The 60948-nt window shown below is 33.4% G+C and overlaps 1 protein-coding gene and 1 pseudogene across 1 annotated transcript; both read left to right on the top strand.

Moving 5' to 3' along the window:
* The first annotated feature begins 32637 nt into the window (after positions 1–32637).
* On the top strand, positions 32638–33287 carry LOC120211191. Its single transcript, XM_039209793.1, has 2 exons — positions 32638–32735; positions 32884–33287. The coding sequence occupies exons 1-2, from the start codon at positions 32692–32694 to the stop codon at positions 33170–33172; spliced, it is 333 nt and encodes a 110-aa protein (XP_039065724.1). The 5' UTR covers positions 32638–32691; the 3' UTR covers positions 33173–33287.
* A 6777-nt stretch (positions 33288–40064) lies between these two features.
* On the top strand, positions 40065–41182 carry LOC120211193 (annotated as a pseudogene).
* Positions 41183–60948: the final 19766 nt, after the last annotated feature.

The raw sequence follows: 60948 nt of genomic DNA on the forward strand, positions 1-60948 counted from the left end.
AACAAATATTTCGGTGGTTTTAATTTATTCATGAATTGCAACAATATCCACTTATTTTAAGTCGTTAGAAAAATGGGCCGCTTCAACAGTCGATGTTAATTGATCATCTAGACTTCAAAGTATTATGTTCCTTTAGAATTCAAGTATTTTGGTCATTTGAACATTGAAGGTATTTTACTTATTCGTAGCTTGAGGACATTTCAGAAATTCTGATCAATCCAAACATATGTACCTTTTTTTTGGTAATTTGGTCAGATATATATGTTCAGCGCTATTTTTCGCTTTTAGGGGGTAATGTAACATCCCGAAAGCCGGGTCAGTGACTAAAATGTAAATTTTGGGAAATTTAGTGCTCAATTTTGAAATAAGTTAAAAGTTTTGGGATTTAAGTAAAGAATTTTGATGATGGATTAAATAGCATAGATGGATAATTAAAGGGGCAATTTAGTCTTTTCAGCTTAAAGAATATTTTGTATTTTCTTAAATACAAGTGATACACGTGGGTTTTGGGAGAGTTCTGGAAGCCTTCTTCTTACTCTCTCTTCTTCTTCTCGTAGCTCCAACTTAAAGGTAATTTGATTTTAACTGTAATTTCTGGAATTTATAAGTTGGTTTTGAATCTTTGGGTATTAATAAGCTTAAGGAAAGCTTATATAGGATTTAAACAATAAGATAAAGGAATTATGAAGGAATTTACAATATGTTTTAAGATGGAATTTTGATAGGGTAGGGTTGTTGAAGTTTTATGGATGAATTGACTTGTCATCAATCTAATTAAGAAGTATGAGGTGTTAGAATTGGAATTAGAACACATTGAAAATTTGGTATGATTTTTGAATCTCGTATGGAATATAGGATTTTGAGGTTTAAGATGAAATAAATGAATATAGATTGGTTTAAGTATGTGTACTAGAGTTAAGAATGAAAAGGAGATGATATATGAAGTGTTTGAGAGGAAATGAAGTAATTTTCGGGTTGAAAATATGATTTCTGGGCAAGGGGAATCGGTACCCATTCAAGGGGAACCGATACCCCTTCAAACGAACAAGAATTTCCAGTATGTCATAGGGGAAACCGATACCCCCATGGGGGGAACCGATTCCCCCTAAAGGAAAATTGGGAATATGGATTAATAAGTTCATTTAAATTGATAGTATCCAATTACAAGGTGTAGGTATCTATTGATTGTCTCGAAATGTACATTTATGTAGATTCTAAGCATAAAGAAATTCCGGAACGTTTGGCAAGTAAGATCGATCAAGGAAAGATAAGAGATTTGAATTGGCTAGTGAGGCCAGGTGAGTGCATATTAGTTAGTTTATGGTGCTAAATGGAACAAGACTTGCGACAAGTCTATTTCCTATGTTAGAATGCATGAATAGATGATTATACGTATATGAATGACATGAATTGTATGTATGCATGAATATATGTGTTGACATGCTTTTGAATGTAATGTTATGAGAAGTATGTGCTATATAATGTATATATATATATATGTGAAACTGAACTATGTGACTGCATGAGAAAGATATGAGCCATATGATATGATATAGGTGAACATGAGAAAGCAAAGTATGAGATATAAACTATGTGATCATAGTAAAATATAATTATTATATGATAAGTGAAATAAGCTGGATAATATTGATCTATAGGATGAAGTGAGAATAGTACACTAATAGGGGATTGAACATAAATGATAAGATGAACGTATAAGATAAGCTAGATGGGAAAGATTCATAGGTTTAAATAAAACTATAACACATGGGTTGTATGATAGAAATTTATGAGGTTATATGAGAAGATTATAGGAGTTATATGAAATTGAATTAAGTAAACATATTAGATTATATATAGAGAAATAATAGAAGTGAGATATGTTTATAAGTCTGCCCTAGATGAATACGAAATATAAGAGTGCTATATGATTTATTAGGATAATCTTGAGGATATATATATATAGATAGATATGAAATGAAATGAAATGAGTTATATGAATACACAATTATGTGATGAAATGGTGAATTACCTGAACATGTTGAATATATATATATATATATATGTCTAAGAGAAGGCATAAGATTAAGATATAAGCAATGTGACTATAAGTATATGCGCTTTAAGTGATATGACTTATAAGTATTTCTATTATAATGTTACATGATATGTTATGTATGTTAAAGGAATTATGTGATGGTATAAGAATTGATAGGAATATATATGTGAAAACAAGTATATGTTACGAGACAAAAACTTATGATTATAAGCTATGTGATAAGTGATATGTGAAAGTGAATTACAGTTTATATGAATATTTGAAATGAAATAATGATAACGCCCGTGTTATGTGTCATGAGAGCTAGGGGTATAGTTGGCATGCCAAGAGTCGAGGGTCTACGCGGTTCTTAGGGACATATGTATTCTTTGGAACATGTGTGAAGTCTGGAAAGACACATACTTGATCCCTAGCATATGTATATGATTCTTAAAGAATTCTATGTGGTCCTTATGGACATTATTATATGGCACTACGGTGCAAGTCTACGCGGTTCTTAGGGACATATGTATATTCTTTGGAACATGTGTGAAGTCTGGAAAGACACATACTTGATCCCTTAAAGAATTCTATGTGGTCCTTATGGACATCATTATATGGCACTACGGTGCAATTCTACGGGGCACTTCGGTGCATTTATACGAGCTGTGGTGACAGCATAGTGCACAACCTCTATAGACTCACATATCGATAGTTCTCATATATGTACATGGGCTAATCCAGAGATATGAACAAATATAAGTTAGTGGTATGATAAATGCTATAGAAACGATATGATGTTGTGTGTATAGTGTTTGATTGAAAAAGTATGTGATTATATGATAACCTGTGAATGATGAATTATATGTGTATGTATGTATTTACTGCGATTAATCTGATATGATTTTATACGATATGAAAAATGCCTGGAATTGCTATAACATGATAGAACAGAACATGCATGTATCAATATATGTTTTAAAGTGCATTATAAGTGGTTATGCCTCACTAAGTCTTCGACTTAGCGTGTGATTGTTTCACACGTAGGTTTCGAGAAGAGTAAGGAGGGATGCGGAGCAAGACAGGTCAGTTTTCCCTACCAAAAGATCAGATCAGAAATATTTGACAAAGTATGTATTTGGTTATGTATAAAGTGTTGGCATGTAATAAGTCATTAAGTACGAGCACTCTGATAAAGTCTTTATTTTGATTTAATAAAGTTTTAAATTTCCCGGGATTTTTCTTAAGAGTCAAGGTTTGAAAAGTTAATGTGACACTTCGGACTCGTATCCGGGTCGGATACGGGTTGGGGGTGTTACAGGTAATCTTGGTCTTTTTGTAGTGCAAGGGAATTTTGTTCAAATTACAATTCAAGGGTATTTCGGTTATTTCCTTCCATCCAGTCTTTCCATTTATTCAATTTTTCTTAATAATTCAAACATGAATAGTACTTCCAATATTTTAGTCTTTAGATGCTTGCTGATAAATAAACAATTATAGGTCTTTTACCTTCTCAAATGCTAGGATCCAATTATCAATGACTATTCGAGCATATTGAGAATTTAACAGATGAAACAGTGATTTATCAAATTAAAATACAAATTCTCAAGGTCCTTTTGCTCTTAGGTTAGTCCGTGCCATTTTTACCTTATAGGGGTAATTTCATAATTTTATACTCAGGTAATTTGTTCTTCAGACTAATCTCAGTACTTGAAATTATTTCTTATCAGTCTTTTAATTCCTTTATATAATTCAATCGAGTCTTAACCAATTTATAACTTAAACCTTATTCGTTTCGAGTCCATCCTATAACCAAACATGCATAATTGACCAATCATATACATACATGCATTTATTCATTAACAACATATTCCATAAAACATGCAAAGAGGTAGTAAAGTATTACCTCGATTTTTGTGCTCCACCAATCGAACATTTAAACTCCATTTGATCACTCTCGAACTTGAATCTAATTTCCAATAATTTCTCGGATACATAGCATGTAACACCCCAACCCGTACCCGACCCGGATACTAATCCGAGGTCACATTGACTTTTCAAAACCTTTAGTTTTACAAAACAACTAAAACTCTAGTTTGTATTGAAAACAAAACTGAATAATTTACATTAATTACAATAATACAATTTTACAAAACCGATCAGAGCAAATCTTGTTCAAATCTTTATTTACATGCCAACTACTTCATTATAAGAAAATACATATAATTCAATATTCTTTTCTGATCTGATCTTCGGAAAGGAGAAGCTGACCTGTCTTAACCCTCTTTGCTCTCTAACCATCTCAGAACCTACGTGTGAAATATTCAAACGCTAACTCGATGACTTAGTGAGGCATATAACATATAATGGAAACTCTAAATACTTAACAATTCATACTATGATATCACACAAAACCATGGAATATTCATATAATCAAATGTATACATACCCATATCTTGTCATTATCATCATTAACCTCATTTCATATCATCATATCATACAAAATAATGTGTTATTTCATGTAGCAACTACATACCTACATATATCTCATAAATATAATCCTTCACCTTCTTATAATTATCAATATTATTATCCTTAATCCATCTTATCATCTAATCTTCTAGTTCACATTTATACACATCATATCCTACATTTTACACAGCAAAACACATAATATCACACAAGGCTTCTTATGTTATGTTTTTTAATTTCCCATGGTACAATTGTGAGAACAAAATATATGTGAGTACATTGAGGTTGTGCACATATGTTGTCACCATAACTCGTATAAAATCCCTCTAGGGGAACATAGAATTTGTTCCGAAGGACCACATATTTGTCCCAAAAAACCACATATTTATCCCGAAAGACCACATGGAACCCTCGACTCTTGGCATGCCAACTATACCCTTAGCTCTCATATCACATAACATGTGCATTATCATTTATTCTTATCATATATTCACATAGTTACACAAATCATCACATAACTTATATCATTTCACATGTAGTCACATGGGTCATATCTCAAAGCGTATATCACAAGGTTCATGTAACATTTTCATGTGTTCATTTAGATCATTGTCTTATAACACATATCACATAACTTCATGTCACTTAACATATAATGTTAGCAAGATGTATTAATACATACAAGTAATCACATAACTTATATTAGATAACTTATTCTTTATTCTCTTATGATCACCTTTCAACCCGTATAATTTAAGCAAGTACTCTTATACATATTTTAATATAATCCTTATATCAATACAATATAACTTATCTTACATATTTCCACAATCATCTATATCATATAAAGTTTATACTAGTTTCATATATTCACTTAGTTCAGCTTCACATATTTTGTTACCCAAACATGTATTCTCATTTGGTTTCCTATATAATTACCATACAACTAATATTACAGGTTAGTATAATTACTTATGCCAGTATTTCCTAGCTTATATCCAATTCTTATTTTATTATCATACATATCAATGCTACTTAACTTATCTTAGTCTTCATTTAATCACATAAGTCCATTATATCATTTCACATAAATCTAATTCATATAACTTATACCTTATTATCATATATTCACCTAAATCATTATCATACAATATAATATATATCATATAATTTCCTTAAACTTAGAATATTTCATAGGGTTCCTATTCACATATCACATATTCACATAATTACTTAAGTCAATAACAAATAGCTACATAATTTATATTACATGATTTACATATTGTTCTTCTATCTTCTCATAGACATATAGACACATAGATATTACATGATTTACCTAACTTATATTACATGTCCATAAAATCATTGATATTTATACCACATAGCTTATACCACTTCCTCTTGTTATTACTTAAGTCATTATTATTTACATAATTCATGATCACGTAACTTATATCATAGAGTCACATCATTATATAAATCATATCACATAGCAAAGAACATAATAATACATATTCGCATAATTTAGCTACCAACTATACTTATTTTCATACATTCATAAAAATCAATACATGGAAATAGACTCATCGCAAGTCTAATTTCCATATAATCGTATACTATAATCATATGTACTCACCTGAGCCTCACTAGTAAATACAAACACTTAGGACTTTTGCACATTCTTGTAGCTTCGAATCGTCTTGAACTTGTCTTCGATCGATATCTATACGAATATAAGACTTATATGAATATCAAAGTTCGAATTGCTTATAACCAATCAATATAACTTAAGCTAAAAGAACCACTCAATTTGACATTTAAAGCTTAATAGTATCGGTACTCATACTATAGTACCGATACTACCCTTTTATGCTATCGATACTCCCTAGGTACCGATACCATTTCAACATTCTGTAATTATAACTTGATAATGATATTGGTACTAGACACTTGGTATCGATACCCCTTAAACCAGTACCGATACCGCTCTTTAGGTATCAGTACTTCCTAAAGATCTCATTAGATTATATCATATGGTATCAATATTGTTCATTGAATATCGATACCCTAAGCTTAACTTATACTTCTTTAGCTTTGAAGTATCGGTACTGGATGAACAGTACCGATACCCCATGCCCATAACTTATATATTTTACCCGAAAATTTTCTAAAACTTACTTAACTTCCACTATACTAACTTCTTTCAATTCCTTAAACTCAAATATACTTATTCAAACCATCTTATATCACTTTAACACATCCAAACATTCAATATCTCATTAGAACACTTGGAACTAAAAATCTTACAAATTTATCTACATGTTTCAAAATCATTTCTAATACATTAAATCTCTTATTCCAACTCTTGACAAGTCAAATTCAACTTCAAAATCCATTTACTCTTTATTTTTCAACAATTCACTCAAAAACTTGTTTTACTTAATCTCTCATAACTTGTCAATCTTTTAGTTTCTAATTCTCTTTAAGCTTCCTTAAGCTTTGCTAATGCTCCAAGAACGAAAACTAACCTTAAAATGAAATAATTAATCCATAGAAAACATACTCACCTTATGCAAGAAGAACCCACGGTGGAGAGGAAGAAGAAATCTGAAGAAGGCTCTGGATAAGCTTTTCTCCCATTTCCCACGTGTTTATATCACTTAAAGAGGGAAGATAAAAATCTTTCCTTTGAAAAGACCATAATACCCTTTCCAATAATCCAACTTTGATATCAAGTCCTGAACAAAATTTCTAAAATAAATCCTTGAACTTTTCAAGTTATTCTAATTAAACCATAAAATTTTGAATTCTTATAATTTGGTCATTGGCCCTGTTTTGGGGATGTTACATAGCAAACGAATTTACTTCAGAAACTAAACTTAATCGAAAAACCCAATTGAATATGAAGATAAAGTACTGAAAAATGGCTTACCAAGTGTAAATTTAGCAAAACGAACTTCAGATTCAGACTCAGGACGTCGAAAAACATAAAATATGATTTTAAATTTTTTTAACTTTTCGGTCAAACTCAACGGTCAAAGTCAATGGGTTAATTCGATCGGGTCAAATAGACCCGGTTCAGACCGATTTTGTCGGTTCGGATCAGTCTAGACAGTTCTAAGAGAAACCAAAGCTAAGGGACACCCACACGCATACAGTGGCGTGTGGCGGAGAATACGGGCTCGGGGTGGTCGGCTGATTACTCCACAAGCAGCTAAACATCATTATCAAGTCATAATCAACTCAAATATCAGTCAAAATCCTTCGAAAATAAAAAAAGGACTGAAACGCTTACCCACGCCGTTGATCGGTGAAAACGATGACGATAGGCGACGAACTCAGTTTGGTTTTGGTCACACGGAGCTAAGGAACTCGATAGAAAGGACGGTGAGACAAGACGATCGTCGGATCGGTCTTTCACAATATTCCGAGGCGTGACCCAGGTTTCTCCAACGATTTTCCAACGGCTCCCCACGGCTAACGACAACTCCTCTCGATGAATTGAAAGAGGGGTTTTGCTCGGCCTGAGACGGCATCTTCACTGGAACGGGCAGTGACCTATTTAGAAAGTCGGTGGAGGGAGAATCGACGAATGAGAGCGCGGATGGTTTCTCCCTTTTTCTCCATGAACGACCATCGATCTAGGTACACCAGGGTCGGGGTTGGTTCATAGGATGCCATCGATTTTACTGATGATGTGGGTGGCCGCTACAGATGTCCGGAGAGTAGTGGTCGGCGGTGGGGGTTACTTTTGGGGAAAATGGGTTTGGGGTTGGCTTGCTCAAACGAGGGGTTTATTTTCCACTAACCAAAAAATAGTTTAATTTAGGGATAAGTCCCTGAAATTCCCACAAGTTTTAAAACTGAGCTATAATTTTTAAAAATTTACAATTTAGTCCTCAACTTTCTTTTAATTAAATTTTGGTGTGTTACAATAATATTTTATAGCCAGAGATCATTCTATGAATTCTAACAGTTGTGAGAGTAAACATTCTTTATAATTAAGGATTATTTGTGTATTTTATCCAAGAAAGGAAATGGGTTTCGTCTAAAATTTGATTTTATTTAATTTTGGGTGATGTTCACCTTAAGTATTTGTTCTTTGAGAGGGTCTGTCGACACTCGTTTTAGTCTGGAGACCCATTTTTATTTTATTTTAATATTATCATTATTATTTATTATTATTTTTTTTTGTTTGTAGGATACAAACCCGAAACTGGGCCCCAAATTACAACAAGCCCAACCGGGCCCAAAATTACAACCCAAGGTCCAACAACACAACCGAGCCCAGTTACAAAGAAGCAAGCCTAATAAGCCCAAGGGACTCAAGTCAAGACCCGAGCCCACAGTGGAAACCCGACCCAATTCAACTGACCCGAACCGGACCCGGTTGCAGCTACATCACCCACGTGAAGCACCAACTACTCCTGCCACTACCATACTGCAGCTACATCACCCACATGAAGCACCAGCTACTCCTGCCACCATCATGTGACCACTACAAAGCCAGGACCTCTGCTCCACGCAACAATCAAAATAAAATTTTGTTTTTTATTCTAACTTTGTAATGGATTATAAAGAAAGTAAAAAGCAGTAATAGGGAGGATAAGGGTCTTCAGTTTTAGGAACATGGGGCTCGATTTTTTCTGTAAAAAGGGGCAGAACCCAAAAGACCCAGTTGTAACATAAGGAATTCAGGGAAGGGGAGAATCTCAATTCAAACCAAGCAATGTAAAAACCCCTCCCCTTTTTGGTGTTTTAAAAAAATCACTACAACAAAAACAAACTTTTTCTTTATTTCTTTCATTCGTACCCATGCATATTTTAAATTCGAATCAAAACAAACTAAAGAGAAAAAAAGAGAGAGAATGGTTTCATATCTTTCGGCAGGCTACCTCGCTGACGCTTGGGGCTTTCGTTTGAAGATCAAACCGTTGAAAAGGAAGAGAAGACGATGTTGGATAACATATCCCAAAATCGGGGTGATCCAATGGCGGATGGCGACAGATCGGATAGAGGAAAGCCAAACAGTCTTTGGCTATTTCGCAACGTTTGGCGCATCCCCCGGTGAAACGGAGCCCAAATCCTAGACGAGAGGCCGAGACAGATCTCCGGGTAAAATTTGGTGGCCAACAACCACCGACGGCGGCCGACCGGTGGTAAGCTACCGACGGTGATCGGTTTTCTAGAGAAAACTCTAGAATTTTTTAAAAAAAAGAAATAAAAATTAATAAAAAAATGAAAGGTTGGTATTTATAGAAAACTTTAGGGGGAAATTACACTTTGGTCCCCCTAAGCTAGGCGTGATTTTGCAAAAATGGTCACCTGTGGGGACCGTTTTTATAATTTACCCGTTTTTATATTTTACCCATTTCTTATGTATGTTATATATTTTTGGTTTCATTTTTGTTTGGTCCTTGTACTTTTAGGCATGTTTTACATTTTAGGCATGTGTAGTGACTGTTTAATCTTTTAATACTTAGGGATTGATTTAGTGATTTTCACTTTTTTATTTCTTAGCTCTAACTTTTTGGTTTATTTTCTTACAAGTCCTTTTACTTTATGTGTGATTTTATATTTCGGTCACTAGTCCTCTATTTATTTTATTTCTTTGATTTTATGCTCTAATTTGCTTGTTTTAATTTAGTCACTTTGTTTTATTCGAAATTTGTCACTATTTTTATTATTATTTTCATTTTAGCCACTGTTTGGGTTTTGTTTATTATTTAATTATAATTTAGATACGATATCATCAATTTATGCATTTTAGTCACTGATGGTTTATGATTTGGATATTGTTTTTATTTTTATTTCATTTTAGTCCCTTTATGTTTATTATTTTATCTTTGTGATTATTTTAATTTGAGTGCCTTATTTTAAATATTTACATTTTGTCATGAATGATTAAAGTTTGCCCCCCTGATTCTTGTTGGTTGTATAGTTTAATCCCTAAAGTTAACTTTTTTATTATTTTGGTCCATCATTTACATATTCGTTAATTTCTTGCTAGTTGCAATATTTTCAAATATTATTTTACTCAAGAAATTTATAGAAGCGCGCCTTAACTGACAAGTAGTGTGTTTCCAAGAATTGTTTAAATAAAATAATACATTTTATATTCGAATGAAATTTTTTAATATAATTAATATATGTATTTGGGTAATATTATTTTGTATGGGGGAATCCATGGAAATGCCCCCTTAACTGACAAGGAAGGTATTTCGAGAACTGTTCGTGCAAAAACAAACAACCTTTATATTGTTTTTCTAAAAATAGATCATAATTTAAATGTTATTCAAATTTTCCAATATTAATATTTAGATGACATATAATCGCTTAGGTACCGATTTCGGGTGTTGTGGGGGTGCTAATCATTCCCCACACGTAATCGAATCCTGAACACTTTTAAAAAAAAATTCTGGTTAAACGCAGATCAATTTTTATCTTTTAAATTTTTTTTCTTAAAATTATTTTAAAATGTATTTTTTTGGTATTCGATCTACCTAACCCAAAGGTTGATGGCGACTCCAAATCTGTTTATTTATGCATTTATTTAAAAAACCAATCATTTCCAAAATTACTTTGGATCGCTCCTCGCCATAGCCCAAAAAAGCTTAAGGACTGTTCAAGCAGCTTGGCGACTTCACTGGGGACCTTATAGAGTCAGGCCGTAATCGATTATACGTCATCTTTTGTTGAAAAGGGTAAATGTGAATGATATTTAAATTTTGATGCTCATGTTTTGGTTGCATCGTATTGTACATCTTTTATTCATTAGTTGTACTAACGTGTGATTTGCATGTTTCAGATTTCTGACTTTTGTTATATTTTGTTGGTTTTTTGGATCGAGACAAAGGATTGTGAGTTTCCCCTCATAAAAGCAATAATCGTTAAAGTATTTAGGGCATTCTAATTGTAACACCCCAATTTAGGGGCTAAATTTTAAGAAATTATAAAATGGTGAATTTAATTGATATTTTGAAAGAAACGGTGGATTAAATTGTAAAGTTTTAAAGTTGGCAGACCGTTTTATAAAGTGCAAGAAATTTAGTGGCTAAACTCATGGTTTACCCATTTTTAGTATGAGCTGAATTATAAACCCCCTCCCCGTGCGTAGGTTCTCATTTTTCCAATTTTCCCTTCTCTAACAACCCTCCTTTCAACTCCGATCTACTCGTCGTCCGACCTCCGATCGACGAGCTGAAACCACCATCGTGTTCGTTGTCAATCGAGGAACAAAACCCCTCAAATATTTCATCATGAATTGTCGCCGTTCGTCGTTAATTTCAGTCGGAAGTATCGTAGGTAATAACCCGATTTCAGTTGGTTTTTCATCGATTCACGACGATCCGAGCATCCGTTTACGACACCTCCCGCAACATCGTGTTCCTTGCATCGTTCCGAGTCTGCCGGTGTCATCCTTGGTCTCCGTCGACGGCGGCGCGTGAGGAGGTGAAGCGGGCAAAGTTTCTGATTTGTTGAAATCGAGCTCTCCGCCGTTCAAAATTGTGAACCGAGCTTTGTAAGTATCTCGAAATCACTCAAAATAATTTTTAGGATTTTTTTCGAGAATTTATCACTATTCACGCGCGCCTACGCGCCGCTACTGCACGTGGGGAAGGAAAAAGTGACCGGTTTGACCGGTTTGGGAACTGTTTTGACCGGTTTTGGAACTGTTTTGACCGGTCACAACCCGACCCGTTGACCGTTGACCGTTGACCGGCGTTGATCGGCATTGACCGGTCATTAAACGACCTTTGACTTTGACCGAGTATACCTATCCTAACATTTTTCGACGTTCCAAATCTGATTCCGCCATCCGTTTTTTGAAATTCGAACCTGAAGACCTTGAAATTGCCAGTCAAACCCGTTGACTTTGATTTTGACCAAAATTTTCAAATTTTTGAAAAGTCATATTTTATGCTTTCGACGTCCTGAATCCGAATCCGAAGTCCATTTTGCCAAATTCGAACCCGATAAGCTATTTTTTACTGATTTATCACCCGATTCGATCCGTTTATCGCAATTAAGCTCCGTTTCTGATATAATTTATGTTGATTTGTATCTGAGGAATTATTGGAAGTTGAATTGAAGATCAAAGGCATTCGAATGGAATTTTATGGTCGATCAGTATTGTATGAAAATCGAGGTAATATTGTACTACCTCTTTATGCTTTATGGAACATGTGAATATTGGTAAATGCATGATTAAGATAATGTTGGTCTCATTTGTGTAGTTAATTAGTTTCTACACTTGATATGAATGTGGTAGAAATTTGGTATCTGAATACGGATCGAATGATTAATATAAGATATTGAAGGGTTGTTAGAATTAAATTACAAGTTATGTTCTTAGTGATAAAAAAATCAACATGGATCTGAAATTTATAATTTATTTCATCAAAGGTTATATGTTAAAGGTACTTGGATGGGAAATTATGAGAATATTCCGGTAGGGTAAAATTACAAAAATACCCTTATGTTATAAAAAGATAAGATTTGACTATAGAAGTTGGATAAGAGGTTTTTAAAGACATATTGATATGATGAAACTACTGATGTGAATAAGAAATGCTAGTTTTGCTTAGAAAATATAGATAACTGATTTTTTAACCCAAGAGGAGTTGAGCAAGATGCTAGAAGACTGTTAGAGAATCTTTTCAAGATCAGAGAATGTTGGAGAAAGCAATTAACCATAGGATCTTTAAATTATAATTATTTTCGTTAAGAGATAATATCGAAATTATTTGGTTAAGAAATTACAAAAATGCCCTTGAGAGATAAAATAGTCTGAATTGACCCTGAATGAGAAAATACTTTGAGGATTTTTACTTAACTCGATTAAGTACGAATTTAATTGTTAAGATTCTGTCTTTGTACAGAAAAATTCATGATATTCCGTTTGTAAAATCTGAGAAGACACTTGACCCGAAAATATTCGAATAATGAGTAAATACTTGAAGAGTAATTTATCGGGGGTATTCTGCTGTCAGAATTGTTCGAAAGGACTAAAGTAAATGATAAGTTTGAATTCAATAATAAGATCAGACGGAAGAAAAATGATTGTAATACATTGGATCTGTAAAATGACCAGAATAACCTAGAATAGAAATGATCAAGAATATCACCAAACTCGGGAATGATTGGATATCCTTGAACTCTGAAATGAATGGAATAAAATTAAATACAAAAATTACCAAAATAACCTTATGGTCTAAACTAAGTAAATGTCTTGGATTAATTAAGGAATCTAAATAAGCATATGTATTGGACTACCTTTAAAAGTAATGAAAAACATTTAAGTGAGTAGATCAACCCTAAAGCTATATCAATATCTGAATAGCATATATATTACTGGAACGTGTATTCGTCTTCTCAAGTTTGGCTCGATGATAATTTTTGGAAGTATTCAGCTCAGCTCAACTCTAGATCGCATTCAGTACTAAGAATTGGACATTTGTTCGACAAATCAACCACGAAGGCCAAGTTGAATAGAACGGAAATACAACATGTATCTGAAATTCAGGAACGTTTGAATTACTCTGGAAAATCCCGAAGTAACTGGAATGGACATGACTGCTAAATGAACTAGGTAACTTCAATGATTGAGGATTTAGTAAGTGATTTGGATAAGTCTGTAAACTCTGATGATTTTACATAGTGTATAATTACAATGGGTTATGAACAAATTAATCAAGTACGTCAGCATTACATGATATTGTGGAAGCGTGGAAATGAAATTAAGAGCATTGGAATATTTGTTAGTCTCCTTAAGATCTGTTCAGTGATGACTCAGAAGATGATCTATGGATAATAATATTTGGTATTAAAGAGTAAATACCATGGAAGGTTAATGAATTGAAAAGTTGATAAGTATTGTTTCTGGGAGCTATTCATTTGGAGTTGTTCGATAAATTGATTAATCGACATAGATTGTAAATGTCCTGAACCTTCATTTCTTCCTTACCAGCTCAAGTCATATTCTGAATAATTGATGATTTTTTTTCAGTTATTGAACTCTTCCAATAGTGATTCTGAATTCCGATATTCTATCGGTATATTGAAGATATGTGTTTTTCTGTTTGATAAGATTATCCAGTACCTCTGAATAATATCTATAAACTCTGGTGTGTTCCCTAATTATATAAATATTTTATCTAATTTCCGACTTGAATTCTGTTCTGATACATTACCTGAATTCTGTTCTGATTTCTTATCTGGATTCTGTTATGATATCTGATCTGAATTCTGTTTTGATTTCTGATATCTTCGTTTACCGACGGAGAAATGTTTTATCTGGGGGGTTTATTGTTGGAGGAAGATTATCTGCAGGCTTCTCGGCTGTGTGCTCAGGGCCTTACTGGTTGTGCGGGGTGTATGGTTCCTGGGAACCTACACAAACAGATTGTGAAAGGATGGGGGTGTATATATATATGTTTTAAAATAGAAATCTGTATCTTTTTTACTGGTTTTATGGAACACACTAGATAACATATTCTGATCTCCTGAACTCAATCATCCAAAATATTTGTCTGAACTGAAAGCTCATTATCCGTTACCATCTGAAATATCAGTAGGATCTCTGCTCAGCATAAAAATTTGTAAATATTCGGAAATAATAAGGATATGTATGTTTATCTGTATCTGCACGTTCTTCAGCATCATCTGGTAGTTCTGTATTACTGAGCTTTTCGAAGCTCACTCTATTACTCACCTTTTTAGGTTAAAAGAATTGTATCAGTGCATCTATCGACTTCAGTAAGGGAGTTCTTCCGGCGTTGTTGCAGAGTATGGTACATATGATTAGGGGGCATGTAATTGTATTTTGATTTATATACGAGTCTGGAAATCTGTTTTATTTTTAAATAGTGACAACTGATTTTATTAGTTTACATGTACTGAAAAAAAATGTTTTAAATTTTCCGCTATTTTTACAGTGGGTCGCTCCGGTGGCCCAAATGTGACACCCCGGATCGGATCTGGTTACCCGCATCGGTCTGGGGGGTTACATTTAGTGGTATCAGAGTTATGGTTTGAGTCAAAATTTTCAAGTTAGACTGGCCGGTCGAATGTCAAAATATGATTGATCAGTACATGCCCCTAGACTACAATCGTACCTCTCTGAGCTGGAACTCCAGGGCTGAGTCCTTATCTTTAACGAGTAAACCGAAGTTTCTATCCGTTAAGGCTACAATTGTACAAAAAGGAATACCATTAACATCTGTCTAAACGCTGCTGTAAAGTACCTCACGAGCCATGTGAGAGTTATTCATCTGAGAAATTCTGACTTGACTCCGGAAATGAAATTTGGATATGTTATAACTCCATGAGCCTATTTTCGTAACCAATGCTGAATTGATTCTACAAGGATATTTCCGTTATGATTATTTTATTGAAATGATGAAAAGTTATGATAAGAATGTATGCTCAGCTGGTTAAGGATTAGTGGAGGATCCGTACTTTTGTAAAAGCTACTTAAAGATATGAGAGAACTGATGGAAGTTTTATTTCTGCAATTATGTGACATGAGTGAATTTCGAGGAAGAAATTCTTTTAAGGAGGAAATAATTATAACACCCCAATTTAGGGGCTAAATTTTAAGAAATTATAAAATGGTGAATTTAATTGGTATTTTGAAAGAAACGGTGGATTAAATTGTAAAGTTTTAAAATTGGTAGACCGTTTTATAAAGTGCAAGAAATTCAGTGGCTAAACTCATGGTTTACCCATTTTTATTATGAGTTGAATTATAAACCCCCTCCCCGTGCGCAGGTTCTCATTTTTCCAGTTTTCCCTTCTCCAACAACCCTCCTTTCAACTCCGATCTACTCGTCGTCCGACCTCCGATCGATGAGCCGAAACCACCATCGTGTTCGTTGTCAACCGAGGAACAAAACCCCTCAAACCTTTCATCGTGAATCATCGCCATTCGTCGTTAATTTCAGTCGGAAGTATCGTCAGTAATAACCCGATTTCAATTGGTTTTTCATCGATTCACGACGATCCGAGCATCCGTTTACGACACCTCCCGCACCATCGTGTTCCTTGCATCGTTCCGAGTCTGCCAATGTCATCCTTGGTCTCCGTCGAAGGTGGTGCGTGAAGAGGTGAAGCGGTCAAAGTTTCTGATTTTGTTGAAATCGAGCTCTTCGCCGTTCAAAATTGTGAACCGAGCTTTGTAAGTATCTCGAAATCGCTCAAAATAATTTTTAGGATTTTTTTCTGGAATTTATCACTATTCATACGCGCCCACACGCCGCCACTGCGCGTGGGGAAGGAAAAAGTGACCGGTTTGACCGGTTTTTGAACTGTTTTTGACCGGTTTGACCGGTCATAACCCGACCCGTTGACCGTTGACCGGCGTTGATCGACGTTGACCGAGCATTAAACGACCTTTGACTTTGACCGAGTATACCTATCCTAACATTTTTCGATGTTCCAAATCCGATTCCGCTGTCCGTTTTTCGAAATTCGAATCTGAAGACTTTGAAATTGCCAGTCAAACCCGTTGACTTTGATTTTGACCGAAAATTTGAAATTTTTGAAAAGTCATTTTTATGCTTTTGACGTCCTGAATCCGAATCTGAAGTCCATTTTGCCAAATTCGAACCCGATAAGCTATTTTTTACTGATTTATCACCCGATTCAATCCGTTTATCGCAATTAAGATCCGTTTATGATATAATTTATGTTGATATGTATCTGAGGAATTATTGGAAGTTGAATTGAAGATCAAAGGCGTTCGAATGGAATTTTATGGTCGATCAGTATTGCACGAAAATTGAGGTAATATTGTACTAGCTCTTTATGCTTTATGGAACATGTGAATGGTAAATGCATTATTAAGATAATGTTGGTCTCATTTGTGTAGTTAATTAGTTTCTACACTCGATATGAATGTGGTAGAAATTTGGTATCTGAATACGGATCGAATGATTAATATAAGAGATTGAAGGGTTGTTAGAATTAAATTACAAGTTATGTGCTTAGTGATAAAGAAATCAACCTGGATCTGAAATTTATAATTTATTTCATCAAAGGTTATATGTTAAAGGTACTTAGATGGGAAATTATGAGAATATTCCGATAGGGTAAAATTACAAAAATACCCTTATGTTATAAAAAGATAAGATTTGACTATGGAAGTTGGATAAGAGGTTTTTAAAGACATATTGATATGATGAAACTACTGATGTGCATAAGAAATGCTAAATTTGCTTAGAAAATATAGATAACCGGTTTTTAACCCAAGAGGAGTTGAGCAAGATGCTAGAAGTCTGTTAAGGAATCTTTTCAAGATCAGAGAATATTGGAGAAAACAATTAACCATAGGATCTTTAAATTATAATTATTTTCGTTAAGAGCTAATATCGAAATTATCGGGTTAAGAAATTAGGAAAATGCCCTTGAGAGATAAAATAGTCTGAATTAACCCTGGATGAGAAAGTACTTTGAGGATTTTTACTTAACCCGATTAAGTACGAATTTAATTGTTAAGATCCTGTCTTTATACAGAAAAATTCATGATATTCCGTTTGTAAAATCTGAGAAGACACTTGACCCGAAAATATTCGAATAATGAGTAAATACTTGAAGAGTAATTTATCGGGGGTATTATGCTGTCAGAATTGTTCGAAAGGACTAAAGTAAATGATAAGTTTGAATTTAATAAAAAGATCGGACAAAAGAAAATGATTCTAATACATTGTATCTGTAAAATGACCAGAATAGCCTAGAATGGAAATGATCAAGAATATCACCAAGCTCGGGAATGATTGGATATCCTCGAACTCTAAAATGAATGGAATAAAACTGAATACAAAAATTACCAAAATAACCTTATGGTCTAAACTAAGTAAATGTCTTGGATTAATTAAGGAATCTAAATAAGCATATGTATTGGACTACCTTTAAAAGTAATGAAAAACATTTAAGTGAGTAGATCAACCCTAAAGCTATATCAATATCTGAATAGCATAGACATTTAAGTGTATTCATGATGGAAAAAGGGTTTTACGTTCAAGTAAACTATAACACATCTAGAGAATGACATCTTGAGGAGACTCAAAGGATAGTGGAGAGCTATGCACTTAAATATCTTATGTCTGACGAAGAGTAAAATAAGATAAGAGGAATAAAAAAGCAAATGTCCAAGAGGATGGATAGATTAGTTGCTCTAGCCAAGAAAAAAAGACTTCTGCAAGAGAAAGGAAAAAGCTCGATGAAAACGATAATGCGACGTTAAATACACAAGAGTGCATGAGAAGTCAAGAACAATCACCATTCGTATCAACAAGTTCTCTGGAGACCCTAAGAAAATTATGACAACTGTATAAGTTCAAAAAGATGAAAAGAAGCACTGCAATCAGAACTCATGGTCATTTGAGAGTCTGCTCCCAACGTCAGGAGAAATAAACCTGAAAACTCTAGTTCAATCCAAGTCGAGAGGAGCTCAATGACATGCCATTGAGAATTACATCACCTTCGAGCATCAATTCAGCACTTTCTAGATCATGGAGTTCAAGATGAAAGGACTACCTAGTTTGGTAACTGATTGTCCTGTTAGGTTGGAGCCAAAAATGTTCAAAGTTAAGGATAATAGGAGGAAGAAGGATTTCTAAGGTACGAAGCTCAAGTGTGTCCCTTGAGGAGTGGACAAAAGGGGCACTGAACTGAAAAATGATGCTGAACAATGGAGACAGAATCACAAGTTGCGAGACGCAATACAACCATGTATGATTTGGAAATATGCCAAGTCGAGAATCAGATGTTGGATATGTCCATAATCAACATGGAGGCTTCATATAAGAGTCACAGGCGTGTGATTGATACTAAGCTAGAAGCCACTAGAGCCAGGAACAAGAGATTGATTATAATTGTAGATAATTTTGAAAATATTGCCCAAGGAGTTCATAACAACAAAGACTTTCTTACTAGGAAAAAAGGAACAACTTTGTTTACTACTCTGAGATTTGACACAAAATATAAAAGAAAAAGACGACGGTATGAGAAGCTATGATCCAAGAAAGTAATGTGGCACAAAAGTTGATTGATTTAGCTGGATTCGCAATAAAATTGAAGCAGATCGACAACTCAATGCTCGAATATGAGAGGATGTTAACTTGGCTTCTGAAGGAGATAAAGAAGATAGGAGTTAAAGCTATCACTTCTACGTAAAGTTTGTTTGACATACCAAAACCCTTATGTTCAATGAAAATTGTTTTAAGATGGTCACTCTGGAATGACACCTCTTGCATACATGCATTTACATTGTACATTTTGCATTCCCATTTTTGTATTTTCGTATGTGTATTTTTGCATCCTTACATTCACATCTATACATCATACATTGCATAATATATATTGCATCTTAAAATAAATTAAACATGGATCCTGGTGGTAACTCGCTGAGAATCTTGTGACAGAAAGTCTGAAGGTAAATTGAAGCCACCCCGTTTGTACCTAAAGAAGGTTTGAAAGCCATGGATATTAAGCTTGGGAAATGCCATTAAGAACTTTGGGATACCGAAAAACAAGTTACAAGATCTGATTGATTCAGAGACATGGTTTTTTAATGAGCAAGTGGGGCATCAGATTGTAACAACCCTGAAGATCCAGTCGAGCACCCACATTTTTGATGAGTAATGAGGCATTCTAATTAGGAAAAGATTATTTCACTCATAATGAAGCTCTATTTCACTTACAGGGTCTTGTTTGAGTTTGTTTTTGTTATTCCTTTCTTTGTTTACTAAATATTTTGTAAAAATGTTTGATGATTGAACTTATGTTACTGTTAAGGCTATAAGCAATGAATCATATTTTTAATCCGTTAGTTCTTTGAGTATCAAATTAATTAAAGATTATTTTAATTTTTCAAGGATTACAGATCTTTGGAAAATGGCAAAGTAGACCTTTCATATCTCGTCCAAAACTAAAAACACAATTACTCGATCTTTTTTTACCTTACATAATTCATGGTCATTACCAAAACCAAATTTTGACAAGCCATTTTTTAGACTCCGAAGTCATACATTTACCTTTTTTTCGAGACACCAAATTCATACTTTTACCTTCTCGGGTAGAGCCGATCTGTTTATAACACTACGTTTCTCCATATACACGACTTCAAAGTCACATTTTTTGTTTTTTAGATACAAAACCATTATTTTTCTTTACACCAGTGAAATCGAAAGGCCTCAAAGTGCAAAACTTTCATTTGTCCTTGAATATTCCTACAAGAAGATACGAGATGGGGCATCATGGATCAACTTGTTGAAGAGAAGCTAGAATAATTGGGGCATGATCGAAGCAAGAAGAAAAAATTAAAGAGAATGATTTAAATAATTCTATCATGCAGTAATTACATTGTTTTCATGTAAATAAAAGTTAGTCCTAAACATTCATCCCTTGGGGATACCTCTTTTTGCAAAGAATTCTATGTATGAAATGATGAACGACCTGCTTTAATTTATCCCTCCACAAAAGAGAAAATATATCCCTTGTTGTCCCAATTTGAGCCTGAATTATTTTTCTTCTGATTCAACCCTAACCAAGGATCACCATCCACATTGGGGGGCAAGATGAAGGATATCTTCTCGCACGAGTAAAGATCGTCAATCTAGTTTTGTTACAGGGGAAAATATCTCTGAAATAAAGAGAAATAACAAGGAACCACAAGGAAGGTCAAAGGCAAAGTGTTTAAAGATCAAATTCAGTCGAGAATAACGAAAGAAAATATGTGCAAGTGTACACAATCAATGCAAGTAATATAGTAGTGAGTGAGTTATCATCTCCACAGGGATTAGAGGGCTTTTAAAAGATTGTTATAGCTAGGAATAGGTGTCACTAACTAATCCTAAGTATAAAAGTCTAATGATATAAACAAGGAAAATATGCAGTGGCAAATGGTATGATCAGATGGAAAAAAGTATGGCCGAGGTAAGAAAAATTGTAAAGGTAAACAAATAAATGTTGTCAATGCTAAATTTATCAAAACTCTATAAATAAAATGGAAACCTCATATAATCAGACTTCTAACGGGGCACTTAGGTTAGTTTTGCTATGACGAGAAGTTATTTCATGCTAAGAATGATTTGGTATGCTATGCTTAGGCTACCCGACAGGATTACTGAGTATTCTTAGACGGTTGCTATGGCATTACTACTTGGCATGAACTACAACCCTTGGTTTGTCAGACTGTTGTGGCAATACCCCTCAGTGTGAACTATAGTCGTTGTCTATCATACTCTAACGTTTATCCCTTTTAGTCGATTGAAACCCTTTCCTTATCGCTAAAGTAGGCAGGTTAGAACATCAGCATCCCAGATCAATTACATTGCTCAAGTAGATATATCTTAATTCTCTCAAATATAAGAATCTATTTCTAGAAAAATGACAATCTCTCAAAAGCTCTTACAAGGTCTAGAAATGTTTTGCCTAGGCACTAGGTAATCTCTCGGAGCTCTTACAGTGTCAAGGCAAAAGGTTAAAACAGTGAACAAAACAACACTTAACAAAACATACTTAATCATTCATTAATGGTAAAATAAAATATCATCCAACCATTCATAACACCAAATAAAATAGTTTATGTTGTGGTTAACATCATCCCAAAAATATTCATTAAGTACAAGCCCTTAGAAAAATAAAACATGAAGAACAAGAGGAAGAAAAACTCTCAGAACAGAGCTCTGTCATGACATTAGACCACCACCATGACTGCTCCAATACACCAGCCTCTCTCGAGGGCCTGGCTCCCGCCTCGGCGAAGCCTGGCTAGAGAGGGCACCAAGGACGGACGAGTAGTGGCGGTGGAAAAAAGGACGTCGCAACCGCCTTTTTCCAAACCTAAGGTATTTTCTCTGTATGATTCTCCCCTCTGCCTCATCTTTTTGGCGGCTGTGACTGGGTATTTATAATGGGAATTCCTAGGGTTTTGTGTTATTGAATATTCCCTAAATACCCGTGTTTTCTTATCCAAGCTATAAATGGAAAGGCGGTTGACTGTTATCAGAGTCTTGGGGGCTTGATTACACGTGAGGTAAATTGGACAGCTGGCCATGTGACGTCAGCAGTTCATCAGATCCGCGTCAGACTTGCAAGATAAATCTTGCCTTAGCAAGAAAAATCTGTTCCTCACTGTCTTCGTCTTCTGTGTTCTACTGGCCCTAACAAATTAATTTGTTTCGGCAAATAAATTCTTCCTCAGTCATTTCCTACATCATCACAATCAACAAACAACCTTTCTCATCAGCAGCATCAATTTAATCAAATAAACTTTGCCTTGGATAAACTTATCCACCACATGAAAATATGTCCAAAATGCAACTATATACAACTAAAATGCTATGTCAATGGCTTTTAAACAATCAATAACTTAAGTAAAAATACCTAAAATATAGTATTTTTACGGAGTTATCAAAGGTCAAAGGCAAAGTGTTTAGAGATCAAATTCAGTCGAGAATAATGAAAGAATTTCCAAAATGCAAGAAATAAAGAGGAAAAGAAGTTGTGCAAAGTAATTGGAGTCCTATACTCATCCAATAAATTCATAAAAATATAGAGATAAAGAGGAGAGAAAAGAAAAAAAGAGGAAAAGATAAAAAAAGAAAAGATAAAAGATAGAAAAAGAAAAAGAGAGAAAAAGAAAAAATATAAATGAAAAAAATAAATCAAATATTTCAAGATGAGTGACTCATTGAGCCTCAAGCCACCAGGTTGATCAAGTGTAATCGTTTCAAAGATTCGGATTCAACAAGAAGAGAGATAAATGCTGAAGATATAAGAAAATGAAGATGAACTCTAGGTTGAAAACCCAAAAATGGGCAGTCTAGAGGAATCAAAAAAAAAACAAAAGAAAATAAAAGACAAGTAGCAAGCAGATCCAAGTCAAGCAATCATATTATTCTTATTTCCTGTCCCCCATATTTTTAGTACCAAAAGAAAAAAACTAAAGCATCCCTTTCTGCAGCTCTTGGAACAACCAAATAATCTGGAGTTGCTCTCTTTCTCGTATTCAAAGAATTTGACTAATTGGAAAGAAAAGGAGGTCTTCGACCCATTGTGATTTGGTTCCTTGGATTGGCTTCCATAAAACAGAGAGTTTTGTCTCGTGGACATTCGTAATGGGGCATCTTTTTCGTTCATTCCTCCTTAGCCGAAGGGAATTATTTCTTGTCGCTTGAGAGCTTTCAGTTTAAGAAGGTGATCCATAATTAATGAACTTCCATCTGACGAAGAAGTTAAAAGAAGAGATTAAGTAGTATCCATTGTCTGACCTATGATATTATGATATATAGATCACAAAAGGCATATGTCTCAATGAATTCTAGCACAAGTGTTCCCGAATAAGTTAAATTGACACCTCGAGGTGATAATCTATCTGTGAGATCTCAATGTCGCGAAGCTGTCTGCATATGTGAAGTCTCTCATGAACTAACAAACTTTCAAGAGGGTTTACTTGTCAGATGCCCTAATATCAAAATTATTTGAGCCGCTTTTTTAGGTTTTCAACTCAACTCAAGTCATTTCTTTTGTTTTAAGACGTCCTTTACAGATTTTCATCTTGAACCGTCCTTTTTTATTTTCATTTTTCTTTTCTTTCCCCATTTTTTTCATCATTTTCTTAAGCGTAATATTTCTTGACAGAGTCTGAATTTATTGGGTTCCTCAGCACTTTTCCGTCCATATCTGTCAAAATCAACGCTCCTCTAGAAAAGACATTTTTGACAACGTATGACCCTTCCCAATTAGGCATACATTTCCCAAAAAAATCTTTATAAATCGAAAAGATCTTTTTAAGCACTAGATCACATTCTCGAAATTCTCTTGGGTGACCTTTCTTATCATGGGCTCGCATCATCCTTTTTTGGTACATCTTCCCATGACATATAGCTTTCAATCTATTTTCTTCAATAAGATTCAGTTGATCAACCCGAGATTGAACCCATTTTGCTTCATCTAACTCTACTTCTTTCAAAACTCGAAGTGATGGAATTTCAACCTCAATGGGTACGATTGCCTCTATTCTATTGAACAAAGAGAAAGGGGTTCCCCTGTCAATGTTCGTACAATGGTCCTATATCCATATAGGGCAAAGGGTATTTTCTCATGGCAATATCTATAGGTTTCAGTAGTCTTCGTAAAGATCCTTTTGATGTTTTTGTTTGCTGCTTCCACTGCCCTATTCATTTTTGGGCAGTAGGTTATAGAGTTGGCATGTTTTATCTTAAATTGCACACAGAGTTCATCCATCATATTTTTATTCATATTAGTGGCATTATCTTTGATGATCCTTTCTGGCAACCCATATCGACATATTATCTCTTTCTTTATGAATTTGCAAATTGTAGATCTCATGATATTGGAATATGAAGTAACCTCTACCCATTTAGTGAAATAATCAATTGCCACTAAGACAAAGTGATGCCCATTTGAAGCCTTTGGTATAATTAACCCAATGACTTCCATACCCCACATGGAAAATGACCATGGAGAGATCATAACATATAGAGGTGAAGGTGGTGCCTGAATTTTTATCTGCATATATCTGGCATTTGTGGCATCTTCTTACATAGTCGACACAATCTGTATGCATCATTTCCCAATAGTACTCATATCTCATGATTTTTCTGGCCATAGATAAATCTTTTTCATGTGTTCCACTCATTCCACCATGCACCTATTCCATAATGCTATTTGCTTCTTTCGTTGTCACACACCTTAACAATACTTAATCACTACACTACCCCTTCTATACAAGATTTCTTCATTGAGGAAATATTCAATTGCCATTCTTCTGATTATTTTCTTGTCGATTTCAGATGCACTTGGAGGATATGTTTTGTATCTCATATACTGTAAGTTATCATAGTACCATGGATGGCTATCCACTTCTTCTTCTAGGAGATAGCAACGTGTCAGGGTTTTATACACTTGCATCTTCATTGAAATCACATATGTTTTCCTATTAGCCTTAAACATCGCAACTAACGTAGCCAGAGCATCAACCATTTGATTGTCTCCCATTCTCCCCTTAGTTGATACACTACTAAAGAGGAATATCCATATACCTTAAGAGTTTTGACTTTTCTTTCAATGGCTACTTTTAACCCCATAATACATGTTTCATATTCTGCCATGTTGTTGGAACAAAAGAATTCCAATATACTTATGAATGGGTAATAGATTTCTTTTAGGGAAATCAACACTGCCCAAATTCATTTCCCCAAAGTGTTAGAGGTTCCATCAAAGTATAATTTCTAGGATTTGTCGCCCATGGCACTTTCTTATTCAGTGGAGATGCATATCAAATCCTCGTATGGGAAATTGAAGTTTAAAAGCTCGTAATCTTCTAAGGAATGACTCGTAAGAAAGTCGGCTATGATACCCCTTTTATTACCTTTTGGCTCACATAGACAATATCAAATTCAGATAATAACATCTGCCACCTGGCCAGTATGCCAGTTAATTTAGGAGAATCGATCAAGAATTTTAATGGATCCATCCTTGATATTAACCACGTGGTGTGGTATAACATGTATTGCCTGAGCCTTTGGGTTGCCTAAACTAAAGCAAAACATAACTTTTGAATTGGTGGATATCGAGTCTCATAATCGGTGAATTTCCTGCTCAAGTAATAAATAGCTCTCTCATTTTTTCCTAACTAATCATTTTTCCCCAAAACACACCCCATTAAATTCTCGAAAATAGTTAAGTATAGAATTAACGGCCTGTCAAATACTGATGCTACTAGGGTTGGAGTATTGGACAAATATTTCTTGATAATCTCCAAAATCTCTTGGCATTTGTCGTTCTATACCCCAGGGTTGTTCTTTCTGAGCAATCTGAACACCGGGTCACACTTATCAGTCAGTTGGGAAATAAACCGAGATATATAGTTCAATCTTCTAAGGAACCCTCGAACTTCTTTCAGTGTGCGAGGTGTTGGAAGATCTTGAATTGCCTTGACTTTGTCTAGATCGATCTCGATTCTTTTCTGACTCAGCACGAAGCCAAGTAATTTCCCTAATTTTACCCCGATTATGCATTTAGCTGGATTGAGCTTTAATTGATACTTTCTCATCCTTTGGAAGAGTTTTCTTAGGTTCTGTATATGATCTTCTTTGGTTCGGGGATTTGGAAATCATGTCATCCACATATACTTCAATTTCCTTATGCATCATATCATGGAAGATAGTTACCATGGTTCTTTGATAGGTTGCCACAATATTTTTCAATCAAAACGACATCACTTTATAGCAGAAAGTGCTCCATATGGTTATAAATGTTGTTTTCTCCGTGTCTTCAGTATTCATTTTGATCTGATTATATCTCGAGATGCCACCCATGAATGCCCCGTAGTTTTTTCCACCGGAGTATCTATATGAGGCAGGGAAAATTATCTTTTGGGCTAGCCCTATTAAGGTCTCGATAATCCACGCACATGCTAACCTTCCCATCTTTCTTAGGTGCCGAGACTATATTGTCTACCCATTCAGGATACTTTGCTCTTGAAGGAAACCTGCATCAATATGTTTCGTCACTTCATCTTTGATCTTTAATAGCATCCCTGGCCTCATTCTCCTAAGTTTTTTCTAAACTGGCTTGCATTATGGTCTAATTGGCAAATTATGGACTACTATATCAGTGCTTAACCCAGACATATATTGGTATGACCATGCAAAGACGTCTCTGAATTCTTGGAGCAAACTTATCAATTCTAGCCTTATTATGAGGACAAAGTAGTGCCAATTTTTATCTCTCTTTTTCATTTATGATGTTCCCAAATTCCCAAGCTATATTTCTTCCTTGTGGGGTATAATTAGTTTCTCTTCCTTTTCCACCAATCTTAATAACTCATTTGGAACCTCACAATCTTCCTCATCTTCGCTCTCATTGACTTCTTCCAGACATAAAGATCGCTTAAAATCTATCTTGTGACTAACTTCAGGAACATTCATGCTAGTATTATTGTGACATCTGCATAAAATTTGGCTCGGATGTATTGAAATATGAATGTAAAGAATAAAGAATATAGAATAAAAAATATAATGCAAAGAATGCAATGCAAAAATGAGAAGAATAAAAATGATTGCCATTTAAGAAATAAGAAAAGTATCTTGAATTAATCAACTTTGGTAACAATGATTTTTAAAAAATGTTCTTTTGATACTTTTAAATGTTGCAAAAGTTATCTTTGAGCATTACTTTGAATTAGCCTTAAAAATACACAGAGGTCCTCTGCCGTCTAATTGTTGAGTTCTTCACCAGGGAAGCAAGGATGGATTCCATCTTAAAACTTTCCAGGCTGGTTGCCCTAGTAATCATGTTGACAGACAGTCCTTCCAAAGCTTCTCGTAGCATATTCTGTTCTTTCATCAGTTCCTCGGTCTTGATAGCATTGGTCAATTGCTGCTCCATATTGTACACTCCTCTAAACTTGAAAGAACTCTCTACAGGAGGGAATGACATATGTTCCCCAAGGATATCCTCACCTTTCATTCTGGATTTTCTTGCTTCAGCCCTCTTTCTCAGCTCTTGGCCACGTTATTTGAAAGTGGGCTTGAATCCTAGCTTGAAACGGTCTCTCTTCCATTCGATAGCAATGAGTCATACCATTCCATATAGATTCCTACCCAATCCTTTGACAGTCTTTGTCCCTCTTCCCAAATTTTGTCTTACTACCATCTTAGTACAATAAGATAGCATGGGACGTGGAATTTTGCTTCATTCGACAACATATGATGCATTGATGAACTCTAAGGCCCTGAATGAGTATTCCAGGACATCCTCGTTGACGTCGATGTATGGGGCATTGGATGTTATTGAAGTAATGATCTTCTTCTGCCTCCATGCTGACCAATTTCCCATCAATCACGAATTTTAACTTCTGATGTAGATACGAAGGAACTACCCCTGCAGCATGGATCTAGGGTCTTCCCAATAAGCAGTTATAGGTCGGGAGGATTTCCATCACAAAAAAGTCAATGTTGTAGATGTTAGGTCCAATCAACAAGGGTATCTCCATTTTTCCCATCACGTCTTTTTGGGTTCCATTGAATGCCCTGACAACATTATGGTAAGCTCTCTTGTGTGAGTTGTCTACGGGCATCCTCTGTAGTGTAGCCAAAGGTATAACATTTAGTGCGGACCCATTGTCTATTAGAACCCCTATCAAGACATGGTCGTGGCAGTGAGTGATGATATTTAAATCTTTGATGGATACCATCCCACCTTCCAGAATCTCATCATCAGTGAATGTGATGTAATTGTCTGCAGCTATATGTCCCATGATTCGATCTAGTTTATCTGTCGATATATCCTCAAGGACAAATGTTTGGTTTAGCACTTTCAGAAAGGCGTTCCGATGTACCTCTGAATTGATTAACAAATCTAATATTAAGATTTTGGCTTTCTGCTTGTGAAGCTACTCTACTACGCTATATTCACTATGCTTTAGGAACCTCAAGAATTCATGAGCCTGAGCTTTAGTCACTGGCTCATTAATTGTTGGTGGAGGTTCTTCATTAAAGATTTTTGGCACTATGTTACCTTGGCTTTGGCTTTCTCCTTGTCTGCCTCTCTGGACGTCTCGGGTGAGTAACATCTCCCACTCTTCATGAAATGGCCTACCTTACTCACTTCTTCTGTGATTAATTTCTTTTCCTTCTCTATTCTCTCAGAGGATCTCGACCCTTTTGGTATAGACACACTTGCAGCATAACTCCAAGGAACCTGTTGTGTGTCTTTGAATGGGAAAGGAGACAGAGTTGTAATCACGACTTTAGGAGTCGTTGATGATGAGCTCTCATTCCTAGACTTGACTCTAATGACCACATGTTTTCTTATTCCTTGCATCCTGTTAGAGCTATCCGTCATGCAAACATCCATCTTTCTTTTGATCTCCTCTTGATTAAAGAATTCTACTTCACCATTATTTATCATTTCCTGAAGTACCTCTCGGAATTTGTGGCAACATTGAATGCCATGACCCTCTTCTTGGTGATAAACACAATACGCTCTACGCCCAATAAGCTTCGGCTCGGGATTACCCTTTATCATCTATACTTTAGGCACAATAGTTGATCTCTCGCATTCATGCTAGGGGCGAATGCTATTGGTTTTAATAAACGAATACACTTTTCAACTTTGCATCTGTAATGAATTTAAATTAGATAAAGTTCAAACTTAAAATTTACGATTCTAGATATAGGGTAATCAACTAGGTAGCAATTTTTGGGCGTTGTGGGGGTGTTAATCATTCCCTGTGCGTAACTGACTCTCGAACATGTTTTTTGGTTTTTGTAGACCCTAAGCTTGGTTTTTTGATAAAATAAAATGTTTTATTAAAATTACCTAATTTTTATGGTGTCCCAATCGCACCTTAAAATGATTGGTGGTGATTCGTCACATTTCAAAATCTTTTCCAAGAAAACCACTAAGTCGTACTAGTTTCTCCCCACCAGGGCAAAAAACAATGTCGCGAGCTTTTCGAGTCGAGTATCAAGTAGCTCGTTTATGCTCGTTAATAAATTGAGTCAAGGTCGAGCTGGAACCTAGTCCATCCGAGTCTAGTATTTATCAAGCTTTAACCCAATCAATCTCAAATAACTCACGATTTGTCTCATCTCATTTACAGTCTAATACAAGCTATTTTAATTTTGATTTTACCTTGAAGAACGACAAGAACACCTCTAAATAAGGTCAAATAAGAAATCAAAGTAAACAAAACAGAATTCTAATTTTATCACTTTTATCCCACTTTTTACCAGTATTGGCTGATTGTTTGGTCTTCTGACTTAATTTAGTACATAGTTGAACAATCGAAGCAACCGATTCTCGAATCTACCGGTTGGAATTGCACAATCCGGTCTGGTTTTCATAAGGAATTACACTTCCAATAACCGAAGCTTATATGATAATTAGCACAAAACACTGTTAATTTGTAAATTCTTACGACTTCTTGGATCAGCCACTTTTGGTCTTGGTCTCTAATCCACCCTGTAGCAACCCATTTCTCCCCTTTGATCACCGGACAGCTTCCATGAAGAGATGCATGCAAACAATGTTTTGAAGCAGAGAAAACAACATACATCAGAAATACTTAGACAATTAACACGGATCGACTTCAGGAATCTTTTACACTTCAGATTCGAAACGATGTATTAAATTCGATTAAAAACATAATATTTTCAGACCGACCGTGCCGTTCAGAAAGAGAATAGAATAAAAGTTATAAAAGCAAAATTATTCGGATTGTACATCCAACAATACTTACAAGCAAAGAGAACATATCTGTCATGTTAGTCATTCCTTTAAACATTATTGTCAATTTATTTGATTGACACACACTTAGATAGGTAAAGGATCCGATTAATAAAATTTTAAAAACGATCGTCAAAATAAATAAAAACAATAATTAAGTGATCATACGAATAGTTTATCTTAAAGGTTAACTATAATATATATCAAACATTAAGAATTATCAACTAATCTATAGTATACATCACTAATTAAACATTACCAACACTCGCTCTGAATTCTTGGTTTTTTAAATTAATCAAGGGTAATTATACGGTAGTATATGTTTAAATATAACTCTCAACCATTTCACATTTATATCACTAACATTCATAATATTCAAAATCGAAATCTCAAAAAATAACATTACTAAATTTTAATTCTAAATTTTAAATCTAAACCATAAATTTATAACCCTATATCCTAAATAGATCATATAACACTATTAAAACACCTTGTATGAAATAATTTTTTCACTCCTGGGTAATGAATTTTTTTTGCTAATATATATCAATTGCATGTATACAATATTTTTAAAAGCACAAACTGAACGAACTAAGTAATAAAGAAATTGTTGTTATTCTTTAAGTTTTTGGATTCAAACATCAGACAATGTCAAATAATTGAGAGTTATCTTTGAACAAATGTCACCTTATACAGTTCTACTCACACCAATCTCTAGAATTATCAAGCATATTGCTTTACACACGATAAAAATAATTTATGTTAGAAAGATACAAATAATTAAAAAAAAATATGGAAGAAATAAATCTTAAAAATAAAATAAAAATCGTACCCACTAGAAAAGAATAGAAATTGCGTTGTTGATGAAAGTTGTTTGTTCGAATGAGAAAATTTTAATAAGGATGATTCTGCATTTGAATTTTTTTCAATTAATATCTAGAAATGGATAAATAGGACTGCTGGAATAAGTTGACTCTTATTCCAGTCTATTAACTAAAATATTTTTTATAAAATAAGTCAACTTATTTTTTTTTCCTTTTTGACATTTGTTTCACAAGTGCAATGCATTGTGTTTGTATGTCGGGGAGGGGCAATTCCATTTATTATATATTTTAATAAAAATAAAAAGCTCAAATAATAAATTAGATGGGCAGGAGTTTTTTTTTTCAATTATTAAAAAATCGTATTTATATAATTTTTTTAATCTATTGATAATATACACATATTCTATAAATATAACTATTTAAATTTAAATTCATTAGAAGAATAATACTATTTCCACTTAATTTTCATTAATGCCATTGTTATTTAGTCAGTTTATGTGAATTTTTAATAAAAATATATCAACCAATAACTAACCCATAAATGTATAAGAAGTAAGTTATTGCGCTGAATATATTCTTAATATCTATCTCCGATTTTATTCCTTCTTACAAGTATAACTCATGTTCACACAAATTCAGAAACCATAAATTTAAACGTAATCAAACACATCTTTTAATTTAATTAATTTTAGATGTAGAGTTTATGAGTAATTTAAAAAATATAAAAAATAGTTAATATATATTCTAGTATTATTTAACTTAATCTCTAGAATAAAACACTGAATTGATCAGTACTAACTCTTTCTATGAGCATATGATTTTAACACCGCAGATGGTTGAATTGATCCCCCCACCATGGGAAAACACCGATGGTCGATATTCTTTGCTTTTCCTTTTTTTGTTTATAGGTAAAGTATAATGTTCTTGTTTCTTAAAAATGGAACTTATTCTTCGCAGGGATGCAATTTTAAGTACAATAACCGCACTTCCAAAGCATTATATAAACCTAGCTCCTAACGTTATTCCTTAATCCCATAGTCCATAGACACTTACTTTTTTGTCCTTTTTAGGGTTTTATAAGAACTATATTGCATGGGAAGAGCTGCTTTTACCAAAACTAAGATTTTAATCCTAAGGTACTCAACGTTATCATTATTGTTGTTCTTCATGTTTTCTTTATCATGATTGAACCTGTAATCTTTGGTGCTGTTCTTCCTATTAATATTGTCGGATCTCGAATCAGACAAATTGAATAATTTAAGACGTTTCGTCGGACTTGTGCAGGGATGCTAAGCGAAGTGAGCGACATTTGAGCAAAATTGCAGGGGCAGACCGGGAGATCATTAACAAGTGCAATAGTAAAGACGGTATAAAAGGTTCATCGAGCTGGGTTCCACATCCAAAGAGTGGGATATACTATCCTAAAGGCCATGAATGGGTGATGGACGATGTTCCCGACTGGGCAGCTTCTTTTGGCCGGAGTTTTTGGGTCAGAAGCACGGACGGTGTCGATAAACCAGAGACTGGTGAATTACAATTTGGTCCATTTCACGACGATCACTATTTCCATTAAAATATGTGATGATCAAATTAGTCATAAAAAAGAGTGAGTTAGTAGGAGTTTATGAATAAAGCATTTTGGCCTCAGCAGCTGAGTTGGTAAGAGTGAGTTAGTAGGTGTTTAATCTTATTGTGTAATGTATTTAAATTTGAATTATATTTTAGATATTTAAAGTTGTATTAACATGCTAATAATAAAATATATATTTATTATCGTGATTATCAAGGACGGGCACAAGATTTTATGTCAATGGTGAACTTGAACTTATAAAATTTTAGAAGTCGAAAACAAATTTTCAATAAAAATACATAGAAAAATCTAAAATATGATAGTTTTAATTTTTCAAGGGGTAGCCTGGAAATTCAAATCTATTTAAAATTCTCAAATTTCAGTCTTGTATAACTTAAACATAAATTATTCAAATTTAAAATTAATGTAAATAAAAATATTGTAACACCCTAATCTGGTCTGACCCGAAGATCGTACGGATAAAGCGTTACATGGGCCACCGAAGTGGCTAACCCAAAATTTTCCATTCAAAACATTTGTAAAGCATTCATAATCGTTTACCATAACATGAATTAAGGATCATAAATAAAAGTTTACAAAATATGAGGGTTTCCCAATATGTATAAAATAAACCACCAAGTTTTAAATCAAAACAGAGTTGTGACTCTAAATATATACAAGGTCCACGTAAATACATGCCCTCTAAACAAACTCAATACATACTCTGAAGTGGTTGATTTGGAATGTATCGGTACAATAGGCTCCTCGTCGATCCTCTACGGATATTTGCACGAAATCTCATTCCATACGCTGAGCTCACAAGTTCAGTGCCACGATAATAACTATGCAATACTACATGCATTCATTGCATGAACATGCCGGTGCATAGAGTTATGAATATACATAAGTACATAAAAAACATGAGATAGGTCCAGCGATGTGGTCGGAGGAATTTTATGTGCATCTCAGACAACACTATAGCCTATCTTGAGACGGAATAATCTCAGGTAAGAGACGAAATTTGACGTGCATTGGAACTTATCTTGTCTATTCCGCCTACTCGAGAGTTTCGGGGTGAGGATCAAAATTTTACATGCATCAAAAGCTCACATCCCGAACCCCTATAGGCTCTTGAGTATTGGGTATGATTCATAATTTTACTTGCATCGAATGCGTACTTGTGTAAAACTTGTTTCGATATAACAAATTAAGGCAAAATGTTTGTGGACTTGAATTGAATTTATTCAAAGTTTTAAAAGATTTCAAAAATAATTCAAAGTCCATTTGAATTGGAATTGAGCACAAAATACAAAGAAGTACTGATATTGTTCTTTGCAGTATTGATACCACATGAACGGTACCGGTATTGTTCTTCTGGTATCAACATCATAGGCAAAGGTAGTACTAATACCATCAAGGTAGTATCGATACTACCATGAAGGCTCCAATTCCAGAATGCAAAAATGGTACTGATACCATGCAAGGGTATCGATACCATAGTACAAAGTAATATCAAACTCCTGAGACAGTATCGATACTACAAGGCTCCAACGACTAGCAACAGCTAGTTAATTTGAATTTAACAAAGGTAGTATCGATACCCCATAGTGGAGTACCGGTACTTCTAGTTCTGGACAACCTTATTTTGCAGAAAATAAGTCCCCAGCGGTTCCAAAACATCCCCAACGGCTAGATACGACTTCAAACTCATTTCAAGCTATAAAAACAAGTTGAGGACACTTGAATAAGTAAGAGAACAACTATCCAAGCAATCAAACACAAGAGAAGATTTTTTTCATTCTTATTTCATCTTTCTCTTGTAAATATTTTTGTCTTGTAAGCTTAATTCTTGTAAACACCTACCTTAGAGAGGTTTTCTTGTTTACATTTCCTTTCATTGTAAAAGGGTTTTGGTTCTAGCTAAGACTATTAAAAGCTAGGGAAAGGTTCTAGTTTAACCCGTGAAAAACTAGAGAGTTTGTAAAGGTTATCTCTTTGTCTTGTAAAAAGAAACAACAAATTAGTGAATTTGTTGGAAAATCCTTGGTGAGGAGCTAAGGTAGTGGATGTAGACTTGGTTGAGAAGTCGAACCACTATAAATCACTGTGCAATTTTCTATCTTTCAATCTCCTTACTCCCTAAACACAAAAACCGACCCGACCCCTCTTGGCAAATCGATTTGGTTGTCGATTCGAGCTTCCGCAAAATCCAACAACTTGGTTAAACAATATCTGCACATTTCACATAAAAGACGATCATCATAATGCTAGAGTAACTCGGGTGTCCTAACTGTTTCCCGAACGTCACACAAAGACCACTTTTATGTCATCCTAACTTGCTTGATTTCTAGGGTGATATTAGTTACTTTAGTTGTTCCCACTTATTTTATGGTACATAAAGTTTATACGATCTCAAAACCCCCAAACCCGAACACTTAAATCAATTATAAAATTTCCCAATTCATGACAATGGTAGCGATATTGTGCTAACAGTATCGATACTGACCCTCAGGTATCGATACTCGAGGTAAGTATCGATACCATAAATAGCTTTGATGTTTTGAAAATAACTCGGTATCGATACCCCTATGGGGAGTATCGATACTGTACCCTTGGTATTGATACTCCCATGAGTATCAATAACAAAATTGGCTACTGGAATCCTAAACTTGCCACCGGTATCGATATCACCCCTTGAGTATCGAGACTAGACCATGAGTATCGATACCCTTTGAGGAAGCATTGATACTACCCTCACAAATTTCCCTTGCTTTTACACTACACGAAGAACAATATCGGTACTGTTCTTCCAGTATCGATACTCATGACCTGAAGTGCCCTATTTTGGGAACGAATTATATCCCAAAGTCACCTATTCATTTCCCTAAGGCCAACAAATGTTATCCGAGTCTTATTTAAGGTCTTAGAGGTCCAATGATAATCCCGGGAGAAGATGTTTTGGCTATAAAAACTATGGGAGTTTTGTTATACATGGTTGTTGATTTTTCTGCTGGTTTGATCCTTCAATGACTTAATGAGCACGCGTTGTTCTTGTGGGATTGTTGAAGAAAATCAAAGCAATTAAAATTAGAAAGATGAATGAGAGAATTGTTTGGATTGTTATTTTTATTTTAGGGTTTACATTGGGTTGGTACCTAAATCATTGATGTTAAAACAATGGTGATAAAATTTTAGGTTGGAATTTGTGATGATGATACTTTTGGTTTGTAATGGGATGAAAAATTAAGGGTGACAATTTTAGGATTAACGAGTTGGTTCTTGTTAAAAATGATGGTGCTTGTTAGATGATTTTGTAAAATTAATTGTTGAACTTTGCTTGTTAAAAAAACTCGGTGCTTTGATGTTTATAATTTTTTTTACCTTTAAAATGTCAAACTATGCTTGTTAAAATTACTTGTGTGATAAACATAAGGATAAACAAAATGAATGATAAAAAAATGTCAAATGTCAACCATGGTAGTTATAGATGTAATTGAAATAAAAATTCAATTAAAAGATGACATTCAATAACCGAAGACAACATGAATGATAAACAAAATAAATGTCATTCAATTAGAGTTATGGTTGATAATAAACACATGTGAACAAAAACATAAAGTGCATATAAGCATTTAAGTTGAAACAGTATCAACCTATAAAACCCACCAAAATATGAAACAAAATATTAATGTGAATAAACAAATGTGTTCAAAATACCTAGTTCACCAACTTAAGTATTTAACCCAAAATATCAACCCAAGTATCTAAGTTATGAAATCATCCAAATAAAGTAGAAGAATAGCAACCTATAAAATCCTTGGTCATTTTACAAAAATAGTTCCACAGTCTACTTGGGAAGTCTGGCTTGACTGGCTTAAATGTTGGTTGGCAGTCACATATTCTTATGAGGCTGGCATCCATCTAACTGTCATTACAGTTTCTGTTTGCTGGTTGGTTGGATAAAATGTGTGGCCTAGAGTAGGAATAAAGACAAATGGACTAGCAACTTGTGATGATAATGATGCTTGTGATGTTACAACTTGTGATGTAGGTTCTTGTGATGTTGCAACTTGTGATGATGGTGCTTATGATGTTGCATCCTTTGATGATGGTGTGATCCTTGTCGTAGTTCTTCTCCTAACATGTATTCATAAGTGTACCAAAATCTCAAAACATAATTCTGATATAAGTTTAAAAAAGAATAAGAAATATATACTTGTAGTTTTGTCTTGATGTGCCTTAATTCAACCCTTCTTTGGTTGGTTTCCCTTGTTGAGTTCAAATTAGGTTTCCTAGGTGGCATATTACCTCCAACTATCCATTTGCAGGTCCTTTGGTTATGTCCTGGTTGAACACACTTAGAGCAGTACATCATAAGAACTTTCTTGCTCATTGTTGCATGAGACTTTTATGGCTCATTTGCTTCTTTTCTTCTATTTTTCTTAGGTCTTTCTGGTGGCCTTCTAATTATTGGTGGTATAACTAGTTCACTAGTGGTGTCAGTTAGCCACTGATTATGGTCTCTCATGGGTTGAATAAAGTGACTATAAATTTCTCGTTGAGTGATTACAAAATAAGAATTGTAAACATAAGCTTCAAGCCTTGATTATTTAACACCATTACAGAAACAACATGTATGCATGCGACTCCTATCAATGAAAGAAATCAAAGTAGTTAAATTAATAAAGTAATTGAGAACAAAATTATAACATATGACCCTCGGGTATCGATACAGACCCCTCTTCCTTACTCACATCGTTTTCATTATATTCAAACCCACTATTAGAAAAATCAGTGTCATCAGCAACATAATATGTATCTTCTTCAGAGTTTAACTCAGTCTTGAATGTTTCATAAGTTTCATGAGTTTCAGTTATAACAATTTCACGAGTTTCAGTTGCATTCTGATATATGGTTTTAGTGATTTCTTTCGAAAAGTTTGCTTCATTTTCCTTCAAGTACAAATGAATGTGCCTATTCCCGGGCATATCTTCTAACATGCTAATGATATCATAGTCTGTTCTTAATGGAATAACAATAAATTTAGGCCTAGATTGTTTCCAAAACAAATCCCACAAACTAGAATAACCTAACTCTTCCACAATATCATACATTTCAAGCATTGACATACTGTCCACATGACACATATAAATAAAACTTACCTCATTTCTAGTGTATTTAAAACCAGATGAATTTACCATAAAACCACCATGGTGCATAACAATTGTGAAATATTTAGATTCTCCACCTCTCAAAACTCATTAAAAAATCGTTATTATTAAAAATTTACTTTAGAATAATGGTGGTCCCTTACCCTACTTTTAGAATACTAGTAGCAAATATATAAAACCCAATAGATGGGTCATCATTCACATACAAACTTGTAAAAAACAAAATTTATGACCACCATTGATGACAACTTTAGAACAATTAATCATACAAGCAACAAATTTGATGCAACAACCACTTACCATAAAAAGATTTAAAAATAGTCAACATCCAACAATATACATTTATATGGATAAACTATTCATTCAATACAATCATATGCAACAACTTTATATTCATATGGGAAAGCAGCAACAATCACAAGATAAAAACCTATTAAGAATATGTAGCAGCAACAATCACAAGATAAAAAAACCCTATTAAACATATGTAGTATCAACATATAAAAATAGTCAAATTCAACAACAATCACAAGAGAGAGAAAACAAATACAAAACAATAAATAAAGTATAGTGAGATTGCAAGACATGTCATATTTAGATCGTATAAAGCCCTAAAAACCTAACAAAAAACCCTAAAAACCAAAAATCGTCCCAACAAAAAAACCCATAATTATAATATTTTATCACAAACATAAAAAAACCCAAGAAATAAAACCCTATTTCAGGTACATAATTAACAAAGAAAACAACAAATATTTAGAGATAGAATGTTTTCAAATAAAAATCCTAAAAGTATTTCGAACAAATCTTAAAAAAAAACCTTTTCTTTTTAAGCACCATTACCATATTTCATGCTCGTCATTCATTTGGATCGTAGGAATCGTTTCTCTATTTTGCTTTTGCAATAAAAGATGAAATGAAATAAATCTTTTTTAGTTATAAAGAATTTTTAGACTTTTTTAACATCTGATTGATTTTGGTTCCTTCATCTGATGGGTTTTGAGGGAAAATATTTTAACCTTTTAATTTTGTTTCGGAATAATAATAATATATTAATGAATAGTTTAATGGGTTTTGGGAATAATAAAAGTCATTCATAAAATTACAACGTTTTAAGAATAAAAATAGTCATTTAAAAAACTACGTCATTTTAATAAAACAGTCTATGTCATCACCGTCACGGCATTGAAATACTATGTCATCGTCTCGTTAATAGATTAATGACAGGGTGACGTAATTGTAGTGAAACATAAACGTTCGTGATAAAATTGGTAAAATTAAAACGTCAGTCCCATTTTCGAGTCTAAATTTAAAGATTGATGGTATTTGAAGTAGTTTACGCTTATCTTTATTCCGTTTCTTCGACGCAAAGGGCTGTCGATTTTTCTTCGCAGCAAATTTCCCCGGCGTTTCGTCGAAGAATTCAGTAGCTTCTCTTAATTTTGTTTCTCGTAATCCAAAATATAATTTGAATTTTGGAAGGTATATTTAATTATTTTTTCGATTAAAAAAGAGCGAGTTTTTTAATCCGGAAATCAGCTCAAAATAATTAGGGTTTTCTTTTCTTTCGAGATTATGTAAAGGGTTTTAGTTGAATGACAAGCGCTTCGGAGTTATTCTACACTCGAAGGTCGAGAGTAGGCTGACCTGATCCGGATTCTGGGATTGGATCCTCGACGGAACGGAATTACCATCGTCGGAATCATCTCAGTCATCATAATAGCATGCATGATTTGGACCGTGGCGATTCTATCCGCCGGTATTCCCACGTGCGCCACTTGACCACTCGTGCTTCCTCCCTCTCTGTACGCTCAATTTTTCAATTCCCCATTTACCTTTTATTTGATATTATTTATTTATTGTTGGGTTGCTGAGGAATATGTTGGTTTGAGTACTATTTTTGAAATGTAAAATAAATTGCAATTTTAACTTTTAAATCGTAAATTGGATTTAACTACTTTGTTGTATTCGTTGTATGTTTTATGTTTCAATGTTGAACTCTGCTCTGAAATTCAATAGTCTTAAGTTAAATTTATCATTGGAATTACAGAAAATATTTTTATAAATATAAAAGTTCTTGATAATTTAACTAAACCCTTAGTTTACTTGGAATAAAATTTGGCCACCTGCCTATACAAGAACTAACGATAGTTTTGATATTTTTAACTGTTTTTTATAATTTGTTTTCCTTCGCGTAATCATTTTTATTTGGATGCATTGAGATTGTGTCGGTACCTATTGTTATTGAATATTGAGTCTCTGGCTAATTCTGTACTGAATATGACTTTTTCAGGAGCGTTCATCAGTGCAGTTTGACGAAGATCTCAGATAGCTTGTATCGAGCAATGGGTTAAATGCAGACAGTGTAAGCAGTTCAAGAAGACAAAGTTTGAGATCAAATGAGAGGCTTGCAAGAGCAAGGCGTGATGAAGGTACCAGCGAGCTTTTATCAAGCAATGGTTTAAATGTGGATGGTGTAAGCAATGTAAGCAGGCGGAGTCGGAGTTTGAGTTCAGATGAAAGGCTTCCTGGAGCTGTTCTACTTGCCAGAGCAAGTTCTTCTTGAGCGACTGAGGGGCGTGTCTGTTTCTGCAAACAGGTTGATACATAGAGCTCTCTTCAAGTTTGAAACTCATACTTTTAGCATTTCTCTCCTTGGATTATGTGTGTTATTATTACTTGTCAAAGTGCAAGAACAAGTAAATTATAGTAGCTATTGAATCATGTTCTAATTTATATTGAATAATTATATTCTGCATGATCTTTGACATCATTTGGAAGCTGCTTTTATCCATGACGGTGAACTTACCTTTGGCACTCTCTTGCCACTCTAGTTGGACAAAACATATATCCCAGCTATTCTTTGTCTGCTGCGAATTTCCTGTAAAACAATCACATCAAACCTGCAATTTATTTGTGAAGTTGGATGATTGTATGGAATAATCTTGTGTAAAAGTTTACCTGAATTCGGGTAATATTTTGCTCTTGTAGTTTGATTTTGTGGATCTGTTGAGGGTGTAAAATAATCAAAAGAAGCAACTATCATATGATGAACTGTGTCACTATCTGTAGGAATATTCAGTGCCTTGCTGTTGATTGTGCTCCATGATTATAAGACTGAGCCCAAAAAGTAATATGGGGTCTGGTATTAGGGTCATTAGGAGTCTGGCTTGGTTTAGCAATAAGAAAAAGATACCATATCATATGATAGAGCTGTTAGGAAGATGACTTGGGGTTATAGCTGGTTAAGGATGACACTTTTGCTTGGTCCAAAACTTACCGTGCACTATGCTCCAGCAATTCAGTCGGGTGGGTTTGTCACTAAGGAATTTAACTTTCTACAGTTGTTTTTGCCTTTGATATCCTAGATACTTCTATGAAGTTTCCCAACAGAATCATCATGTTTCTGCAGGCTTTTTCTTTTTTTCCTTAAAAACGTCATGCTGAAATTATTCCCTCAATCTCTCTCTAAATATATCTATATATATTCTTAAATGGAGTATAATTATGCTTTTATGCTTCTGCCATTACTTTGCGATCCACTTCTGCTAATACATTAAAAGATATTTCTTTTGTTACTCCCCGGCTACCAGTTGTACCATAATTTCCAGGCCCATTGCTGTTATTGATTCTTTCTATCCGATTGGTGGTTGCTTTTGCATCACTTATTACCAATACTGTCCAGTCCCACTGCTGGTGCTTTCTATACTGTAATATAAGTGGTTCGAAGTACTAACATCCCTACCACTATGACTATCCAGATCACTTCTGCTCCCACTTCATTTACATGGCAAATTAGTATTACCCGTTTCAGAACCGGTTGAGTGTAGCATTTGAACCACTTTAACCTGTATTATATTATGTTCAACGTGGCATTCAATTGTGGGCACATTTATGTTAGATCTCGCATTAAACGATAGACTTCTAAGTACAAACCATGGTTTAAAAAATTATGTACTTGATGGATTTTTTTCTCATTTTGGTTACGGTTTCTTCCCTTTATTTTCTTCAGGCAAAGCAGCAGAATTCTAGCTAATACTCTGGGACTACGTATCGGATGATGATTTGAGGACTGTAGGTGCAATCTCTACAAGGTTGGCGGCTAGGAGTACACCCTTGACCTCTGAAACAGAAAGGTTTCAATTGTCCAAGCTCATGAATGATTGGATATCATCGAGCTCTGAAAAGAATGGAATGAAACTGAGCACTAGAATGACCAAAATACCCTTATGAGCTAAACTAAGTAGAGGTGTTGGATTAATTAAAGAATCCAAATAAACATGGATGTGGTACTGCTCTTAAAAGTTATGGATCACATATTAAGTCGAGCAACCAATGATAGTGTTATATCAGTACCTGAACGACATAGATGTCACTTGAATGCATGTTTGTATTCTCAAGTGTGGCTTGATGATAATTTTGGAAGTATTCAGCTCAGTTAAACTCTAGATCGCATTCAATATTAAGAAGTGGATATTCATTAGACAAATGAACTACGACTACCAAATTGAATTGAACGGAAATACAATATGTATCTGAAATTCAAAAACATCTGAATTACTATGAAAAACCCCGAAGTAACTGTAAAAGACTTGACTGTTAAATGCACTAAGTAACCTTAAGGACTGAGGATTAGGTAAGAGATTGGAATAAGCCTTAAAACTCGGATGAACTTACGTGATGTATCATCCATATGGATTATGAACCATAAATCAAGTACGTTGGCATTTCCTGATATAGTTGAAATATGGAAATGAAATAAAGACAATTAGAATATCTGTTCGTCTCTTTAAGATCTGTTCAGTGATGACTCGGAATATGATTTATGGATAAGAATATTTTTGTATTAAAGAATAAATACCTTGGAAGATTAATGAATTGACAAGTTGACAAGTATTAGTTGTGGGAGCTATTCATCTGGAGTTGTTCGATAATCCAATCAATCGACATAGATTGTAAAGGTTCTTAATCTTAGTTCTTCCTTATCAGCTCAAGTCACATTCTGAATAACTGATGATTTCGTCAGTTATTGAACTCTTCCAATATTGATTCTAAATTTCGATATTATATCGGTATACTGAAGACACATGTGTCTCTGCCTGTTAAGATTATCTTGTACATCTGAATAATATCCATAAACTCTGGTGTATTCCCTAATCACATAAATATTTTATCTGATTTTCGACTTGAATTCTGTTCTGATACATTACCTGAATTATGTTCTGATTTCTGATCTGGATTCTGTTATGATATCTCATCTGAATTCTGTTTTGATTTCTGATATCTCCGTTTACTAACGGAGAAATGTTTTATATGGGGAGTTTATTATTGGAGAAAGTATATCTGCAGGCTTCTCGGCTGTGTGCTCAGAGCCTCACTGGTTGTGCGGGGTGTATGGTTCCGGGGAACCTACACAAACAGATTGTGAAAGGATAGGGGTGCATATATATATGTTTAAAAAAGATCTGTATCTTTTTACTGGTTTTACGGGAACACACTAGATAACCTATTCTGATTTCCTGAATTCAGTCGTCTGAAATATTTCTTTGAACTGAAAGCTCATTGTCCGTTACCAACTGAAATATTAGTAGGATTTTCGCTCAACATAAAAATTTGTAGATTTCTGAACCGATAAGAAAAAATATATATTTATCTGTATCTGCACGTTCTTCAGCATCATCTGGTAGTTCTGTATTATTTGAGCTTTCCGAAGCTCACTCTGTTATTCACCTTTTCAGGTTAAAAGAATTGTACCAGTGCAACTATCGACTTCAGTAAGGGAGTTTTTCCGACGTTGCTTGCAGAGTATGGTACATGTGATTAGGGGGCATGTAATTGTACTTTGTTTTATATATGAGTCTGAAAATCTGTTTTATTTCTTCGTACTGATAAATCATTTTATAATTTACATGTTTTAATAAAAGTTTTAAATTTTCCGCTATTTTTACAGTGGGTCGCTCCGGTGCCCCTAATGTGACACTCCAGATCGAATCAGGTTACCCGCATCTGTCTGAGGGGGTTACATTTAGTGGTATTAGAGCTTTGGTTTGAGTCAAAATTTTCAAGATAGACCGGTTGGTCGAATTTTAAAAAAATTTCTGATCAGTATATGCCCCTAGACTACAATCGTACTTATCTGAGTCGGAACTCCAAGGTTGAGTCCTTAACTGTAACGAGTAAACCTAAGTTTTCATTCGTTAGGACTCTATCATTTCGTAAAGGAATACCAGTAACTTCTGTCTAAATTCTGTATAGTACCATACGAGCCATTAAAGTTACTCATCTGAGAAATTTTGACCCGACTCCGAAAATAAAATTAAGATATGCTATTGTTCTATGAGTTTATTCTCGTAGTCAAGACTAAATTGATTCCTCAAAGAAATTTTCGTTCGGATTCTTTTATTGAAATGAGGAAAAGTTATGATAAAAATGTATGTTCAGCTGGTTAAGGATTAGTAAAGAACTCATATTTATGTAACAGTTACTTAAAGGAAAGAACTGATGAAAATTTCATTTATGTAATTATGTGACATGAATGAATTTTGGGGACGAAATTCTTTTAAGGAGGGGAGAATTGTCACACCCGAATTATGTGAATCTAATTATTATTATTATTATTATTATTATGGAAAATGGAGAACCAAGTGGGAAGAGTTGTTTGGGAAAATAATAAAAAAAACCACAAGTGGCTAAGAGCTGGAAAGAAAGAAAACAATAAAATAGTAGTGAAACCTACTGCCACAATAAACCTTTGGCCTTTGATCATCATCCCTAACAATTTTGCTTAAGCTAGCCTCTGAATCACTGCCCTTAAAATCCCTTTCAAAATAGACGCGCGTGAGCCCATATCAATGACTAGTTAGATAGCGTGTACATCGGCCATGGCTTCGGCTGCAAAGCTTGAGGTAATCCTAATCACTTTCTTGTTGCAAGATCCTAGAATATTACCCTTTTCATCTCAAACATTCACCCCTGACCAACCATTTCTTGATGCTTGATTAAAGCTAGCGTCAAAATTTGCTTTAACCCATAGAGCACGAGGGAGTTTCCAATGGATATGTTGAGGAGGAAAATGAGCTTGAAACCTTCTCTGAGCAAGCTCAAACTCTGTGTATGATTCTTGATGAAAGAGATAAGTGTTTCAATACCCGTTGATTTATCGTATGAAGTTTATGAATGCGCATTTACCAAATCGTCCACAAGTTATCCTGGTTCTAATTAATGGAGTTTCAGCAAGTGAATAAACTGCTCGGACAAAGGAAAATGGGGCTATGGTTCCAATATGAAAAATTACGTGGGTGGTGTCTAGGAGAATAAAGTGGAAAAATTGTGTTATGAGTCCACCGGGTTTGGTAAGAACTTAGCCTTGTCTTCTAATTTTCATTAGTTTTTGTTTATGTCCCAATAGTGTAAATTATTTCGGTTCAGTCTCTAATTTTAGTGATTAATAATTAAAGTAGCTCACAAGTATTTTATTATACAAATTGGGTTTCCAAATTATTATTTAAATTCTAATAAGCTATCTTTATGGCGAGGGAAATTATTTGGATACGAGTTAGTACTTTTGATGGCCTGGATCGTGAGGGAAATATTGGAAGTTGAATTAAAGATCGAGGGCGTTCGAATGGAATTTAAATGGTCGACCAATATGACACGAAAAATGAGATAATACTTTACTACCTCTTTATGCTTTATGGAACATGTTGATATTGATAAATGAATGAATAAGATAATGTTGGTCACTTTTATGGAGTTGATTAATTTATACACTCGATATGAATGCGGTAGAAATTCATTAACTGAATACGGATCGAATGACTAATATAAGAGATTGAGGGATTGTTAGAATTAAATTACAAGTTTTATGATTAGTGATAAAGGAATCAACCCTGGATTTGTAACTTATATTTTATATCAACAAAGGTTAAATATTAAAGGTACTCAGATGAGAATTTATGAGAATATTTCGATTAGGTAAAATTATGAAAATACCCTTATGTTGTAAAATGACAAGAATTGTCCCTGGAAGTTGATTAATAACTCTAAAAAGGCATATTGATCTGATAAATTTTCAGATGTGCATAAGAAATGCTAGTTTTGCTTGGAAATTTTGGATAATCGGTTTTTAACCCCAAGAGGGTTTGTGCAAGATACTAGAAGTCTGCTAAGGGAATAATTTCAAGATCAGAGAATGTTCAAGAAATCAATTAATCATAGGATCTCTAAATTATATTATTTTTGTTAAGAGTTAATACCGAAATTATCTGGTTAATAAATTATGAAAATGCCCTTGAGAGGTAAAATAGTCCGAATTAACCTTGAATGAGTTGATTGTTAAGATCCTGACTTAGTGCAGAAAAATTTATGATATTCTGTTTGTAAAATCTGAGAAGGCACTTGACCAAAAAATATCCGAGTTATAAGTAAATACCTGAATAATGATTTATCAATGGTGCTCTTTTGTCAGAATTGTTTGAAAGGACTGAAGTAAATGATAAGATTAAATTAAATAATAAGACCGGATAGAAGGAAAAGATTAAAATGTCGTAGATCTATAAAATGACCAAAATACCCCTATAATGGAAATGACTCAAGAATATCACCAAGCTTAGGAATGATTGGATATCCTCGAGCTCTGAAAAGAATGGAATGAAACTGAGCACCAGAATGACCAAAATATCCTTATGACCTAAAATAAGTAGAGGTGTTGGATTAATTAAGGAATCCAAATAAACATGGATACGGTACTACTCTTAAAAGTTATGGATCACATATTAAGTCGAGCAACCAATGTTAGTGTTATATCAGTACCTGAATGACATAGATGTCACTTGAATGCATGTTTGTATTCTCAAGTGTGGCTTGATGATAATTTTGGAAGTATTCAGCTCATCTAAACTCTAGATCGCATTCAATATTAAGAAGTGGATATTCATTAGACAAATCAACTATGACCACCAAATTGAATTGAACGGAAATACAATATGTATCTGAAATTCAGAAATGTCTGAATTACTATGGAAAACCCCGAAGTAACTGTAAAGGACTTGACTGCTAAATGTACTAAGTAACCTTAAGGACTGAGGATTAGGTAAGAGATTGGAATAAGCCTGAAAACTCGGATGAACTTACGTGATGTATCATCCTTATGGATTATGAACCATAAATCAAGTACGTCAACATTTCCTAATATAGTTGAAACATGGAAATGAAATAAAGACCATTAGAATATATGTTCGTCTCCTTAAGATATGTTCACTGATGACTCAGAAGATGATCTATGGATAAGAATATTTGGTATTAAAAAATAAATACCCTGGAAGGTTAATGAATTGACAAGTTGACAAGTATTAGTTCGGGGAGCTATTCATCTGGAGTTGTTCGATAATCCAATCAATCGACATAGATTGTAAAGGTTCTGAATCTTAGTTCTTCCTTATCAGCTCAAGTCACATTCTGAATAACTGATGATTTCGTTAGTTATTGAACTCTTCCAATAGTGATTATAAATTCCAATAGTGTGTTCCCTAATCACATAAATATTTTATCTGATTTCTAACTTGAATTATATTCTAATACATTACCTGAATTCTGTTCTGATTTTTTATCTGGATTCTGTTATGATATCTTATATGAATTCTGTTTTGATTTCTTATATCTTCGTTTACTAATGGAGAAATGTTTTATATGGGGGGTTTATTGTTGGAGGAAGTATATATGCAGGCTTCTCGGCTGTGTGCTCAGAGCCTCACTGGTTGTGCGGGGTGTATGGTTCCGGAGAACCTACACAAACAGATTGTGAAAGGATGGGGGTGTATATATATATATATATATTTTAAAAAGATATGTATCTTTTTACTGGTTTTATGGGAACACACTAGATAACCTATTCTGATTTCCTGAATTCAGTCGTCTGAAATATTTCTTTGAACTGAAAGCTCATTGTCCGTTACCATCTGAAATACCAGTAGGATTTCCACTCAACATAAAAATTTGTAGATGTCTGAACCGATAAGAAAAATATATGTTTATATGTATCTGCACGTTCTTCAGCATCATCTGGTAGTTCTGTATTACTGAACTTTCTGAAGCTCACTCTGTTACTCACCTTTTCAGGTTAAAAGAATTGTATCAATGCAGCTAACGACTTCAGTAAGGGAGTTTTTTCGGCGTTGCTTGCAGAGTATGGTACATGTGATTAGGGGACATGTAATTGTATTTTGTTTTATATATGAGTCTGAAAATCTGTTTTATTTCATCGTACCGATAAATCATTTTATAATTTACATGTTTTAATAAAAGTTTTAAATTTTCCGCTATTTTTACAATGGGTCGCTCCGGTGGCCCTAATGTGACATTCCAGATCGGATCGGGTTACCTGCATCGGTCTGAGAGGGTTACAGAAGTTCTTAATGAGAATAACTTGCTTAACCTTGTCTCGTCCATCACATAAAGAGTGGGATCAACATCACTCATTTGCTCGATTTTATCACATAAGGAGTTGGATCAACATTACCCTTTTTGCTCGATTCCATCACATAAGGAGTAAGATCAGCATCATCTCGCTTGAGATAGTTTCCCTCGAAACACAAACTTTGAAATCATTTCTCTTAAAACAAAAGTTTCATCTCACTTGAGTTTGTTTTTCTAAAAACAAATTTCATCTCACTTGAGTTTGTTTATCTTAAAACAAAGTTTTTTCTCACTTTATATTGTTTTCTTATAAACAAATTCTGTCTCACTTGAGATTTTTTTCTTAAAAAAACAAAAGAAAATTTCTTCACTCGTGTCAATTTTTTTAGTGTTTCTTGAAATCACTTACTTCAAAAAGTCAAATTTTATCTCCCTAGAGATAAAACGATCGTTTTTAGTCTCACATAACACAAGATCATTTCTAAAGAAAAATAAAAAAATGAATGGAAATGATAAAAATAAACACTCACATGTGATAATCAATGATAATTGTGTCTTTGCAGCGCTAACATTCATGGATTGGGGCATATCATGCAAGAAGATTTTTAAATACCCATGGTTAGACCAACTAATAGAAAGACAAATGGATAAGAGCAATAGAAAGTTGGAGAATGATGATGGTGTTGAAGAAATAGAGTCACAATCGAACCATAAAAAATTATGTCATTATTTATCTTTGTTACATTCTTGTTTTCACAACAACCAAAAAAGTATTCACAATCGAACCAGAAAAAATTAATCACAATCTAAAGAAAATACAAGGGGCATTTGTAATACCCTAATTTTTTTTCTAGACAATTCAAGTTGGATTGAAATTGATCGAAGACTAATTTAAAGATGATCGTGCATCAACTTCAAATTCATTCAAGTGGCATTAGCAGCATGCCGCTGCTAAATTGGGCTTTGTTGGGTTTAAGACCATACATATGTTCATTTTGGGAATTTACCATGTTAAAATTTAACTAACAACTTTTTTAATAGAAACCAAATGCTCAATTTAAAATGGTCATTTACAAAAAATTTGAAGTCCATTCACCAAACAACCAAATCCATATTATAATCCATCTTTAACCCAGCTAAATCCCAAATTAACCGAGATCCAATTACATAAAATCCAAATATGACCCACTACATTAAGCCAATGTCAAAACAGCCGACCCAAATGTTAAAATTTTCAAGAAACCCTAGGGTTCCCTTTGCTGTCGCCTCCTCCAATGATGACCCATTGTATTCCGGCAGCTACAATGGTTCCAACATGAGAACCTCTCAACCTGGTGGACCCCTTCCACCTCAGCTGCCACACTAGTGGTCTCAAAGTGCCTCCAAGAGTCACACGAGATGCTCCTAAAAGCAAACGTGCACCACTGGTCCCTCTTTCTCATTCGAATGTCTCCAGAAAGTAAGAAATCATTCCCTCGTGGTCCCCAATATCTCGTGCATATAGTGCCTCCACGATAGGGGTCCCACATCATCGTAACTAGTTATCTTTTTCACCACCAAATTTACTCTCATTACAAGTTTCTAACTTAATATAAAAATAATTCACCTACGTGCCCCCTAATTATACTTATACCAAACTCTATAAGTAACGTCGAATGAACTCCCATTACCGATGTCGATGCTACACATGATCGATTCCTTTAACCTAAAATGGTGAATAACAAAGTGAACTTTAGGAAAGCTCAATAATACATAACTACTAGATAATGCTAAAAGACAAGTAGGTATATGATAAAGAATAAAAAATATTAGTTGATCTAGGCTTATAAATGTTCTAGTGATGAGCTGAGGCTTATTAATTAATTCTTCATGTAATAGTTAGAAAACCTACAATTCAGATGAAGCATTCAGAGAGATATTTTTAAGAGATTGAAATGGAGGGTGTATAGTGTATAGTGTATTCCTACAAAACTAGGAATAAATGTATATATAGTTCAAAATTATGAGTAGTTATTTCAGGAAAATGATTTTTTAAAATCATAATGATACCCTCTAACCAAATACTGATATGCAGTTCCCTAGACCTGCATCTATAAAGACATACCCTATACCCATTGGATACAGGAGCCAACCTAAGGGATCACTTTGGGTTCATAAGGTCTTACCCCAGTCAAAGCATAAGAGCCACCTGAGGGGTGTGCCTCAGGTCCATAAGAACTTACCCTAAGCACAAAGCAAATGAGTTATCCTAAAGGAGTACCTTAGGAACTATAAGGTCTTACCCTAATCTCATTCGGGGAAGACCCCACCCAAGGGTCACCTTAAGCCCATAGGAAATTACCAACTTGATCGGAACTATACCAGCAGAACTTCATGTCACATCCTATATAGTAATAAAATAGTTTTTTATAGTAAACAATAGTATCATACATATTTATATTTCTTAATAAAACAGGTAAATAAAGAACATATATAAGGTAAACATAATTTTAATCAGTAAATTAGGGTCAAAATTTCCATTAGATAATTCTTTCGTAAATTAAAACAGATAAAACAGTCTTACTTCACAGCATATAAAATAGTCATATAGAACACAAGGAACACACTAGAAGATCCAATTATTTTTTTCAAAAGGACTTAATAGTTATCAGGAAGGGAAAACATGAAACTTATATAGATTGATCAAATTTCACAAATGATGTCCTTATTAAAAGGGTTCGATTACTAACGAATCAAGTCAACCATTTAGAAATTGATGTTTCATGGCCATTTAGGATTCAAGTGCATAAAAAAGGTATTGAGGGACCCTTACTTTAGAACTATTTAGGACATCAAGGGCAATCTAAACATTTTGATTCCTAAATAATTCTTAGTAATTTAACACAATAAGGGTAAAATGATGATTTGCGGTACTCATGATTTATATCGAATTATCATGATTTTGAGTTAAATTGGAAAAATCATATCCCAACATTGTGATAATTGCCAATCATTAGAATTGAGATCCTTCACGAATATTTACTTCTTAATATTGAATGCACTAATTGAGTTGTTCACCTTTAGAATCATCATTGTACGAACCTTAAAGAGACGAAAATGTATTATATTTATATTTATTTTTTTTAATACAACAATAACAAAAATAATTGATGTGATTGAGTCGTGCTCCATAACCTTTAGGGGCGGTACAATATTTATGTTCATTGGTGTTTCCAGAATTTATCCAATTAACTTATTTCTAGATCATTAGGGTATTCAAGTCATTTTAGTACTCAAGGATATTTCAATCATTTCAAACAAATCAGAAATGTAGAGTAGTTTCGATAAATTGATCTATATACGTTTATTTAGAAACCAAGAAATCTGAGTATTTTACGATCTCAAGAGTTAGAATATGATTATCAGGTTTTCTAACAAATTAAGATCTTAAACATATGATTCGGGAATTATATTAGGTCAAGTATAAATTTTCATGTCATTTCCACTATCAAAGGTAAATCATGTCATATTTGTAACTCAAGGTCATTTTCACCATTTCATATCCAAGAATTTTAAATTGAAATTTGGGGAATTTTGAATTTATAATTTAGCTCATATCTGATTGGGAAATAATTTTTGGAGATTAAAGATCTAGCATTGATTATTTAAAACTTAATTTTATTGTTTTATATTAATGAATAGGACCTAGCCTACTGGTAAAGTCATGGTTTGCCATAACTTAGGAAACGGGTTCAATACTTGCAGCTAACTTTATCTTTACATATAACTCTTTTAGAAATGAGATGGGAAAATTCAGGTTAGGTCCCTTAATTGCTTGAAAACTTAAAAAATTGAAAACTTGCCAATTATTTCAAAAACTTGGAATTAGGTCCCCAAAATATAAACAATTTTAAATTAAATTAAATTAAATTAAATTAAATTAAATTAAATTAAATTAAATTAAATTAAATTAAATTAAATTAAATTAAATTAAATTAAATTAAATTAAATAGGGGAATGACAAGAAGGGGTGTTTTAAAGAAAAAGGTCCATGTTAATACCTACGCCCCACTTAAAATGTCTATTATTGACTTTTTTGATCAATTTTTTAAAGTTCAATTCTTTATTAATTAAAATTTATTATCAACAAAAATATAAAAATATATTTTAAAAAACTTCAATCAAATAGTTTTAAACTATAACTTTCATAAAATTTAATCTTTTAAATATTTAAAATTATTTTGGTCAAAGTTTAAAAAATTTAACTTTTAAAAATTTAATAAGAGATAATTTTAATAGGATAGAATAATATTTAAACCATAATAGTTAATGGTGTTAACTCTTTAGATCAACGAGTGACCTTATAAAAGTAGTTAAATGAAGGGTCAATTTACTGTTTTTTTTTAAAATGTACTTTCTAAAAATATTATAGAAAAAACTTTTAAAAGTAACTTTTTAAAAGTGCAGTTCAAAATGTAACTGTTTGAGATTATTGTTAAAATTAATTTTAAAAAAATAAAATTTTTATTTTAGATATTATGTTGTAAATTAAAATATAAAATTTATATTATATTTATAATTATTAATACTATGATTTATAAAATATATCAATTTAAATAAATATAAAAATAATATAAAAATATATTTTAAGATAATTCACTAATAATATTTTTATATATCAAATATTTTATTAAGAGAAAATATATTATCAATACATTTTAATATTTGAATTTTTAAAATATTATTTTAATTATTTTTTATTTAACTACAATCACTCATTTAAAATTTAAAATAAAATAGTTTAAAAGATATATTTATCTTTTTAGCCATTCAAAAAATAATATATATATTATAAATAAATTTAAAATAAATAATTATTATATGAAATATATCAATTTAAACTATAATAAAAATAAAAATATATAAATATAATTATAATAAAAATATATTTTATAATAAATCACTATTAATATTTTAATATATAAATCATAAATTTTATTTATTTTTAAGTAATTAAAATAAATTATTAAATAATTTTTTAAGGGTATTAGCATTAAATTATTAAAATACAATATAAAAAACATAATTAATAAAGAAAATTGAATTTCAATGTTATTTACATGATAAATGAGTGGAGCTCATACATTGATAAGTGTGAAAATATAAATTTACTTCCAAACGAAAAAGTTAGAAATGAAAAGTCTAAAAATTATAACTTTTGCGGTTGGATTGAAAATACCGTTTCCATCGCATTTTTTTCTTCAATTTTTACTCATTAGACATAATTTTTTCATCAAAACGAACTTTTAGCTAAAAATAGTTTTAGACAACATTACCAAACAAACCCTAAATTATGTTAAATTAAAGGATTAGTCAAATAACTTTAGTAGTAAAATGGAATGTTCTCCTTAAAAGTTTTAAATTCGATCAATTGAATTTGTAGTATAATTATATATTGTTAGTATATTAAAAAATTCTAAATAAATACTCTTTTATAATCTAATTGTATTATTAAAAAAATTAAGATTAAATCTATGGTTAAGAGACCAAATTTAGAAATTAGCCGTAATTAATTAGCAATGATGATGTAGAAGAATAAAAAATGGAAATATAGTATTGATCCCGGAGCACAAATGATAGAGTGACAGCGGGGCATGACCCAAGTATTTGTGGCGGTGCTCCAAAATACCAACCAAATCTCCCCACTTTATAACTTGGTGTACAAATTACATTTGCCAAGGAGGTTAAGCTGTGAGGCAGATTAATTACGGTTAAAAAATAGTGTGATTGGTTAAAAACACTACTAGAAATATTATATGTTTTCACCGAAAATATTATTTGTATTGGTAATAATAATGGTAATAACTGGAAATATTAACGTCGCATGTAAAATGCGTCAAAAATATTGACTTTAACATAATCGGTTAATTACTTGAAACATTATCAACCATAATAACATAACAGATAATGCTTATGTATGTAATAGGTAGCGTTTTTTAAAGTTGATGAGGCTTTAGAAATCCAACGATAACAAAATAGGTTAATTATTTGATTTGTTATCAATATTATCAACATATTAGGTAGCACCTAAAATGTTACTAAAGTTTAAGCTGATGGGGCCTTAGAAATCCGACGATAACAAAATAGATTAATTACTGAAACATTATCAACCATAATAACATAATAAGTAGCATTTATTTAATGTAATAGGTAACGTCTTTTTAAATTTGACAGGGCCATAGAAATTCGACGATAACAAAATATGTTAATTTTTTAATTTGTTAGCAATATTATCAACATATTAGGTAGCGCCTAAAATATTATCAAAGTTTCACCTGATAGGGCCTTAGAAATCCGATGATAACAAAATATGTTAAATACTTATTTTGTTATTAATATTATCAACATATTAGGTATCTCCTAAAATATTACCAATGTTTAAGCTGATGGGGCCTTCGAAATCCCATGACAACAAAATATGTTAATTTCTTATTTTGTTGTAAATAAATATTAACATACTAGATTGCACCCAATAATATTATTTTGAATAAAGAAGTAGGTTGCAATCTGGAATATTAAAGTTTTATTTAATAATATCGGTAAGATTTAATATATTACGTATATTTGGATGACAATTATTTTTAAAATTAATATCGATACTGTTGAGTTAATCGATTGACGAATATGGCCAAGAGGGGGGAGAATTGGCAATTAAATTTTGATGGAAGCTTTTGCAGAAAATTGAAAGAAATTTGCACAACGATTTAGAGTAGTTCGACTTTCTCAACCAAAGTCTACATCCACTACCTTAACTATCCACACTAAGGATTTTCCACAAATTCACTAATTTGTCTTTCTTTTGAGGACAAAGAGTAACCTTATAAACCCTCAAGAATTATACCCCAAATTCTTGAGAACACTCTCTCCCAAAGAGAACAATACAAATTTGCAAACTTACAAGGAAATCCTCACAAGGTAGATTGTTTGCACAATTCTAGAACAAAGAAAAGAACACTCAAGAATGAATACAATTGAGCACAATAAGTGTTCTTGAAAGCAAAATGAATATTGAATGAAAAATAGGCTTGAAATGCTCAAACTTGAGGTTTGATGCTTTTTCTTTGATTCTCTCTTGATTCTAGTTGCTTGATGTTTCTTGTTATTGATCAATGGCTTCTAAGCTTGCTTAAATACACCTTCAATCACTTCTGAACGTTGGGGATCATTAATGAAGTTTTTGGAGCCGTTTAAGTGTGAAAACAATTAATATTTCTGCTTGGAGCGTGGGGGAATCGGTACCCCTAATGGGGAATCGGTTCCCTAAGTGTAAAATTCAAATATTTCGACCGTTGAACAGTGGGGGGAATCGGTACCCCATGGGGGGAATCGGTTCCCTCCGAGCATACTGGAATTCTCGGAGCCAAACCATTCAGGGGGAATCGGTACCCCCTTGGGGGGGAATCGGTTCCCTCTGGACAAACTATAATTTTTGGCTTTGAAACGGTTCGAAATACTTTGTAAAATTGTTTTGAAATTATTTTAAGATTAAAACTTAATTTTACACTTGAGTAAGGATTAAAAATGACTTTTGAAAGATTTGGAGTAATATTCTGTTATTCGACTAATTATATCGAATATACTTAGAAAACCTTATTGGAAAATCTTAAAATTCATTTATCTTAATTTTTTATATCAAAATATCAAAATGTTTTCAACAATCTCCCCCTTTTTGATATAACAAAACATTTTAGTAATTTTAAGAATTTGAAATCAAAAACGACGTTTTTGAAAAATTACTCCCCCTTACTTTAACACTTACTCCCCTTTAAAAACGCTTTTAATATTTCTCCCCCTTTTTGTTAAATCAAAAAGACTTTTAAAACAAGGTTTTGAAATCATTTAGCCAATTGATGATATTTATAGCTTAAGCTGCTATGATCACAATCAAGAGAAATGTTAGCCATTAGTTCCATAATTCAATATTCATAAATGTTGAGTTAATCGATTGACTGAATCGGCCAAGAGGGGGGGTGAATTGACAATAAAAATTTTGGTGGAAGCTTTTGCAGGAAATTGAAAGAAATTGCACAGCGATTTAGAGTGGTTCGACTTTATCACCCAAAGTCTACGTCCACTACCTTAGCTATCCACACTAAGGATTTTCCAACAAATTCACTAATTTGTTCTTTCTTTTGAGGCCAAAGAGATAACCTTACAACTCCCTCAAGAATATACCCCAATTCTTGAGAACACTCTTTTCTCAAAGAGAAATACAAATTTGCAAACTTACAAGAAAAATCTCACAAGGCAAATATGTTTGCACAATTCTAGAACAAAGAAAGAACACTCAAGAATAAATACAATTGAGCACAATAAGTGTTATTGAAAGAAAAATGAATATTGAATGAAAAATAGGCTTGAAATGCTCAAACTTGAGGTTTGATGCTTTCTCTTTGATTCTCTCTTGATTCTAATTGCTTGATGTTTCTTGTTATTGATCAATGGCTTCTAAGCTTGCTTAAATACACCTTGAATCACTTCTGAACGTTGGGGATGATTAGAGAAAATAATATAGCCGTTTTAGTGTGAAAACAATTAATAAAACAGTTTGGAGCGTGGGGGAATCGGTACCCCCTATGGGGAATCGGTTCCCTAAGTGTAAAATTTAAATATTTCGACCGTTATACAAGGGGGGGGGAATCGGTTCCCTCCGAGCATTCTGGATTTCTCGGAGCCAAACAATTCAGGGGGAATCGGTACCCCCTTGGGGGGGAATCGGTTCCCTCTGAGCAATCTGGAATTTTTGGCTTTGAAATAGTTCGAAATACTTTATAAAATTATTTTGAAATTGTTTTAAGTTTAAAACTTAATTTTACACTTTGAGTAAGGATTAAAAATGATCTTTGAAAGATTTGGAGTAATGTTTTGATATTCAAATAATTCTATCGAATATACTTAGAAAAATTATTTGGAAAATCTTAAAATTCATTTAACTTAATTTGTTATATCGAAATATCAAAATGTTTTCAACAATCTCCCCCTTTTTGATATAACAAAACATTTTAGTAATTTTAAGATTTTGATGTCAAGTTTTGAAATTACTCCCCCTTACTTTAACACTAACACTTCTCTCATTTATCATTTTTAACTTTTCCCTCTTTTTGTTAAATCAAAAAGACATTTTAAAGAATTTAAACAAGGTTTTGAAATCGTTTAGCCAATTGATTATATATAATATAAGCTGCTAAGATCACAAGCAAGAGAAACGTTAGCCATTAGTTTCATAATCAATATTCATAATTAATGTGAAATGGCAAAATTGGTCATATATCTAATCATGAAGTAAATGATGCAATAATAAATAAATTTAATCACACCAAATAGATAATTTCTAACCATTCATAAATCCAAACAAATTCAAAGTCAATCAATCCACAAATTCAAACATTCCAAAATATTCAAAATGTTAAAACAATATGTTTGAAGTTCAAAGCAAAACATAGAATCACATATCCGGATCAGGAGGAGGAAAACGAGCTCGCATAGCGACCATTTCGTTAGTGAGGTCATTAATACGTGCGTTGGTTGCTTCATTATTTGCACGCATTTCCCGAAGAATTTCTAATTGTTGAGCTCCCATTGTAGATAAATGGGACTCTATAGAAGTAAAGCACGAATCCATAGTAGCGTATCGAAAATCGAATGTCTCCATAAAGGATTGGAAATATGGAGGCATTGGATGCGTTTGTTGTGCTTGCTCTTCGGGCTGCTCCTCGGGCTGCTCAGGCTCATCTCGGCTTCATCGATGTCTCGCATTAATTGCTCAAGCTCGAGATCTTTGTCAGCTTCGGGTGGAGCTTGTGAAGAACTAGCTCCCGGAGTATTTGCAGAAGATCAAACCCATTCACTGGTTTCCTTATCCTTAATCCATCTCGCTCTCGTTAAGGAAAGAAGGTTAATTTGTTTCTTAAGGGGAAAAACGACATCTAGACCGACTCTAAGCCCAGCTTTGGAAAACATATTACTTAAAATGCAACCGTAAACAAGAGATGAACAGAGTTTTTTGTTAGGAACAAGAATTACGGTTTCAACAATTTCAGCAAAAATAATCTGAGGTAGGTTGATTTTAATATTGTTTTCGAAACAATGTAACCACCAAAGATCTAAGGCTCTAAGAGTAGAATAACGACCTCCGGATGGTTGAAACCACCAAGAAATCATTAGATGAAGAAAACGTTCATGAAGGTCTAGGACACTTGCATTATCCCTTCTTTTATAACGAGATCCTAAAACCTGTTTTTCATTTGAAATACCATCATTATCTAATCCGAATGTATTGGCTATGTAAGCCGAGTCAATATATAAGAATTGTCCTAGAAGGTAGGAATGAATTCCTATGGTTTCGGTTTCAGTTTGGTTAACACAAACGGCATTAGAATAGAAAATACGAACAAGTTGATGGTAAATGATGGGTTCAAGGTCAAAGAGTTTATCAAATTTCCACTCTTGTAAAAGAGGAAGATATTTAAAATTGATAGCTAACATAGCTTGACGAGAAGGAATACGTTATTCCCGGATTTTGTAAGAGTCAAAATATTGATAATACCAAAAACGATGATTTCTAGGACCAGGATGATTGAAACACGAATTTTGGATAGTCAAGTTAGGATCAATGGGATTAGGATTAGAAATTGGAATAGAATGAGGATTTGGAGGTGGATTTGGTTGACGGTGTGAACGACTAGATGAAGACCTAGCACGTTTAGGATTGGACATGGTTTAGGAAATCGGAATAGAATTGATAACCTGCAATTAAGAAAACACATGTATGCAATTCAATCAATCCCAAAACTCAATTGAGTCCTCAATATTTCAAGGTTCTCTAAATCAATCCTAATGGGCAAAGTTTTTGAAAAAACTTTTGAAAAATATGGTTTTGAGAAACAATATATGTATAGTTTTCATAATAACAACATAATTTAATCAAAACTCAATAATTTGAAAATTAATTTTTTTTTATTTCGAAAATTTAGAAAATTTAGAAAAAAAATCTTGTGTTTTTGATGAAATTAGTTGTAATATCTAGTTTCTAATCACTAAATAATCAATGCCCGATCAAAAATTCAACCTAGAACTAATTAAAACTAGTTCTATGTTCATAAATTGATAAAAAGAAGTTTTGGAAAAATACCTTGAATGATTTCGGATTTGAGTGAGATTAGATGAAGTTTGCACGTTTTTGATGATTCCAACAGGTTTAGAGGATGATATTTGAAGTGAATTCCGATTAAAAACGTTGATTTTAGGCAAAAATGGAGATTTGAGTGCTTAGAAGGAGAGAAACGGTGGAAGAAATAAGGGGTTTTGAACAAAAATAAGGGTTCTGCCCGTGTTTAACTAGAACCCCAGGGGGGTATCGATTCCCCTGTGGGGGGAATCGGTTCCCCTTCAAAGGGGGAATCGGTTCCCTCAAGGGGGGATCAATTCCCTCTGCACCAAAATGCTAAAATCCGATTTTAAACACCCAAAATGCTAAATTAATTTCCTCTAGTGGTATTGGCAACTCATATATTGAAAATTAATCATGTTCAAACAATTCAATTAATCTTTAAACGATATTTGAACATAAAATTAATTTTTCATCAAGAATCATAAACTCCCCCTAACTAATAGCAATGAATGCAATCAAAAATTGCTATTATAAGCATTTTTCATCTATTATTAAAAGTGCTAAAATTATTTTAAACACTCAGTGAAGATAGATTGGTCAAACCTAATTCTCTCCTAAGTGTCCAAAATCGTTCATTGTCTAAAGGTTTTGTAAAGATATCCGCTAATTGGTACAAAGTATCAACAAATTCTAGAACTACATCTTCCTTAGTGACATGGTCTCTAATGAAGTGATGTCTTATTTCAATGTACTTAGTTCTAGAGTGTTGGATGGGATTTTTAGTGAGACAAATAGCACTAGTATTGTCACACTTGATAGGAATGGTACCTACTTCAATTCCATAATAAAAAAGTTGTTGTTTCATCCATAAAACTTGTGCACAGCAACTACCAGCTGAAATGTATTCGGCTTCAGTGGTAGATAATGCAACACAATTTTGTTTCTTTGAAAACCAAGAAATTAGCATATTTCCAAGGAATTGGCAAGTACCGGAGGTGCTTTTCCTATCTAATTTGCATCATCCATAATCCGCATCAGAAAAAGCA

Source organism: Hibiscus syriacus, unplaced genomic scaffold, assembly GCF_006381635.1.
Source record: "Hibiscus syriacus cultivar Baekdansim isolate YM2019G1 unplaced genomic scaffold, ASM638163v2 tig00109971_pilon, whole genome shotgun sequence".
Classification (NCBI taxonomy): domain Eukaryota; kingdom Viridiplantae; phylum Streptophyta; class Magnoliopsida; order Malvales; family Malvaceae; genus Hibiscus; species Hibiscus syriacus.

Excerpts from the sequence above, each read along its gene's own strand:
- LOC120211191 (XM_039209793.1), top strand. The coding sequence starts at position 32,692 with ATGGGAAGAGCTGCTTTTACCAAAACTAAGATTTTAATCCTAAG. Across the intron at positions 32,736-32,883 it reads ACTAAGATTTTAATCCTAAG|GGATGCTAAGCGAAGTGAGC; the intron begins GTACTCAACGTT and ends GGACTTGTGCAG.